The 72089-nt window shown below is 36.5% G+C and overlaps 8 protein-coding genes across 8 annotated transcripts in view; all 8 read right to left on the reverse strand.

The window, feature by feature from the left end:
- The window catches only part of LOC119055757 (olfactory receptor 52K1-like), a 954-nt gene extending 375 nt beyond the window's left edge, over nucleotides 1-579 (reverse strand). The window contains exon 1 of the mRNA XM_037154030.2: nucleotides 1-579. This exon is cut by the window's left edge and continues 375 nt beyond it. Within this exon, the coding sequence (XP_037009925.2) occupies nucleotides 1-579 (579 nt within the window).
- A 9603-nt stretch (nucleotides 580-10182) lies between these two features.
- LOC119055766 (olfactory receptor 52K1) lies at nucleotides 10183-11127 on the reverse strand. The gene has a single exon (XM_037154039.2). It carries the CDS (start codon nucleotides 11125-11127, stop codon nucleotides 10183-10185), a length of 945 nt encoding a protein of 314 aa, XP_037009934.1.
- Nucleotides 11128-27454: 16327 nt separating this feature from the next.
- LOC119055748 (olfactory receptor 52D1-like) lies at nucleotides 27455-28399 on the reverse strand. The gene has a single exon (XM_037154020.2). It carries the CDS (start codon nucleotides 28397-28399, stop codon nucleotides 27455-27457), a length of 945 nt encoding a protein of 314 aa, XP_037009915.2.
- An 8968-nt stretch (nucleotides 28400-37367) lies between these two features.
- Nucleotides 37368-40366, reverse strand: LOC119055747 (olfactory receptor 52Z1P). Its single transcript, XM_037154019.2, has 2 exons — nucleotides 40354-40366; nucleotides 37368-38326 (listed from the first exon to the last, which is right to left on the reverse strand). The coding sequence occupies exons 1-2, from the start codon at nucleotides 40364-40366 to the stop codon at nucleotides 37368-37370; spliced, it is 972 nt and encodes a 323-aa protein (XP_037009914.2).
- A 6760-nt stretch (nucleotides 40367-47126) lies between these two features.
- On the reverse strand, nucleotides 47127-48035 carry LOC119055746 (olfactory receptor 51G2-like). Its single transcript, XM_037154018.2, has one exon. The coding sequence runs from the start codon at nucleotides 48021-48023 to the stop codon at nucleotides 47127-47129; it is 897 nt and encodes a 298-aa protein (XP_037009913.2). The 5' UTR covers nucleotides 48024-48035.
- A 4165-nt stretch (nucleotides 48036-52200) lies between these two features.
- On the reverse strand, nucleotides 52201-53160 carry LOC119055735 (olfactory receptor 51G2-like). Its single transcript, XM_037154006.2, has one exon. The coding sequence runs from the start codon at nucleotides 53158-53160 to the stop codon at nucleotides 52201-52203; it is 960 nt and encodes a 319-aa protein (XP_037009901.2).
- An 8990-nt stretch (nucleotides 53161-62150) lies between these two features.
- Nucleotides 62151-63098, reverse strand: LOC119055745 (olfactory receptor 51G2-like). Its single transcript, XM_037154017.2, has one exon. The coding sequence runs from the start codon at nucleotides 63096-63098 to the stop codon at nucleotides 62151-62153; it is 948 nt and encodes a 315-aa protein (XP_037009912.2).
- A 7023-nt stretch (nucleotides 63099-70121) lies between these two features.
- Nucleotides 70122-71087, reverse strand: LOC119055756 (olfactory receptor 51G2-like). Its single transcript, XM_037154029.2, has one exon. The coding sequence runs from the start codon at nucleotides 70986-70988 to the stop codon at nucleotides 70122-70124; it is 867 nt and encodes a 288-aa protein (XP_037009924.2). The 5' UTR covers nucleotides 70989-71087.
- Nucleotides 71088-72089: the final 1002 nt, after the last annotated feature.

Here is a 72089-nt window from a genome sequence, read left to right on the forward strand (position 1 = left end):
GGCTATCTGTACCACAGCCATGTAGGCACAGTAGGAATAAGCAATGTTGTGGGTTTGGAAGCTTTCCAGTCTTTTTGCTAGGATGGGTGCTGGGGTCAGCACTGTCACTGCTCTTGCCAGGACAGACAGTGCCATCTTCACAAGCATGTTGTGAGCAAGAATGGTGGTATATCTCAGAGGGTGCCAGATAGCCACAAATCTGTCAAAAGCCATGGCCAAGAGAATCCCAGACTCCATGACGTAAAACAATGGGATGAAAAACATCTGTGTGAGGCAAGCATTGAAACTGATTTCTTTGGCATTCATCCAGAAGATACCCAGCATTCGGGGCACAGTGACACTGACCAGGGACAGGTCAACAACTGATAGCATGGCCAGGAGGAGAAACATGGGTTCATGAAGACTCTTCTCCACCCAGATGATGCATAAGATGGTGGCATTGCCAATGACTGCAATGACAAAGACCAAGAAAAAAGGCACAGAGAACAAGCCATGGGATGCTTCTAAGCCAGGAATTCCAGCCAGAACAAATATCAAGGGCTGAGGAATGGAACTGTTGCAAGAGGACATTCCTACCATGAGCTCCTCCAAGGTCTGATTCCTGGGGGGTAAAGAAATAAGGGACATTTTGAAATCACTGTATAATTTGTATTTAAAATACCAGGTATTGTAGTACTGTATGATGATAATCATAATTATATTATGTCAACTAGTGATCAAATAAATGTTTCAGCGGCTTGGGGTAAAGAGGATGCTAGTCCTAGCCTAGTTTCTCTACAATGGGAAGAAACAGTCTCAGGGATAAATTCTCAGTGAAGACATATCAACTCCATCATTTTAGATTGTTCTGAGGCTCTGATCCCATTTAATATTCAACATGTGAAACCTTATAGAATTTTTTCCCAATTAGCAGGACCTGGAAAGAGACTCAACATTACAGGCAGAAGCTGGAAATCATGGATTTCACTACAAATGAGAAAGTTTATTTTCACCATCCTAGGGTCCTCAGCCCTTGAGATTGGCCTTGGTGCTTTATGATTATTCTCTGGAGTATTTGTTAATTTTTACAAAGAACCTAGGAAACGTACTGATTTTATACCTAAAAATATGACAGTATTCTGAAGAAATAACATATTTTTGATGAGAAAACTGGAATCCAAAAATACAATAGATTACAAAATACAAAATACAAGTTCCAGTGTTTTAGAATTAAAGTGTGGTTGGGGAGTGGGTAGAAGTAAGTTAAATTAATGAGGTGGCGCATATATATATATATATATATATATATATGAATTTTTGTATGGGGAACATAGTGGTTAATTGTGATATCTATTTCTATGAAAATAAGACTATTGTATTTGCTGAACATTTTGACCTACTTAACTATTTTGAATAGAAACATATATTTAAAAATTTATAAATTATTTGATAAAAATTATAAAGAGTATAATTAATCAATAAATTAAAAGTAAAAAACAAACAAGTATAAAATAAATATAAAAATAAGGTATAGAAATAAGCTTTTTTATTAATATGATTGAGATTAAATTTTACTATTAAGGTTTAGACTCCAAATTTCATTAGAAATATCTCAATTATATTATATTTAAAAGAATCACACAGGAAAATTTTCTTTTTTCAATTTAATTTTTTTTCACATTTTAAAATTGTTGTTCAGCTACCGTTGTCTCCATTTTTTCCCCACCACTCCCCTCCATCCCAGCCATCCCTACTTCCCACCCTTAATCCTAAACCCCTTTGGTTTTTTCCATGTGTCATTTAAGTTGAAAATAAGCTTTGAAGGGGGGAAATAGAGCAATGGTAATGGCATAATCAATAAAATATATTTAAAAAATAAACTTTTAAAAGTTTATTTTTAAAAAATGTTGCAGAGTTGCTTGTGGATATACCTAATTACATACAAATTGCTACATCTTGCTCCAAAATCTGTAGTTTACAACACTTTAATTTCCTGTAACCAGGAGCAAAGCTTAAGCTGAAATTAGAATGGAAAAATGTAACACAAAGGTGATTTAAAAATAAAAGTACAGTAATATTAATATTGTGTCCTTTTGTTTCATTGTTAATAAACTTGATTATTTGTCTTTTATGATAATTAATTTAAACTAAATATTTAATCACACAATATAGAGTGACATATCTGCTAAAGTAACCCCAATATACATCATAAAATGGAGCTGTTCAGATCTAAGTATTTCATATATCAACTGCATCTGGTAAAAGGCATCCCATAGCTGAACAACTGGCAGGTCTCCTGGAAGTGAAATTAGTATGGTAAAATTAGCAAGATCTTTGAGATAATACATGTCTGAGATACAATTTCAGCCCTGCTACTCTATCTGATTTGACCAAGTATTTTAATGCTTTGAATCTCATTTCTTTTTTATCCTTCTCTTGAAATCACTTTAAAAAATTTATCCTATTACAGTTGTGCCAATTTCCCCCTCTTTGCTCTCCTCTGCCCCTCCCACCTCCTCCCACCTCTCATTTCCACAGTCAGTCCCAACACTGTGGTCCATGTCTGTGGGTCATTCATACATGCTCTTTGTCTAGTCCCCTCCCCTTCTTTTGGCCATTGTCCCCCTCACCCTCTGGTCACTGTCAGTCTCATTTCTTCAACTCGAAAGTGGGATAAGCCTTGCCTTAAATATTGTAATGAGTATTAAATCCATTGTTAAATTCCAACATTTTTTTCTTTAATTATTTTTAAGTACAGTTTTCTGTATGAAACATGTACTATTCCTGACAAAATCTTTTGAGCATTTGGTTGTTTTAAAAATTCAAACTTTTTTCTTTTTCTGTGAAGTACAAAGTTTAAATGAGAGATGCAAAAAATAATGTTCTTTTTGTGTTTTGTTTCTTGCAAGGACTGTAACTAAGATAATTAATAGTCTTGAATTGGCAACCTAAGGAGAAGTATTTGATGGCCCTGGTAATTTTACCCTCAAATATTTTTACATTCTTTATATGCTTGAGTGAAAAATATTTAGTATCACCAGAGATGAATAGCTGGCCAAATAAAAGATGCTAAAAGCTTTAAAAATATATATTTTAGTTTAATAGGAGAAAGAACCTTATCACAAACTCAAACAGAAAAGATACCCTGTGAAACCAAAGACTCATTATCAGGTAAAAATTGAATGATCATGTATCAGGAATATTGCAGAGCTATCAGAAATAATTGCCACCAATAGCTATAACATTAATTATAAGTAAAGAGATGATTGATTTAGATTTAAAATTTATGAAAATAGTTACTACTTTCTAACGAATGTCACTGTGCATTCTAAAAATTGCAGATCCCAACCATGGTCTTAAAAGGGTTGGTGATTGTTATTTAGGAATCTTTTTTTCCTACAGGATTTTGCATCCCAGGATTTTCTACTTTTTTTCTCCCTCTTTTTCTTTCTCTTCCTGAAATAGTACCTGTAGATGGTCGTAAGTCTGGTCACTACAGTGGAACTGGGACTAGCAAAGCAGCTGTTCACTTGAGGTGTGGAAAAATTCTGTTGATGTCCAGATTAAGATGGAGTGTCTGAGCTGAAAGCAGATTTATGCTGGTTCGTCCTGCCTCCCACCCCTCCATCCCCTGGGGTAGAGACTGGGTCTCTAGTGGCCTTTCTGTTAGTCAAAGTGCTTTACTTAGCTCGGATACTCTTGGAAAGAAAGGCTAGAGCCGATCATTGAGGATAGCAAGTGTGGTTGAAGGGACAGAGAGTGGACTTTGGGTAGTGAGCACGCAATGAACTATACTGATGTATTTTAAAGTTATACACCTAAACTTACATAAGGTTATCTTCTTCACTTCACATAATATTCTTTTTTGGTTTTTGTTTATTTTTATTTTATTTTTTTCACTTTTTTGTTGTTGGTCAGGTACAGTTGTCTCCATTTCCCCCCCACTTTTCTCCCCTGCCCCAGCCATCCCCACTTCCCACCCTTGATCCTACCCCTCCTTTGATTCTGTCCATGTGTCCTTTATACATATAAGGATATTAAACAATGTTACCCTTATAAATTTAATTTTAAAATTTAAAGATAAGATGTTTAGGAGCACTGAAAAATTAATTGTTGTTGTGTTGAGAAAGTTGAAGTCTGTGGTTCAGGAACTCTAGGGAGAAGAGTAAAGACTGGGGGATTCACTTAGAATGAGATGAAAAAGCAGTTGGAGTAAAGTAGGGCAGAGGTGTTCACAGCTATAATTACATACAAATTGCTATAGCTTGCTTCAAAATCAGTAATTTAAAACATTTCAATTTACCATGACCTTGAGAGCTCCAGAAGCAAAACTTAAATAGGAATTAAGAGTCTTGATTTCTTAGATGCAATTAGAATGCACGAAAAGCTGGAAAAATGTGTGCACTAAGTAAATTTTAATTGACTAAATTAAGACAATCATTTGGTAAATAAGATATATAAAAGAAACATAGAGATGTGAGATTAAAGTAGAATAGATGAAGAAGCTTTAGGAAAAATATTGCACCATACCAAATTTAAGAGATATTGAGTTTCAGAAAGACTTGGCAGAAGTCAGAAGCTTAACTTGTAAGTGCCAAAGAAGGAGAAAAACTGTTGAGAAATTCTTAAGGAACTTTGCTGGGGAAAGTAGTCAAATATAAACATTCTGAAGGTAGTGATCAGGGCTGTTTGTTCACTGTTATTTCCCCAGGGCCTGGCAAATTGTAGGTCTTCAACTATTTTATATAAATAAATGCACACCATATACACACAGGTTTTTCATCAATCATCCACTGTAGACTGTAGGCCTAAAATAATATTGCAAAGATAAGCAGCAGTTACACAATCTGTGAGCTTGTCAAAGTCTTCAATTAGCCATATTCCACAGCCTAACTACAATATATTCAGAGTACTCAAATCAATTTAATTCTTTCCATTATGCCTGCAATCTGGATCAAGTCATTATCATATTGTCTTAGAAAATTTTTATAACCTCCTACAAGAAATTTGCATTCACTTTTTAAAAGATTTTATTTATTTATCTTTAGAGGGGAAGGGAAGGAGAGAGGGAGAGAAATATCAATGTATGGTTGCCTCTCGTGCATCCCCTGCTGGGAACTCGCCTGCAACCCAGGTGTGTGCCCTGACTGGGAATTGAACCGCTATCCTTTGGTTCACAGGCCCGCGCTCAATCCACTGAGCTACACCAGCCAGGGCACATTCATTCTTTTCATTTCTTGTCTCAACCTATTTTCCTCATTGCAGTCACATGATTCAAAAAAGAAATTTGGAGGTCACTCATTGTCTTAAATTTCCCATGCAGTAAGAATTTTTCTTTTTAAGGGACCAATCCCAGGTCACCTTTTGCATTTCAGTGGTCATGTTTCTTCAGCTTTCCTTCATTTGGATCAATTTTAGTCATTCTTTGTCCTCTCAACTTCAACATTTTGAATAAATGGGGCCAGTTACTTTGTAGAATGTACCTTTATTTGAATTTTTCCGTTACTTCATTAGATTCAGGTTATGCATAGGTGGCAGAAATACTGTAGAAGTGGCATTATGTTCTTTCTTTCTTTTTCTTGTTTACTTTTTTAAAAATTGTTGTTAAAATTCAGTTGTCTCCATATGTTCTTTCTTATTGATCCTCTCTGGTAGCAGGCTATTGTGACTTATTCTTGCATGGTGATGTCAACTTTAATCACCAAAACCTAGACATATCCTCCAATTTTTTCTACTTTAGAATCACTATTTTTCCCCTTTGTAATAAATAACTAACCTTAGTAAGTCACATTTAAGTTTTATTTGCAGTTGTTTTGGCCTTTTTATTTTCAGATGAGGGGAGTGAAACTACTATATGTTAAAAGTTACTTGGATTTTTTCCTTCCCACTTTTCTTTAATATGATTTTTACCCATTTGTTATATAACGCAGTTTATTGGTTTCTCTTTCCAACTGGGGAGTTTTAAAGAATCCTGGATGATTTAACTACTGGCATTCTAGTCATAATGTGTCTGGGTTTAGGTTTTAGGTTTAGGTTTTTTTGGATTCATCTTGTTTGAGATTCCCTGAGCTTCTTGGACCTGAATGCCTGCTTCCTTCACCAGGTTGGGAAAATTTTCAGCCATTATTTCTTTAAATTGGTTTTTTGTCCCTTTCTCTCTCTCTTCTCCTTTCAGGACCTCTAAAATTCAAATTGTTTTGCAAGAATAACAAGAAAGCAGATATTATGACTACTGGACTTGTGACTACTAGGCTGAAAATTAAAAACATTCTTAAAAATAACATCATTGTGTTACGTTTGTTATGTTGTTACGTTATCTACACCAATAGCAACGCTTTCCTTCTAATGACGTCATTGTTCCCCTTCCCTTTCTCATAAATACCCCTTGCCTTTGTCTCCTAATCAGAACACTACTGTGGCTTTTCTGCCTGGGTCAGTGCTTCCAGAATAGCGTTCCTCCTTTGCAGAACAGAGTGAGCTAGCAAAACTGAGTGGAAGGATTGCAGTTGGTGTCAGCTTTCTCTGACATGCGGGGCCCAGCGGAGGCAAACACTGAACAGAGAGGACTTCAGTGGAGGAATTAGAGTAGCGTCACTGCAGGACGCCACGCAAGGAGAACGGGAAGCAGTCACCTAAAAACCGGAGCTCCCTGATGACTGCAAGGGGGGGGGTGTGTGTTTTATGTTGTCCCAGAGGTTGCTGAAGCTGTTCTCACTTTTTAAACACCTTTTTCTTTTTTGCTGCTCTTAGTGGGTGTTTTCTGCTATCTTGTCTGCCAAATCACTGGTTGGGTCCTCTGCTTCATCTAGTCTGCTGTTGATTTTTCCTAATATATTTTTCATTTCAGTAACTGTATTTCTTTATGACTTTTAAATACTTTCTATCTCTTGTTTATGTTTTCTATCTCTTTGTTGAAGTTCTCACTGAGACCAATGAGCATCGTTATAACCAGTGTTTTAACTCTTTATTTGATGGATTGCTTGTCTCTGTTTAATTTTTTCTTTTTCTGGGGTTTTATCTTGGCCTTTTATTTGGAACATACTAATCTGTCTTCTCATTTGTCTCTCTCTATGTATTTGTTTCTATGAAATAGGTGAAATAACAATCTATTCTGGTCTTGAAGGAATGACCTTGTGTAAGAGTTGCCTTCTTTCAGACTCTGTGTGCTAGGTGTCTTTGGCAGGCTAACTGGAGCTGGAGGGTGCATGGGCCACGTAGAGGCTACCTGCACTAGGACCACCTTGGAAGGCCAGTTGGAGTTGCAGCTTAAGTGGAATCAGCCTTAGGTAGTCCCAGGAGCAAGCCCTACCGAGACCTGGAGCTGAAGTTGGAGTGGGTTGGAGCTGTAGATTCCTGGGGGTAAGCCCCTGGAACTACAGCTGAAGCAGGAGTACTCTGTAGAAAGTTCTGGGGACAAACTATACCTCAGCAGGAGATGTGCTAGGGTGGGTGTAAGTAGGGCAACTGGAAGCTAAAGCTGGAAAAAGCTGCATGGAGACTTGTATCTCTCTCTTTCATTTGTTGTACACAAGCTGTTCATTCAGCCCTCAGTTTTTCTTCATAGAGAATTGTTCTATCTGTAAGTGCAAATTCATAATGTTCATAGGAAGAAGTGAGTTCAGGGTCTTCCTGTGCTGCCATGTTGGACTGGAAGCCTACAATGGTCCTTTTAATACACAAACCTAATTATGTCACTCTTGTGCATAAAACTTATGTTGTCTTCTTCATTTTTTAGGATAAAATTAAGAATCTTTAGCATGCACTATACACCCCTGCATGGTACTATCCTAGCCTTGCTCAGCAACTTATTTCAACCTCTGTACTTCAGCCCATGAGATGGATTTCCTTCAGTTCTTTGAATGCATGACACTCCTTCCTATATTAAGACCCACACATGTTCACACATCCTGTTTTCTCTGCCAGTAACATCACCACCCCATTTCATGGCCTATTTTTTTCTTCAACTAGTTAACTTCCAATCAGCACTAAAATAAATGTCATTTTTAAGGAAGCTTTCCTTAATTGTCCTAGACTAAGTCAAAACCCCATGTTATGTGCCCTTATAGAAATCTGTTTTATTACTTGACAACACTTACTATCCAATGTATATGCATTTAAGCATCACTTGGTTATGTCACTTTCATCAGCATATAAACTCCCAGAGACATAGACTTCTCTTTTGCTCACTTCTTCTCAGAATCCAGCACAATCTGGCACATTTTTGCCCCTCCATCATCAAAATTTTATTGTATGAATATAAATAAGTTGCATATCTTCTTTGTTTTGACTAGAATTTAAGGTATGATTTTTGAAGATTTAGTTTTATGTTTGTTACTATTGCTGAACATTTCCATTGAGAGAGAGCTTGTAAGTGCTAACTCTTTAGTTCACATTTCCAAAACTAACATAGAAACAATCCTGATACTTGTCAAGAAATATATTATGTTAAATTTCATAATTCATGGTACTCTGAATAAAAAGAAAACATAGGAAGAAGGTCCAGATTGGGCAGTTCATCTCCAGGATACATCTAACATAATGCCAATAGTCTTAAAGTTTACATTTCCCCACAGATTCTCTTTAGCCTAGGAGAGATCTGTCCCTACTCCTATGTCATTGTCATTTTCTCCATTATCTTATAAAAACATCATCAATCCTATCTTTAAGGTTTTTATTCTTATTTATAACCATCACACACTCAGGAGTTCTAAAATATATGACACATAAATTCAAACATCTTATTGTTCATTCATTCCTTTAGAAGCTTTCATTAAACACATATAGGGCACTGAGAGGTATCAGTGTTAAAAAGTAAATAAAGGATAGTTTTTATACATGAACTGAGTGCCTTTGTGTTTATTTAAATCTGAGCTGCACCACTTAATCAATATGTGATATTGAGGAAGTTATTTAATCTATCGGAGTCCAAATTTCTCATTTGTAAAATAAGGCTAACACTCTGGTGACTGGTGATGATATATGAGTGTGTGAGTGTGTACCTCGTACATACATATGTCTCACAAAGTAAATATACAAAATTATACTTGCTGTGATTATCTATAGTTAAGTAATGTTTATTTATTAAAGGCTTAATGTGTGGCACTATTTTGAGTGTCTTTTTATATGCTTTCACTCATTTAATCCTGAAAATTCTATAGGGAAGGAAATCTTATGATCCCCATTCTATTGATTATGAAAACAAAGCCCAGAAAATGTCTGAATATACATAGATAGTAAGTGGTAGAGATAAGTGATGAATCCAGGCACACTGACTCTACACTGACTCTATGGCTAGTGCACTTAACATGTAACAATAATAATTTAATTGATAAAAGGCTATTAAGAGTTAACTACAATACATCATGACATTTCTTTATCATGATGGTAGGGACAGGTTTTAGTTAGTTTTACTTGAGGAAATAAACTTTCTGATAAGGTGATGGAGCTTAAATAGATACTGTACCTTGAAGAATAACTAAGTTCTTTGTGGGTAAGAAGGTGTCTAGACAGAGAGAAGCAGTCTAAGCAAAACCATGAAGATATAAAGAGACCTATTATTTGAATCAATGTTGGAGTTTTTGCAAATAGAACAGAGAGTGCAAGGGATTTACGAGAACAGGAGAAACAGTAGAAGGGCAATTCATAAAACTCTAATACGGTAATATGTGGACTTGATTATTGCAATATTGAACTGTTCCATATTACTTGTTAAACAACTTTTTATGTGTCAATTCTTGTGAAAATAACACACAAGTATTTGTTGTAGTCAGAGGACATGAAATTGTTACATTGACTTTTCTATATAATATTGAGTAATTATTAATTTTTCAATTGTAGATACATCCTTTGGAATATTTTGAGGCTTTTGTGAGTTTCTTCATTTTTTGAATCATTCACTATTGGAAAACATACTACTACCTCCAGTTATACCACAGAAGATCAGTACCAGCAAGGAGCAGAAGGGGATCTCTTTCAAATTCATGAAGTTCTAAGTAAGCTTCCTACAATTCAGGTGCACACAAAATACAATATACTTGTTAGTTCCATTGGAGTTGGGGAATTTCTATTATGTGTGGTCACTCTTCCTTATTTAAATCTGATAAAATGATTGATTTCAGCAAGAGAAAATATCATCTCTGTTATGAGAGAGAAATTTGCACTCTTCCCATTCTGATGCTATTTCTGCAAACAATTTGAACATAATCAGGAAAACTTTACCTTCAGAAAACTAAGTACATAGTCTCTAATTTTCTTTGTCCTGACACCATATACAATGGGGTTAAGAAAAGGTGGGACCAGAAGGTACATATTAGCAATGAAGATATGAATCTGGGGGGCCACATTGTGGCCAAAGCGATGAGTGAGGAAGGTAAAGACAGCTGTGGAGTAGAAAACAAGGATTACACAGACATGAGAGCCACACGTGCCTAAAGCTTTAAGACTTGCTTCCCGTGATGGAAGGTGAAAAACTGCACGGAGAATTAGAACATAAGAGACAACAATGAAGAAGCCATCACAGGAACCAATGACAGAGGCCACACTAAGGCTGTAACGCTTGGTTGCTCCTGTGTCCACACAGGCAAGCTTCACCACAGCCATGAACTCACAGTAGGTGTGGGCAATTATTCGGGTCCTGCAGTAGGGCAGCTGTTTGAGCAGGATGGGATGTGGAGAAAAGAAGACTACTCCCCGGAGTACAACAGAAGCTCCCATTTTGGCAATGTGAGCATGGGTGAGAATGGTGGTATGGTGCAGTGGATGACAAATGGCCACATAACGGTCAATGGCCATGGCCAAAAAGAAGCCCGATTCCATGGCAGTAAAGCTGTGGATGAAGAACATTTGGGCCAAGCAGGCATCAAAGGCGATGTCATGGGCTCCAAGCCAGAAGAGACAGAGCATGCGGGGCAGAGTAGATGTGGAGAGGACCAGGTCAGTGACTGACAGCATGCACAGGAAGAGGAACATAGGCTCATGGAGGCTTCGCTCTGCCTTCACCACGGCCAGGATGGTCACATTCCCCACCACGGCCACTATGTACAAGGAGCAGAAGGGAATCCCGATCCAGACATGCAGGTGCTCTAGTCCTGGGATGCCCAACAGCAAGAAGGTGTTAGCAGATGTTTGAGATTTATTGGCTGGACCCATTGTGTTGCTGCTCTCTGTCTTTTGTAAATGGAATCCTCCTTTTGGGGGCAGAAGTTTTTTGCCAAGATCATCACACCAAATCTGATAACAAATGAAAAACACATCTGGAAGATCCCAAAACGTCATGTTAGAAAACATGAAGGGCTGTGATTTATAGTGAACAAAATTTAGAAACACTAGGTAAAAACTGTGTGACCAGACACAAAGTACTTACTATAAATCAAGTCATGAACCACAAATTTGTTAAGAAACAAAACAAAATAGAACAAAGAATCCCAACACCTCTGACATATATGCACAATGAAAGTCAATATCACACTTTGACTCTACAATTTGATTTAACCATAAGGCTCAATTAGCCTTTGACAGAAATATTTGATGTCAGTGGAATGGACCTTAAAATTCATTTAGCCCAACTTCATTTTTTTAATTAATTAATGTTTAATGTTTTAGACAGAGGGAAATGGAGGGAGAGAGAGAGAGGGAAGTGTCAATGTGCTAGAGAAACAGGATCAGTTGCCTCTTGCACACTCTTTTCTGGGGACCTGGCCCGCAACCCAGGCATGTGCCCTGACTGGGAATTGAACCAGTGACCTCTTGTTTTGTGGGACGACACCCAGTGCACTGAACCATGCCGGTTTTGGCCCAACTTCTTTCTCAATGTCATCCTTAAGTACAATTTCCTAACTGATGCCTGAGAACTCTCAAGTGTCGTCACTCATTTCTTGGACAGTCCATTCCATGTCCCAGCACTATCACAGAATGCAACCCCTGGAGCTGAGATAGTACTACCCTTTCCTATGGCAGGACTGTGTACAGCCGCCCCTGCCTTCTACACAGAAGCCTTCAAAAAATTGGAGGTTCTTCTCATGCTATCACTACATCTTCTCTTTTTATATGAAACCTTTCCAATTTATATACCTACTGGTTTGATGTTTAGTGTTTAAAAAAATCCTAATTACCTCCCTCTTCATTATATTCTCCAGTGTACCTAGCTGTCAACTTTTATTTCTTGTATCTGGATGTACTAGTCAGTACAGAGATCCCTCCATGTACTTGGTTATCTGTTATGATTTATACACTATTAGTGTGATTTCAGCTTATAACATTTTTTATATGAAGTAATAAAGAAAAGTAATACTTAGAGATCTTAACATGGAAAGGACATTGTCTGGAATCTTCATAGATGTTACTTTGTAGCTAAAAAATTCAAGGTAAATATTATCTTTTTAATTTTTTAAAGATTTTATTTATTTATTTGTAGAGGGAGGAAGAGTGGGAGGAAAACATCAATGTGTGGTTGCATCTCGCTCACCCCCTACTAGGGACCTGGCCTGCAACTCACCCTAAACTGGAAACCAAACCAGCCACACTTTGGTTCAGAGCCTGGCACTCAATCCACTGAACCACACCAGCCAGGGCCATCTTTTCAATTTTACCAATTAGGAAATAAAAGCCCAGAGTGTTACAAGTAATACAATGTTATCTCAAAGAGTGACTGAGACACAAGAATTTTAACATAACTCTGCACAACTACAAATTTCACACTATTACCTTTATAACAGAAATCAATGTTTTCTATCATAGATGTTAAATTCAGAATCACATTTAACCTACTAAAAGTTTTCAAAATTGTTAGAGTCATATTTTCAACATGATTTTAAACAAATGCTTAAATATTAGCCTTTTTATTTTTAAATGTTTTTATTTATTGATTTAGAGAGAGAGAGACATTGATTTGTTGTTCCACTTGTTTATGCATTGGTTGATACCTGTATGTGCTCTGACTGGGAATCTAACCCCCAACCTTGGCGTATAAGGATGATGCTCTAACCAACTGATCTACCTGGCCAAGGCCAGCCTTTTCATTTACACTTGATAATATATAATACTTTTAGATAATATTTTAAAATAATTATTACCATGTGTTTTTTGCATTATTGAGAATTTATCATTGTTAATACCTTGACTATATTCAGTACTTTCTGCTGATTCTAATGGTATTTACTCTATATCTACATTGATGCAATTTAAATGCAACTTTGAAACAAGTATAGAGTTATTTTTATCACTCTACAAAACTTGTTTTTAATACCTCTAACATACTTGTATACTGTTTATTAATTAGAAGTGGATTTGTCGAACTTAATAATAATAAGATTACAAGTACTGAACCCAGTTTACTGCCTTGTAATAATTTGTGAGGTCTGATCAAGTGTCTCTTTAAACTAGAATATTACTTACTTATTCAGTATTTGGGGTGGAATCTAAAGTACTTTAAACTGACTACGCATTTGATTAGAATTACTCCCAGTGTTATTTGAAAATATTCTTAGTTTGACCAGAGCTTTATAAAATTATCACTTACACATTACTTTAAATTACTGCAATATTTGACTGAGAGGAAATAAAGTTCAATAAATCTTGAAAATTACCAGCTATCACAAATAATGCTATCACTTCTCTTTCTTCCCCTTCCATCTGATCATATTTATTCCCATCATAAGCTCTTATGTCCTTGTATTAAATGCATTTGTTTCCAAATAAATTAAAAGTAGGTAAATAAACACATTTCTATAATAAGGTTTAAGTTGTCTTATAAATACTGATTATATCTTTTTCCCCAGTTTTCTTAACTGTGAAGTGGGGAAAACAAAAGGTTGTTGGAAGGTTAACTTAGTTAATACATGTTAACAAATTGGTACACTATCCTTCAAAGAACAATTTAAGAAATTAAGCATCAGAATGTGTCCATTAATTTCATATGTAATATGACTTCAGTAAACCATTCAGTATGACATGATCAGATTCGCACTTTAAATAACAAAATAAACCATCCTGTCTAGCCTTTTCATTAAGCACTTTTTCTAAAACTTCCATGTGGTAATGCCAAACTTCCTACTATTCCCCAAACACAGTGTTTCTTTGTGAAATGCCTTTTGCACATACTTTTCTGATTGAAATTTTCCTCCTCTCCCTCCCTTTTATTTATTTGCCTTTTCAAACTACAGTTTTTTTGTAGTATCTAGATCAAAAATACCTCTTCTATGACTCTTTGCTAAGTTAATCCAGACAAAAATTTGCAGGTTATTTTTCTATGCATATTTATGTGTTTTCTTACATTTATTTGTGATAGACCCTGTCAAATTTTGCATTATTAGATTCATAAATACATTATTATGACTCCTGTCTTTTTTATAAGGTTAAATTTTTCTCATTCTAGAAACTATAGCATAGCTAGGTATTACTATAACCTAAGCCCATAGACTGACATTGGAAGATGCTTAATAGGAGTACTGTCCCTGACATCTCTGTCCATAGTGAAACGAAAGAGTTTTTTTCTCCTTGGTAGATGCGTTACTGCTTTGCTCTGCTATAATTGAAGACAAGACTTCAGGCATAGAGAAACAGAGCAACTAATCAAAAGTAGGTTTCAAGTCAATTACTGCTTTATCTGAGGGCGTGAAGATCTAGATTACCTAGATCACCACTTCCAGAGAAACATAAAGCTATTTACATCTCTCTGTTGGCTCCCAAAACCTTTTAAAATTAAGATATTCTTTCAGAGAAGACCTAGATATCTGCATTCACATGTGCCTAAAGAGGTAAACTGTCTCATTTTTGTACATCTGACATTTTCTTATATGTTGCCATATATACATTATGACAAAATACAAGGTCAGGCACAAATAACACACCTTTTTAAATACAAAATCTTTTCTTACAAAAGCATAAGCATGTAATTCTGTAACAACAATATCATAGTCAAGCACACTATATGACATTTTAGGTAAAATGTTCAAATTAAAACTAAATGATCACACCCATGTTATTACCCTCCCAAACACACTCAAGCAGGCCTTACTTCTGCAGGACCTTGTATATCCAGAGATCCAAGCACACAAGGACTTTTAATGTTTCCAATGTTATATAAAAGCTCCTACAGACACACTACATCAATGCTCAAATAGGTGCATTCACATATGAACAAATATATTTAAATAAGCTTATATTTTAAAGTACAAGCAAAACACTCAGTTTTACTTATTACAATGCACCCTGATTATTTTCAGAATTATTAGTCTTCAGGACAAAAATCCAGGTCTGGGTGTGGAAGTGGTAGAGAGAGATGCCAACAATCTGTTAAAAAATTCATTCAGGAGAACTTTTTATGTGATGTGCAATTTTAGGCTTGAAATCTTTCTATACTTTCTACTCTCTCTTATATGTATAGATTAACTAGTTTGAAGATAGACTGAATCAAATAGATTACAATAGTGAATGTGACTAAGAGAATGTAATGGTCAGGATATTTTGAAAATGCAAACAGAGAATAATGGTTGGCCATGGCTTGGCCTTCTCCAATTGACTGCTTTAGTAAACAGCCATTTTTTTTACCTTATTTCTAAATTTTCTTCCTCCCATAAGTGTTGCTTAATCAGGTTTAATGCTGAGTGGAAGGAAATGTGTTCTTTGCTCACAGCTTTCTCTGACTCCAAAGCCTTTCTTGGGCAAACAGCATTAGTATTATTTTAACTCTAATTTACAGTATCTGTGGCATTATGCTCCCTATATTTTAGCTAATCAACAGGTAGCGGTATTCAAATCAGCTATGGAGAAAGGGTCCATTTCACCTCCTTAGTATATTGTCTGTTTGCAATACTTATTCTTAATGTTACCAAGGGTTTTCAAAGAGGTGCACATAACCTTTTTGAATATGTTACAATTCTATAAACGCAGATGTTTGAATGTAACCCTTTCCTCTTTTTTTCTGTCTTGCATCTGTATCAACTCACCCAAATTAAAAGCTGAGAGTCATTTGGTGAGCCTGTTTCTATAAAGAGTAGATGCTAAGAAGTGTGCTTGGTGAACAAGAGCTAGGGTATACCAACTTCTAATCACAATGGGTTACAAGGTGCAGGAATCAGGGGAACCAGTGGTCCTCTGGGATATGGGATCTTTTCCCAAGCTACAAAACTTAAATTATATTCAGGCCCAGTAATTATTATTAGTTTTCCCTTAGGATAATACATAAAGACATTATTATTTCCCAGAGGTCTGCTCCGTGCTTTGATATGGAATTATGTTTATGTACTGGGCAGTCATCACTTTCTATGCTCTAGGCTTAGTGCTTAAAATCTCCTGCTCACTGATATTCAAAGCTGTCTTTGGGAAAATAAATACCATAAACATATGAGAAGGTAAAGAGACTAATAGAGCAAATAATTTCTGTACAATTTTGTATCTAATGAAGGGTGACATCAGTATCTGAATCTGGATAGCACTGGTTCCAAATTTCAATACATAAACATGACATCACCAAGATTTAAAAATCAAGTATGCCCAAACTAAAGTCTATATTCTTTCTTAGACATAGAGGTTAGTTTCATGGATTATAGATGCAATATCCAAAATGACCAGTAAGTATCTTTATAACCTGGCCTTTGCTACCTCTTTGGCATCCCTCTCTGCTCCACAGCTCATCCTTGAGTTTCCTTGAGTCTCAACCAGTTTAGACTTTTTCTTCTTCTTTTTTTAACAATCAGATTCTGTTTCATGATCATGTTTCAACTTCTAATGCTCTCTGCATCTCTGTCACACATGATATCTAATTTTCTACTCATTTTAAGGTTACAGAGGGAATGTCACTGCCTCAAAGACTTATTTTTACTTTAAATTATGCTTATGTGTTACATTTCTACTACACTTTGTATTTCTCCACTCTCTCATATTGCTATTTATTAAATGACTATGATGCCAGTTGTAATCTATATATACTGGGGGTATAAAACACATTGATTATGATATAAATGGTGCTCTCTAGACTTATGGAATGAATCCCCATTTCAACACTTCCTAAACTATACACACAATAAATATCATAGTATAAAACTGCTAAAATTGTAGCTTGGGTCATTAATGTTCTACTGACAGAGGTAAGACCACAACTACTTCTACTGAATAAACTATATACTTTTTCAATAGTACGGTTTCAAAATGGAAAAGATAAGGCACTTTTTCAGGCTAATAACAATGTCTTATGTTATGATTTTGGTGTAGGTTCCATGGGCTGTACATTTGTTCAGACTTACCTAACTGCCCATTTAAGATCAGTCAATTGCATTCTATTTCATATGCCTCAAAATACATTTACACATAATACAAATCTAAAATTTGTTTAAAATGTGACAATTCATTGGTGTCTTAATGAGAGAAGTAACATATTTGTGTTATCTGAGAAGAAAAATTAAAAAAATGAGAAAGGGCACACTTGATAATTGACTGGGACAATAGATGTAAATGAAGAATGTCTCAGGCAAATGTACATAGATAGGGCAAACATGTCAGCATTTTTCAGATTGTTTTTATTATTTTCATCACACAATGTTTGCTTGAGTGAAGTTACTCATAGCCTACTCTAGACCTACTGCCACCACCACTGAACGTGTTTAAGGTACTTAAATATTTACCACAGCTGAGAACTTCTCCCTTAGGACATGCATGACTTAGTATCCACATGAATCTCAAACTTACCATGCTCAAATTAAATTCATTAATGTAATCAAATTGCTACCAATTCTGAATTCCTTGTCAAAGGAAATAATGCCAAATGTGTCTAGTTTTCCAAAAGAGAAAAAAAGTACACTTTACTGATAGTAAAATTATGAACTGAGTAATTGGTGAATGCAGAAATGTTAGTCTGTATGTAGCTCCGGATGTAAGTTCCTAAGATAAACAAGTATGGAATAGGGAAAAAGTCTCTGAGCACAAATATCAAAGACCTCTTTTTACCCCCAGATAGCTTCTGAGAAAAGGAATATCCCATAGTTCTTAGATAATATTTATTTTAAAAGATGAGAAATACATAACTGGAAAAGTAGTGATGTATAAGTAATATTTCACGGTAGATAGGAAATGTAAAACTACTCAAAATGTCAAAAAGAACTTATCTATAAATTACTTACTAATCAATTTATTAACATGTCCATTCTTGGGAAACAATATATATTAAAGTAAGAGAAATATAATTTAAAACAATAAAGTGATTGTGTACTTATGTGAGAAAAGTTTTAATAGAGAGCACTTACACTGAGAAGATATAGACAAGTTGTAAAATAAATATTAAAATAAATACCATTTTAGCAATCATTATGTGCTAATGTATCATAAGTAACATTTTTACCAATCTCATGTTTGGAATGCAAGGGCTTCAGCAGTTATTCTTAAGTGTTTTTTTATTTGTTAAAAATATTTACTGTAAATATATTTGACATTGCCTGTGGAAAGCTTTTGAAGCAAGACACACCATATTTAACTAAAAGAAAAAAAGTAGCAAAGAAACTTCTAGGACAAAGTAACAAATACAAAGGGAAATCTTGGGAGACAAGGAAAGAATGTTAAGCCTAATGAAAAATCCAGCTTGATCTGGTGGCTCTCTAGATCTCTATTCATTGAATTAGGCTATTTGCTGTCTCATGGAGAAAGACACTCAGTCTTTGCTGGTATAATTTCCAAACTCACAATTAAGCAGTACCTTCAAAGGCTGTTCTATCATTTCATTAGGCCTAAAACTTCTGGGTCACATCATATGTACAAAGATAGTGGATGCTGTAACCATGTGCCCACAGTAACATCCTCATTTGGTGGATCAATTACCTTTTAAAGACTCAGTTTTCCTGGCTGAAGTCCTGGAAGCAGAGAAGATAATCTCATATAGAATAGTGACTGAATATGGGTCAATTCCAATCATGATGAATTGATGATTCTTTCAGGGTGAAAGAGGTCCAGTGTCATTACACTTGCCACAAAGTGACTGGTTGGTCGCCATGTTTCTGAAAGGTTGGACATTTAGCATCAGTAACAAGAAGAGTGGCAACCATGGTGTGAGCCCATGCAGTTGGGCCCACGCAAAACCTCCAACTCTACTGCTGTGTCTACTGCTTACAATTAGCATTTGTTCTAGCACTGGAGGAGACCGATGACAGGTAATGGCTTCTAGTCAAGCCGTTCTAATTGGTTGTTTCATGTTACTACCATACTTAATGTTCTTTGGTGGATATTAATTGTAAATATAAACATCTTTACCCTTGATCCTCTGTTTGGGTCAGCTACATGGCTCTTCTCCAGATCTCTTTTTCCCATCCAGCCTCCTGACAAGTTAAGTCTTTCACAACTTCCTAGCAGTCTATGTTATATTCTTACTTTAGGTAATTTCTTTTTTTATTTTTTAGTATAAGCTGAATGATCAGGCACACCATTTAAAGCTATAATAATTGAGTGCAGTTGCCTTTACAAGAAGTGCCAGATATCAGGTGGATATTCCATTTCTTCACCACCATCTATCAGAGACTTGAGTGGTACTGCAGTGTAGAGGCAGTCCTTTTAAAGGTTGCACTGACACATGCACAAGTGCAGCTTGACTTGTTACCTTTTCCTTTAGCTGGTCATAAGAAACCATCCAGTGGAAACAGGTGTGATTTGAAAGGGAAGTAAAGGTACAAGAGTGATAGGGGACCTGAGACACTGGCTTGTTGAGATTACTTGTGTATCTGGCTCTGCTTGTACCTGATGCAAGGTATACTATTTCCATCTTACACGGCTATTCTATTTCCATCTTACAAAGGACTTGTGATGGGCCACATGACAGAATTTGGTGGTCTGACAATTTATGGAGTAATAGGCAGTCTGGATGCACAGTCACATTTTGTTCCATGGTCAGGTGCTCTGTAACTTTGGTACATGCTATGGTAAGTAAAAATTTTTTTAAAGTTAGTTTTTAGATTGTTTCATATTATACTAATTGCTACTTCACCAAGGATGCTATTCTTCTCTTCCAGGTCAACTAGAAGTGAAACGAGCCAGAAAATAATATCTGTGTCCAATATAAAGTACATGGGGAGGGAGTTTCTCTGCCTTGATGCAAAGAACAAAATATCTTCTTAAGACTGCCAATGTGTCATTCTTTTGGGAGATCAGTGGAGGAGACAAAGGAAAACATTCAGGAGAAGCTGGTAAAGGAAATACATGGTGGAACCTTTATTTCCCTACTACTTAAAAAAAAAAGATACTAGAAAAACAGAACTAGGATCACAGCAAGAAATATGAGTGAAGCCAGACCCCCTGACAAACAGTTCCAGCCCATTCTCCACACTGTTCTATTAAATAGCATATTTAATCACAAACCTTTGGTCACTCTGTCAAGAATCTTAAAAGTGCATAGTTTCTGCAGATCTCAATGAAACTTGGTAAATACTATTATTTAAAACTCCACAATAAACATGCTGAATGGTATTTGCTTAATTTAATTAAAATAAGTTTAACATAAATTATCTTTGAGAACTTTTTAACAGCTCTTCATACCCCTTGAGCTAATTGGAGATGTGCTATGGTATCATAAAACCAGGGTCACCAGTTATTTCCGAGTTGAACCTATAGCACACATGACTCACTGTAACCGCCTCATAAAGTGCTTCCCAGACAAGGTAAAACTAAAGGAGTTCATCAACACAGAGCCCTTATTGTATGAAATGTTAAAAGCACTTATTTAGGAAAAAGATTGAAACTATGAACCTTAAAATGACAACAAACTTACAACTATCAACAATTGAATCTAAAAACCAAAACCAAAAACAAACTAAAAATACAACTGGAATAGAAATAGAATTATAGATATGGAGATCATTTGGAGGGTTATCAGCTTTGAGAGGGAAGGGAGAATATGGGGGAGAAGGTGTAAGGATTAAGAAGCATAATTGTCCCTGGCTGGTGTGGCTCAGTGGATTGAGTGCCAGCCTGTGAACCAAAGGGTCACAGGTTCCATTCCCAGTCAGGGCACATGCTTGTGTTGTGGGCAAGGTCTCCAGTAGGGTGTGCTTGAGAGGCAACCACAGATTGATGTTTCTCTTTCTTCTCCCTTTCCTTTCTCTAAAAATAAATAAATAAAATCTTTTTTTAAAGGAAGCATAATTGGGTAGGTACAAAATAGACAGGGGATGTTAAAAATAGTATAGGCAATGGAGAAGCTAAAGAACTTAACTCCATAATCCATGGACATGAACTAAGAGGGGAGAACGCTGGAGGGAAAGGGGGCACTGGATGGAGGAGGGCAAAGGGAAAAAAATTGGGGCCACTGTAATCAATAAACTGTAAGCCTAATCAATAAAATATACTTTAGAAAATTAAAAAAGAACTTATTCCCTGACAAAAAAGTAAAAAATAAAATCCAGCAAATAGAATAAAATATTCCCAGGCTAGATATAATAAGTAGGAAGAATAATATTGTTTCTTGCAGGATGAGGAATACTTCCTGCCGCAAATAATGCCTCACATTTGGGATTTTTCTAAGCTGTGAAAAACAGGGAAAAGGCCATGAACAGAGTTGGAGATGATGATTCTCAGGCATGCAGCCCTGAAGCTCCACTTCCTCTCCTCAGGCTGGCTCCAGTGAGACCCACGGAGACCTGAGGGTGCATTGGCCCCATGAGAAGCGACTTTGGGGTGGGAACATTGAACTCACATTTCATAATTCCCTTGCCTCTCATCTCCTATCACCTGTTGGAAGATGTTTAGTCCCTTGTATGTGCTTGGAACATACTAAAAGCATAACTATGTGCCCTTATTTACCCCTAACATGAACAGTTACTGTGCTGAACATTTAACAGAAATCTTGCCCAGCAGAGAGCAGCCCACAGTCTGTGAAAAACACAAAGTGCCAGAGCTGAGGTCAAAAGCTCAGTAAATAGCTACTTCAAGAAAAGATCTAGTATACATTCCAAGGAGATTCAAAACTCATTCACCCCATTTCCTCCTTTTACCTCATTATAGAGAGTGATGAAGTGCAGAAGCTGCCTGCAGGAGAAAAGGGTCTCACAAAGGTGACTTCAAAGGACAGTTTCTGGAGGGAGGGGACAGAGATGGTTGAAGGAGAGGTGAAAAGTAAGGCCGGTGGGTAGTCTGAGAGCAGTGAGATCAAGGAAAGTGAAGGCAGGGACAGGGCCGGGCTCCAGGAGGAGTGTGGGCCGCAGTCAGAGAGGGGAAGCTCAAAAGTGAAATTAGTAATTGGAAGGGGGTGTGACAGTCCAAGGCTGGATCCACAGAGGGTAAATATGCAGTAAGAGGTGGGACAGGGCTACACAGGTCTGGTGGGAACAGGAAGGTGGGCCAAAAAGGGACTGGCACTCAGATTGCACGATTTTTCAGTGGCAACCTCACTTGCCTGCAGGAGCCCTGCTGCAAGCCCACAGACACCAAAATTCACTGCTGCCTTTTTCTGGGCTTTCTTGTGTCTCTAATGCCCAAGATTTTCCAGAAGCACTACAACTGCTAGGCCTTGCGCCCCCCAGCCTTCTGCGCCTCCTCATTGGTGGAGACAACCACTTCCTCTAGCCAATCAATTATCCTAACACCTGACTCCTCCTCTTAGTCCCAGTCCTGGCCATATGCAATTAGTCGGAAGTGGAAGAGCTCTAGTCTCCTTGCCTCAGCACATTTTGTTGGCCAAGTAGGGAAGAAGCCTGTGACTTGGGTACTGTGTATTGAGCACATGGGGCAGATGCTAATCGGGAACTTGGTTGGCCACAGCCATGAGCAAGGCCCCTCATTTTGTTCATTTTAGTGGTGTGTAACTCTATTTTGCATATTACATGGCTTTGCTAAACCACTAGTGATGTACAATGTGATTCTGTTACTACGTTTAACCATTAGTTCCACATGGTATCTTTCCACTGCTAATATTCTCTCTAATACATCAGGGACTGCCAGGTTATATGGCCCAAACTGTTGGGCTGTGTACTTAGCCAAGACTAGCTTCATAACTCTTTCTTGCTTTGGACCTAACTCAAAGCCTGAAGTCTTACCAGTCACTTGATAAATGGTTTGGAGGTGTAATTCCAAGTGTGAGATATGTTGTCTCTAGTCCATGAAAAGGTATACCACAAACAGTGCTTTATTTTTGTGGTGTGGCGTGTTTAATGCAAACATTCATCTTTTATTTTGTAATGTGTTTCAGACCAATAACTTCTTAAATTTACTGATGATACAAACCACTCAGTAGTCATAAGTTTTAAGGGTAAACATAGGTTTATAGCTGTTTGTATGGAGAATAATACAATAATTAGGGAACAACACAAAAATAAACTGTTTTGCATACTCACAACTGTAAACCTACTTTTGTCCACCCCTGAATATTAACCATGTCCATTTCTCTCTCTTCATCAGACCCTGCGGCCAATCTTCTGACATTAAAATTCATAACAAAAAGTCTTACCACTTTGTTTCTGATGATTAGTACTGTCACTTTATTGTTGTTGTTTTTGCATCTTGTACTTTCAGTTGTATAGTAGCTACACTTAGCTTACGCTGTGAAGGCCAGTCGCCACTGGACTTCTCAGTAATGCTGGCACCTCTCTCATCAATGCATTTGTTTTAGATTCACTTAATCAAACGTCCTATAGTGCCTTCCATAGAATATAGTTGACTAGTGGTTTATGGACATTTTACAATCTGTTCACAACATCATGCCTAGATCTCTGAACATTTTGATATATTTCTACAACATATAAGATGGCATTTCTAGCATTTTTCTTTCATTCAGTATGGATCATCATTTTTTCATGCTTTTAAGAGCCAAACTAACTACAGATTAACACCATTTTCCAAGTTTCTTGCTAAGAAGTTAAATCTTATGTCATAGAGGATTGCTCCCATAGCAACAAAACTTCGACATCAGATTTTTAATTAATTTCCACATCGTTGTTGTCATTTTATTTTCTTTTGCTTTTTAATCTGAGTTTTCAAATTGAACTTGGTGTAGAGGACTTACAAGTTTTGAGAATTTCTTATCACCCAGAGTTTTATCACTTTTAAGTATTCTGTGCTCTTTAAATATGGTAGGTAAGAATTGAATACACTCTTTTAAGGAAGTCCTCTTTAAGGTAATGCCTTCCAGCTTTAGTTTTTTTTAACTTTATTTAGTTATTTTTCAAGTACAGTTTTCTGTCTATTTCTCCCATCCCAACCCAACCCGCCCTGTGCTCCCCACCTCCCTCCCATTTCCACCCCCCTTAGTTCTCATCCCTGAGTCCTTCATATTTGTTCCTCCAAATCCCTCCCCTTTTTCCCCCTTAAATTCCCTTCCCTCTCCCCTCTGCTCACTGTATGCTTGTTCTCTATTTCAGTGTCTTTGTTTTTATTCTGCTTGCTTGTTTGTTTTGTTGTTTAGCGTCCTGTTAAAGGTGAGATCATATGGTATTTGTCTTTCAACACCTAGCCTATTTCACTCAGCATAATGCTTTTTGGTTCCAGCTTTAGTTTATTTTCTATTTTTTAACAGGTTATAAAGCAGTTTCTTATCATGGAAACAATGATTAATTGACATCTTTTTTGTTTGTTTGTTTGGAGAGTTATACTTTATTTTTCCCTTTGCTCTCTCTTTTTAAAAATTGTTGTTCAAGTACAGTTGTCTCCATCTCCCCCTAGCACTGTCCCCTGCTCCAAGCTCCCCACCTCCCATCCTCAATCCTATGGACCCTTTGTCTTTGTCTATGGGTCCTTTATACATGTTCCTTGATGCCCCTTCGTCTCTTTCCCTCATGCCTCCCCTCCCCTTTCACCTCAGGTCACTGTCAGTTTGTTCTTCATTTCAATTTCTCTGGTTATATTTTGCCAGCTTTAAGTGAGTCATTGATAATGGTCTCATTTCATTGTCTTTCTCCATTGCATCAATGGTCTCCAGCATGGTCATACAATTCTGTGGTTCTAAAAATTATGAATAATATTTATGGTTTGCATAGGCTTCTCCAAATGCATGTTAGATCTCTCTCTTTTGTCTATTTTGTCCCAACACATTGTCTTTCTAACTGTCTTTAAACAACCCGATCTTCTCTCTACTCCCTGTTTTTTATTAGTATTTCCTTTGTATGGATTTTTCTTTCCCAGCTTTTCAAAAATATTTTTATTGTATTTGAGACCTCTGCTCATGGATAATGTGATCACATTATCTAAAGTAGCCCCATCCTCTGTTCTCTCAGAGCTCCTCATCAATTTTTTATATCACTTTTCAGAATGTGAAATTATTTGCTCAGTATAAAGGTTAAATAATTTATTTCATACAACTTCTCAATTGTCCACTCCCCATTAGATACACATTATATAAAATTAAGGTCCTGCCTATGTGCATCAATCTTATTTGTTACTATATTCTTAGAATCTATTGCCACGCTTTGTCCATAAAAAATTCTTATATGCATTCTCTAAATCAATCTTCTTTAATTAAGCTTTTGGCTGAACTGTTGTGTGATTGGTAGTCTATGTTTCTTACTACTCCAGTATATGCATTGACATTTATCTAGAAACAGTTGAAGATAGTTCTTCAATATTAACTAAAATTCACACAAAGGACTTTACCTACAAGTGTTGGACCATGAACCAAAGGCATCAGTTTTATCTTAAATAGACCTTGTTGACATTGTAAAAATAACTATGAGGATGATTCTGAGAATATGCAAATCTGGCTTTTTTAACTGGATTTTCTTACCTTCCTTTGTTCTTTTTTTTATGTTCACTGGAAAATTTTCATTATTTGTCATTAGAATTAGTGAAAGTAGACACCTATGTGGTCAAATTCTTTTTAGTTTACCCCTCTGAATTTCAATTAAACACTGGTGCTAAACATTTTATTTTAATTCCAAGTTTCAACTTTTCAAGCTCTCAATAAATTAACTCCAATGGAATTAAATCATATGTAGGGCATTTTAAAAACAGTGTCAAAATTATTTTATGAGCCCTGGCTGGTGTAGCTCAGTGGATTGAGCATGGGCTGTGAACCAAAGGGTTGCCAGTTTGATTCTCAGTCAAGACACATGTCTGGGTTGCAGGCCAGGTCCCCAGTGGGGGCCACGTGAGAGGCAACCACACATTGATGATTCTCTCTCTCTTTCTTCTTCCATTCTCCTCTCTCTAAAAATAAATAAATAAAATCTTTTAAAAATTATCTGAAATTGCTATGAATATTTTCTCCAACCACTGAGAACGCTGAGGTAGAAAAGCTATACAACTTGACAAAGATCAACAGAGCTTGTAAGTGGTTGTTCTGGGTTTCAAAACTGAGCAGTATGTTTTGAGAGCCTAAGCACTATCTTTATTGCCTCTCTTATAATTTTAGACGTATATTTCATCTTATCCAAGACAATGTGAAATAAAGGATAATAAAATGAGTTTAAACAATGAGAAATATGAGCACATGATTAATACTTCCTTTAAAAGGGCGAAGGTGAGAAATCATGTGGCAGTCAGCTAAATATAGGCTCATGTAGTTCCTGACACTACATGAGAACCAACTTGTCAAAAATAAAAAATAAAAAATTTCAAGGGAAAAAAATGACATGACAATGAATGGCTACAAATTGAGACAGGTACGTTAGCTGCAGGACAGATTGGTAAAATATTATAACATGGATTAACCCCAAAACTATTTGAGTCACCAACAAGAGAAGTATAGTAAAAAAAAATGTTATAATTGTATTATATACCCATAATGACTAATTCTATAGGACATTTCATACAAATATGAGTTATTACACTTCAAAAAAGGAAAAAATGGCTAATATCACAGTCAACAGTGGCTATAACAATGAATTATGAGGAAATGCCAGAGCAGAATGTATCTGTTTTATAATATAAGTGTGAAATCATCAAAGAATGGGAGAGAGAGCAATAGATACTTTCAAAGAATCAACTTGAATGACATTGAGGAAGTAGATAAAGGAAAAATGATAGGGCAATTTTGGATATCATTAAGTCTTCTGGAAAGGTGTTTGTGGGAAAAATATTTTAAAATATTAGAATGCTAGCTAGATAGAGTAAAATAATATGTCACAAGAATTGCTAGATGACATCTGGAAGGCAAATAATGACAGTTTATTCATCTGTGTTTAGAAGACATTTTGTTAGAACCATCTCAATTTCCAAGGATACAGATTAAAATTCTTTTAATCTTATTGTTCAAGAGATACAGACAGCCCCATTAATTATGTCCTACAAAAGTATTGTAGCTTAGTGAAAGAGATAATGGGTCAATAAAAACAGCTCTGATAAAGCTAATAAGACTAAACAAGATAGTCTGTAGGAGCAAACATAACAAATAAGATCACATAAAGTGGAGATATTGCACTATCAGGCAAATATATTTTTGAGTAGAAAAAAATTTAGTCAATGCTTATTAATACTTAAAATATTACAAATATAATATTTAGGGGTTCAGCTTTCTGCAAAGAAGGTTAATGTCCTTTTTTTCTATAAATCTTAAGTATGTGTTAAGGAAAAAGCTGTTTTAGAATTTGTGAAAAGTTAAAACTTGGAGGAATCTATCTCTGATCCTCTTGGTTCTTATGCCATAAATCATTGGATTAACCATGGGTGGAACAAGGAGGTAGATGTTAGCCACAAAGATATGAATGTGAGGAGCCACATGGTGTCCAAACCTGTGAGTAAAGAAGGAGAAAAATGCTGGGATATAGGCCACTAAGATCACACACACATGGGATCCACAGGTGCCCAAGGTCTTGAGCCGAGCAGCCTTGGATGGAAGACGGAAGACAGTGTAAAGGATGGCAATGTAGGAACATAGGATTAGTATGAAATCTAAGCCTCCAGTAAGGAAGGCAGCAGTTAGACTGTATATTCTGTAGATCCTTGTCTCTGCACAAGCAAGCTTGATCAGAGCCATAAATTCACAGTACGTGTGAGGGATGATATTAGTTCTGCAGTAGGGAAGCCACCGAAGCATGAAGGGTTGAGGACTGAAAAGCAAAGCCCCACGGAAGACAACAGTCAGCCCCAAATTCTTGATGACCGTATGTGTCAGGATAATAGAATGTCTCAGAGGAATGCAGATGGCTACATAACGGTCAAAGGCCATGGCCAAGATAAACCCTGAGGCCATGCTGGAAAGTGAATGAATGAGAAATACTTGTACAAGGCAAAGTTCAAAATAGATCTTCCTATCATGGAACCAAAAAATGCTGAGGATTTTGGGCATAGCAGTAGTGGAGATTATCAAGTCAGCCACAGAGAGCATACAGAAGAAGAAGTACATGGGCTTGTATAGGTTGGAATCTGTCCTAATAATAAATAGAATAGATAAATTTCCCAGGACAGCACTTAGGTAAACAAGGAAGAAGGGAATTGATAGCCAAGTGTGGATGGCTTCCATGCCAGGAATACCAAGGAGAAGAAAGGTACTGGGATGTAAATTGGTATTATTTGTTAATGACATGATAAAAACTTCTGGCTGCATTCAGTTGTGGGATGATAAAAATTCTTTCATATCCCTTTGTCCATTTAGTTAATTATACCTTTATTTATTAACTTACATGAAATGGTTGGTAATATTCTATACCTTAAGGAAAAAAAGATAAATAGGGCCCCATACCTCACTTTAGAAATGAACATTTCTAGTAAGAGAGAAACTGGTGCAAACCAATGATTAAATTTCCATGTGATTAATATAGTAAAGTTATACGAATAAGTAGTTTTATGACCCATTAGACAGGATTATTTATTCCACTTGTATGAGTCAGAGGATTCATAGGTAAGATGCATTCTGAACCTTAAAAATAGAGAGAAAATTGCAAGTTAAATAAGGGTAGAAGAAAACTCTAACCTTAACTTTATCAGCATGATTTAAAATTCCTTTGTCCAGAACTATTTATGAAATACATTGAAATGGCAATGACATTGTAGAAAGAAGAGAATGGAAGATTGTTTTCTAAGTTTCACTTGACTGCCCACTACAACACACCAACTGGCATGTACTGATAAATAATTTTAATTGCACATATTCTAGACTCTTTTTCTAAGAAATAAGAGCTGTAAGAGCGACAGCAAAAGGTTCTAAACCTGGACACGCTTTGCATCTGTCTCCTTAGACTAAGCAGAAATTATGTCACCCTCATCTTGCTGTTAACTATTTTTAAACCAGGTAATAATCATCCTCTTTTAGTTAATATCCCATTCCTTCTCCAAACATATTTTCTTCTCTCCAGCCTTCCATCCAACAAATTTAGACTCCAAGTTTGGGGGTTGCCAAATTTACCAATATATAACTAAGCTGTGCCATGCTCACTGGTCCCACTGTTAACCCTGAGAACAGTTTACAACCAGAGGTATAAAAACAATGATAGTGGAACATTGTACCCTTGGAGATGTATAAAACAAAACAAGAAATAAATAGATGAAAATGTAGAAAGACTTCAAAAATAAAAACAACAGCAGATTCTATCACTATTATTATTTTTTTCACTTACAGTTAACATTCAATGTTATAGTTGTTTCATGTGTACAGCACAGTGGTTAGACATTTATATAATTTACAAAGCGATCCCTCATAAGTCTACTTCCTACTGGCATTTTATATAGCTATTACAATATTATTAATTCTATTACCTATGCTTATTTTAATGTGACCAAAGTGGTGATTGCACAGAAAAGCCCGTCTCTGTTAGGGAATATACAGAAGGCACATATCTTCTCAGAAGGTGTTTCTCAATGCCCACTCAGGTCAGAGAATTTAAAAGAATTAATAGTCATAAAGCCTAGATGATGGCACTGGAGAAAAAACATATCACCCAATTTTGGAGTTCACGACCACCGAGCACAGGAAAAAACTTCTCATTTGAAAATAAATGAAAGACAAAAAATCTAAAATTATCTGGTAATGAAATAGGAACTTGATTTGGCATATATATAGATAGATAGAGTGGCACAAGAGTAGCTTTACAGTTGTGAGGACGTGAGAAACTGAGTTTACTTTTGTATTATTATTGATTAATTATTGAATTATTTGGTATATGAGCAACTGTCAACCTACTTTAGCTGCACCCTGTATAGTTCAAGATTTATTTTGAATATCTTTACTTCAGCTAATAAAATAGAAGTTTAGAAACTAGATATTAATATGTAAAGGGTAAATGAAGCGCACCCATGATTGTGCAATTAAATTTGCTTTTAGAACAACTCTTCAATTTAAATCAAGTTCAAAGCAATATTATAGAATATGAGAACATATGGCATGTATATGGCATAATTCCAATCCTGAACTTTGTGGTAACTTTATTGGATGCATTGCTTTTATTATATGGGTGATAAAAATAAAATAAAGGAACTTTGAATTAAGGATTCTAAAATAACAGCAACAATAATTCCTTAAAAAATAGGAGAAAGAAAATGATGAAGAAAACAGAAAAAAGTAGTATTGAGTAGAACAGTAAAAAGACTGTTTCATTTAAAAAAGGACCAAGCCTGATGAAATTTTACTAGTTTTAAGAAAAACAATGAAGAAAAATTATGGAATTTTAGAAATGCAAAACAGCAAACAGTATATTTACTGTAAAGTTTCACATACATTTCATATTATGGGATTACTTGGCCTCTACAGGAAGCCCATTAACTCCTCTGCCAGGAGGATATTCTGTTTTCTAAAGACTTTCCACATTAATAAAACCCTAGACTCACCATTTTGGGGTCTTCACTTTCTTCTCAAGAATTAGTAACTAAGGCCTGAATTAGAAATTCTGATGTCCTTAGATTTTTGCCATAGGTTGTAATAAAATGCAGGACTCAAACAGCCTGAATCCTATTTGGGACACCCTCATTTAGTCTATTTCTTCAGAAGCCACATGGACAGGATACTTGATTGGAATTTCTTCCTCTTTGTCCCATTGCCATTACAGGCACAGATTTTTCTTCAGTCGATCACAAAGCTCCAGCTTTTCTCTTCAGCAACAATAATAGATACTTCAGAAATAATGTGAGCAGATAGCATCACTGAGCATGTAGAATTGAAAAAGAGAGTGAACTCACACAATTCCTCTCCTCCCAGGTGCTTCTTTGTGTCTCACAGCCTAGAATTCCTTCCTCTCAGCTCCTTGATAAATAGGTTAAGTAACCTGGCCTATGTTCACGTCCGTTGTACATGTAATAACCACTAATGTGCGCACACTTTGCCCTAGGGCATGACTAAATGGGGTAGGGGGCAAGGGGCTGTTACTTTTTGTATCTCCTCTTTTCACTGGCATTAGTTATCATAGAAAACCTCAACTCTATGACATGATTTTCCTAGAAACATGATCAGATGGGAAGACTGTGAAGCTACTGGGGAAAACAAAAATCCTAAAGCAAATTAAAATCTGGTGGTTCAAGAAATATCACAATTGATTCATACCCTGAATTGAAAGAAATAAGTAAAGTAATGTAATAAAAATGACTTTATGATTATTTCATAACACTAATAATCTTCCCCCCATCATTTCCTCACCCTCTAGTATCCTAGAGCTCTCATTTTGAACTTCCAATGTCTTTTTGTATTCTGACCCCTTTGGCCTTAGTGAGGTACCCAGGGTCTCCTGCTCTGTAACATTGGTGTGAAGGGAGATGCTGCAGTGATGGCATTATTTTTTACCTTACCTGTCTTGCATCACCAGAAGCTCCTGGCCTGTTTCTTATTGTAGTTCAGTGCTTTTTCAGATAACCTCCACTATATAAATAGTTCTAGAACAACAGCCTCTCAGGAACCAAGAAAAAAAGTGGCTCAGGTGTGTATGGAGCCCTGTGAAGTTTTTTCCTGGGGGAGCCCAATATCTGCCAGAGCAGAGACTCTTGAGCAGAAGGTAGTACCAAGTCTTCAGAATTATTCTCCAACATTTTTATTAAAGATCAAAAAAGTAGGGGAAAAACATAATTTCTTCTCAGGAATCTGTGTCACTATACAATAAAGAATTCCTTTCACTGGGGACATACTTAGTTTGTAGATACGCTACTTACATGAAATGCTTTCAAATTTATAACCACATTGACTTCACATAATGATTTTTTTAAAGGTTTTATTTATGTATTTATTTATTTTTAGAGAGAGGGGGAGGGAAGGAGAAAGGGAGAGAAATGTCACTGTGTGGTTACCTCCTACATGGTTCCCACCAGGGGCCTGGCCCACAAGTCAGGCATGTGACCCTAGTGGGAATTGAACAGGCGACCCTTCAATTTGCAGGCCTGCGCTCAATCCACAAGTATACATAATTCCTGATTTCCTATGAGAAAATATAATGCGACAGAGACCTTTTCTTTAATGCTATAGTTTTCATAATTATAATTTAATGGTTTTTAAATATATCACTTATTTTATGTCCTATAATTCTCTTAATCATTCTTCAGTTTTTGGATATGTGTGTTATTTTCAGTGCTCCAGAGATTAGGAAAAATACGAAGATTAACTCTTTATGAAAATGTGATAGGAACATAATAGAATTAGAGAAAAAATCTCACAAAACTATTCACATTTATTGCTCCGAATATCATCCTACAAAAAGTCTTTATGATCTCATATTATACCACCATGCAAATGAAATTTTTTTCACAAGCCTCCATTTACTCATTAAATCAACTTTTTTCTATTCATTAGGTAATAGGTAATATTCTTAGAAATGTCACAAAGTGTACAAGTTCTGTGACTGGGATATTTGTTGTAGTTGGAGAAATCAATAATAAGCACATTTAAAAAATAATATTTTAGTGATGGGGACCTTGGCCTTGGGAGTCTGTGTGTTGTGGCTGTGATGAACAAATTCACACAGACTACAGAAGTCCTGTGAGAAAGAGGGATGGCATGGCCACTCTCTGAGTGAGAGAGGGCCCCGACCCCTGCCTGGACAGACTTTTATTGCTTTTCCGGGTACTTTACATAGAGGATGGGCCTCATTATTATGCACAGGTTTTGTGTATGTGACTACCTTGTACAGATAACAGGGGAAAGAATGTTGCTAATTACTTCGAAGAGAAGGATGTTGCAGATCAAGGGGGAAAATGGTCAAACTGGTTATACTGCATACTTGGAAGGTTTAGCGCAGACTTTAGGAAGTTAAAGATAAGCAGTAAACAGTTTCTGCCTCAATTTAGGGTGAGGGAGTTTTAGCAAAAGCAAGCCTGATGGCAGCCTGGATACAGTGCAGGCCTGATTCCCCATGGGAAAACCTATTCGTAAGAGTGGGTCCTATGTGCTGACCTCTCTTCCTGTCAGCTTTCCGAATTAGGGGCTGGGCTACATTCCCCATGCCACGTGGAATGGTTCCCTATATTTTAGGATATACAAAAGTTCTTTGTTGGAAACTAAGAGGTTGATGTGATAGAGACTGACAAAAGGTAAGAAGAACTTAGAAAAAAGGTCAGGAAGACCTCTGTGAGGAGATAATATGTGAATTGAGACCTGAAAGAAAAAAAAACTAAACCAGCCATTTGAAGAAATGAGAAAGAGTCTTACAAGGAAAAAAATGATGACAGAACATGATGAAAGGGGCATCTTCTATTCTGGGAGAATATTCTTCCTAAATATTGAAGAGAAGAAAAGCAGAAAATATGTGGAGCAAAGTAAGCAAAGAAAGAGTGGCCCTTGAGAGGGTCAAAGAAAGGCACAGCCCAGGTCATTTAAGACCTTACAAATCAATGAAAAAAGCTATAGCTTTATAGCTTCCAAAATTTGTATTGTTCTTAATAATAAGTAATATGTTTTCACATATCTTATTCTAGCTACTGTAAAAACTGTGCCTCACACAGCTTGTTACCTGTCAGAATAAGCACTAAGCACTGTGCTTGGTGTAAGAGGCACTTATCTATTAATTTTTAATTTTTTGGTATTTTTTCATTACCATTTATCCCTCCTACACCCTCTTCCACCTACAACCCTGCCCTGCAATCACCACACTGTTGTCCATGTCCATGAGTTCTTTCTCTATTTCTCCACTTTTGAAGGTATTAATGGTAAAGAAATCAGTGAACAATAATGAAATGAATCATTAAGTAAAGAATGACTAGTTGAGTATATATATATATTTAATCTTGGGAGAAAATATTTTACTTGTCATGAGCCCATATTTCATATAACAAAAGAGACTTTACTGGCTTAAAAGTTCAAACTTTAGGCATATGAAGTACATCTAGGATTTCCAAAAGCCAATTTCTTATCTCTGGGTGTAATTCAAGTATGTCTGTTCTCACATCTATTTATCCTATGTTTTTATTCTACTTCTAATTACCCATCTCTTTTAGCACATTCACATTGATGAAAAAAGCATCAGCTAAAAATAAATAAAATTTTGTGCATCTCTTCATGTGTCTCCGGATGTTCTGTATGTCTTCCTAGGAGAAGTGTCTGTTCAAGTCCTTTTCCGATTTTTAATTGGGTTAGTTGTCTTCTTAGAGTGGAGTCGTGTAAGTTCTTTGTATATTTTGGGATTAAACCTTTGTCTGAGGTATCATTGGCAAGTATGTTTTCCCATACAGTTGGTTGTGGAATTCTATGCAGCAGAGAGAAAGAAGGAGCTACTGTGCTTTGTAACAACATGGATGGAACTGGAAAGCATTATGCTGAGTGAAATAGGCCAGGTGTTGAAAGACAAATACCATATGATCTCACCTTTAACAGGAAGCTAAACAACAAAACAAACAAGCAAGCAGAAAAAAAAGACACTGGAATAGAGAACAAGGGGACAGTGACCAGAGGGGAGAGGGAAGGGAATTTAAGGGGAAAAAGGGGGAGGGATTTGGAGGAACAAATAGGAAGGACACAGGGATGAGAACTAAGGGGGGTGGAAATGGGAGGGAGGTGGGGAGCACAGGGCGGGGAGGGATGGGATGGGAGAAATAGACAAAAAACTGTATTTGAAAAATAACTAAATAAAATTTAAAAAATAATAAAAAATTAAAACCAACAAAATTTACAATAAAAATAATAAAACTTTGTGAATATTAAAGTAGATAACATTTATTCAATAAATAAGTAATATAAAATTGATAGGAAAAATAACTTTTGGAGGACAATATGACCATTACCATCAGCTGTATATTGTACAAGTAACATTTAACTACTTATAAACATCTTTAAGTAGGACCTTCAAATACAAAGTATATATTTTAATGAATGGATGTTGAATACACCATTGCTAGTGCTTTTATTACAAAAAAATGAGAGTTTTATCAATTTTCTTGCTAACAAAAATATATTGAAGCTATTGCACCCTAGATTTTACATTTCACATACCAGTACAAGTATTTAAATGGCTACCTATGTAAATAACCCAACTTTTGAGTTTATAATTTTTACTATATTAGCTCCTAATATTTATTATTAGAATTATGTTAAATATATAAAATATATTTTACCAGAACAATTTAAAAATAATATTCTCAATATTAAGATCATTCTTTCCAGCAAACTATAGTTGATGAGGAGTTAGTGATTAAATCTAGGAATGAATGAACAAATGAATGAATGAATAAATGATTGGCAAGGTCATATTATGAACTGAGAACAGAGGCATCATTTTATTTTTGGATCTTTATTGAAGGCTAGAGTCTAGTCTTCTGGCAAGCAGGTAGTGCTCCTAAAACAAGAAGCCCTCTTGTTCCTGCCTAGAATTAAAATATGATTGACACATCTGTCTCATTTGAATATGGGTTTATAAATTAAGAGATGTTTTTACTCATGTTGCCTTGTTTGATAAAGTTGTGCTTGGTTTCTTTCTTTGTTTCTTTTTTTTACCTTCTGAATGCATTCTCTGCCTTCCTGGGGAATTTGTAAGATATATGGAAACTTAAATAATAACTCATTTTCGTATTTCAATCCCCTATCATTAAGCAAAATATAATGCAATTGTTTTAATAATTTCAGCTACTGTCTTTTGGATTATGTATTGATCATCTTTATGCTGCAGAAGACCTTTTGTGGCAAAACATGATGGCAATAAAAAAAAGGTAACAGAGATGGTCACTATCCCCTTCACCATCTAAGTGTTTGTTATTTTCTTTTATACAAAGCATTGCTGCAGAATACTTCCATATCCCATTTTTCATTCTGTCATTCAATCTAATAACTGAAACAAGAAAATTCTTTAAAAAGTACCACACAGATGACAGCCTTATTACACAAAGAATCTAGAAACAGCAATATGCATTTATAACAACAATATAAGTATTTTCAAGGCATTCAATCCAATTAATTCAGCCACTAGATTATGTATATATTTATATCATATTTACATCTGATGGCAGGAAAGTAATTTAGTTCTATTATTAATCAAAAGGAGTAAAGGGATTACATTGCAGGAATTATGCAGATAGGTTTATAGGTGATAAAGTATATGCCAGGTGCTATGAAATGCAATTAGCAATAATGTTTGGTGTAGGAAGAGCTAAATCAGTAAAACTGAATGTGCTTATGTAAAAGAGCCAAATGAATCCAGTGAACATAATCTGGAACATTTGCCACGACTTCTTCTCTTGAGAGTTTCTCAAAATTTCATCCTCATTTAATCAGTATATTAAGGGACACAGCAGATTGATCTAGGTTTAGCAACCTGACCCAATATGAGCTAAATATGTATTTCTTGTCCCAAAATCATTGCAGCTGGGGCAGAGTCATACCACCAGATCCATTCCGGAAGTCCATGCCTTCCTGCTGTTGAGGCCCCACAGCAGTTTGGCTTTAGTCCTTTCTGAGTTATAGACACTCACATTATCCCTGGATGTCATAACATAATGTAGAACCTGATTTTTTGTTTGCTTAATGTAACCAAAGTAAATTTGTATTGTGTGCAACAAAAAGAATCTTTATTACACTAAGATATTAAAGGAGATATTTTCTGGAACTTAGAAAATAATTACTAAGAAGAAATAAAAATATGTACTTTAACTATATGTTATATATAATATATAAGAACAAGTCAGGAAGTTTATTATGAAAAATCATGAGCATTTATTATCTATTAGTTAAAGCTTTTATCTAGTCAAAAGTATTTATTAATTTTTTGTATATTCTGGATACTCTGGTTGTAATGATGAGTTTGGGATCAGATCCAATCCCTGAACTTTTCAAATTGACATTTGTCCTGCATCAAATTGACAGAGGAGGGATTATGTATTATTAAAATAGATACTTAAATCCCCTATGATGTTACAGTGACACTTCACTGTTATAGTATTTCCATATGCTGAGATATTTCTTCATGGAACTTAGGCAATTCCTTTAGTTTCCTGTTTACTAGTGCAAGGAAGGTAGCATGTGGAAATACAAATGTTTGAAGCTCTATTCAGAGGTTGGGTATTCTGGAGAATGGTCTGTCCAAATGAATTCAGGTGACATTTAAGCCTGGTCCTCAACCCTGGACTCTCCTGTTCCTTGTTGCTTTGTAACCGCTGGATCATTTTGAATAATTACAGAGTCCTAGTAGTTTCATCCTTATCTGTTTTGTCTTTATCCCATAAACAATGGGGTTCATGGTAGGTGGCACCAGTAAGTAGAGGTTTGCCAAGAGAATGAGGGTGTGCCTGGGCACATGGTTTCCAAAGCGATGGGTAAAAAAGGAAAAGAAAGCCAAAGTGTAGAATATCAAGATGACACATATATGAGCCCCACATGTTCCAAAGGCCTTTGTTCGGGCCTCCCTAGATGGTAGTCTAAAGACTGTCCTCAAGATTACCCAGTAGGACAGGGATATGAGGACAAAATCCAGCCCTGTAGTGAGGAGAGCTGCAGTGAGCCCATAAATACTGTTAAGGGCAAAGCTATTGCAGGCCAGCTTGGCAATGCCCATGTTATCACAGTAGGTATGGTGGATGATGTTGCTCCGGCAAAAGTGCAGACGGAGAATGAGGAGGACACCAGGGGTGACTACAGCCACACTTCGAACCGTCAGAGCCAGGGCCACCTTGCTAATGAGGGAGCCTGTAAATAAGGTTGCATAATGGAGTGGTGCGCAGATAGCCACATAACGATCAAAAGCCATGGCCAGTAGAACAGCAGACTCAGAGAGGAACAGAGCATGAACAAAAAACATCTGTGTGAGACACTCATGAAACGTTGATGGGGAAGGGCCCTGCCAGAAGATAACTAGCATTTTGGGCACTGTGACAGTACAAAGAAGAACATCATTGAGTGCCAGCATGGCCAGGAAGAAATACATGGGTTCATGGAGGCTCCTGTCCCAGGCCACCACTGCCATAACTAGACCATTGCCTGTCACAGCCAAAAGGTACATGAAGCTGAAAGGAATGGAGATCCAGATTTGGAAGTCTTCTAATCCTGGGACTCCCGTTAGTAGAAAGGCAATGAGGGGAGTGGAGGTATTGTTGGATGTTGTTACAGAGAGGTAGCCAAAGTCTGTTACATGGAAAACAGAGAGAAAAGAATATAAGTAACAGCAGAAAATGAGTATTTCCTCATCCTACTCAAGACCTAACCATTAATTCTGGCATGATGAAATAGAAGGAGAATAAAATGATTTGAGAAAAATTACTAAATATCAAAATGAGTATGGGCAAACCATTTTTCTTTTTGGAGACATCTTGTTCTCCTTGAAAAAAAAGTTAGAAAAATTAAGAGTTAAATCTTTTATTTTTGTAAAGCTGGTAGCTGTGTCCACATAATTTATGTATATGAGTTTCAAACTTTTAACAGTAATATGTATATACAAGCAGTTGTTGCCTTTCTAACTTGATAATAAACTCGCAAATTCCAAATGTAACTTTTTCTCTTTTCATAAAGCTGGATAGAGTTAATATTGCATTCTTTGATGGACATATTAAAGAATTGGGAGGAAACAGGCTGGTTGGGGGACTGATATATAACTGGAGCCAGTACGAAGGCTCCAGTCCATGTTTCCCTTCCTAAGGGTGTAAAATATGTTTGTGTGCCCTAATTTGTGTACAGTAAAGAAAGAGTTTTATTCACCTGTCTCTCATTTGAACTCTTGAAGATAATGGTTGAATTAATGTATAATTTAAACTGTTGTGCAAAGGTTATATTATTCATACCTTAATAAGCATTGACTCTCAAAGATCATGAAATGGAATCAAACAAGACAAAAATTCAGAGTATGGAACAAATTCATTCAGAACAAGAAAGTCAGTGAAAAACAAGGCTCATAAGTATTCAACAGTTATCACTGAAGAGCCTTCCACAGAATACAGTGACTATAATTTTTATATTAATCAACAAAAGTATAAAATCAACTTTTAGCAACATTTTATTTTTATTTAATCTTTATTGTATTTTTTATTACCATTTAGTCTTCTTACACTCCTCTCCCTACATTTAAAAAAATAACAGTAGTTCTCTACTTTTACTGTGTTAAAAATTATAAAATAAAAGGAGCTTTTCTTTAAAAAATGCCTGAAATATAAAATTAATTTTTACCAGGGTTATAAAACACTAATTTAATTAGTCAAGTTTATAATCAAATGCTGTACTTTTGGCAAAGACATAATGTATATTTATGAAGACTTTTTGACTACAAATCTTAGGAAGTTTCAAAGTTATATTATATAGTAAATGTGTTCATCTAAATGGGGGTTCCAAAATCTAGAATCTGCATAGCTCTAATTCTCATGTAGAATTACTACACCATCAAGTAGATGGAAAACTACACTGCATTCAAGATCTCTAACTATCATCCCTTAAATTAATTGAAATCCTTTTCAAATATCCCAGACCTTAGTGAGAAAGTAGGACTGATTATCATATTATCAACACAAATTTTATTCTATTCCCTCTCACGCTCTCCTATCTCCCTCTCTCTTTCCCCCCTCTTTCTCTCTCTCTCTCTTTCTCTATCTTTGACAATTCATATAAAGGAAAACAAAACCAAAAAATTCTCATCCAAAGACAAACATGCAGAAGACATGACATGTACTTCAAAGAAACTCCAAGAGAAAAATTCCTTGAATGGTTATTTTGTTAACAAAATGGAGGTGTAACCAGCCTTGTAAGATTGAGCTTTTGCTTCATTTTCAATGCCGGTCTTCTCTGTGTAACCACCACACAGAAACTATCAGCATATTTAAATAGGATATATATCACACATCAGCACAAGAATGGACAATATAGCAGTAATGATTTAAATAATAATTACAAATATTTACCAAGGTTTGCAAGGCTAAACAATTTCCTAAAACCTGTTCTAACCACTTGACATGGATTATCCTTGTCAAGTGGTAACATATATGTGATGGTCACCACTACTATATGAAGTAGCCATTGTTAGTGTCCCAGTTTTACACAGAAGGGAACTCAGTCAGAGGGACTTTCCCTAGGTCACATCACTAGTAAAGTCCATAAAGCTTGTTCTAAAATCCAGAGCCCCTAATTGCAGAACCCATAGTTTTAACTACTGAACTATTCTAATTTACCTTTTAGATGCATGGTTTTTCTAAATCCTCGGAAACATAAATAAGCAGATATTGAGTTTCCTCCTAGTGATATTTTTAGGTCTTAAGTCTTAGGTCTTATGAGCTAGATAATCATGTCTAGCTTATAAGAATTCAGAAAAGATATGTAGATGCATATATATTTACACACACATATATATACATATATATAGTCATCTGTATTGTACATCAATATTTATAAAAACAACTCAAGGAATACCTCTGGGCCAAGAAGTCTTTTGGGTATTTTACATGCTGAATAATTGCTTTAGCATCTGAGACCTGCAGTCAGTATTTGGATTAACTGACTAGACCTAACTGTTAAAATTACAATTCATGTATATGGACACACTACCTTGATTAGGAGAAGAGTATATAAGCTATGGTTATAAATCCTGCTTTTTGGTGGAGATTATACATGATAAGATTAAGGAAAATACAAACACATTATTAATTAAAAGAAATTTGCAGATATATATTTACTTGAGGAGAAAACAAAAATTGACTCACTAAATGAATAGCCAGAGAAGTGAGGCAAGTTTATTGCCAAGGTTAGATAATATCATGAAAGTAAGAAGATTCCTTTAGCGGAAAGAGATAATTATGATGTTATCCAGTATTTGGAAATGTATATTAATGCTAGCTGTCTTCATATATAATTTTATTATAACAATTAATTATATTTTTATTCTTGAACTCTGAAATTTCATGCCCTCTTAGTTCAGAGTGATCTAGCAAATCACCTATTTTAATTTACCAATCTGCATTTATCATGAAATTCTGCTGTTGACACCCATGACCTTCATCACCAGTGTTGAGAAATTTTTCAGAGGATCTGCCTGCACTCAAGGTGAAGTAGGATGGCAATAGATTGTTTAGAAACACAAGTGAGATAGTGTCTACTGAGTCAAAGCTACCATAAGTGGTTTCCCAGAATACATAGAAATAATGTGGCTATTTTCTTCTATCACTTTATGAGGCCTAAACAAATTTTACTTTTGTACTATTATTCATAGTATTTTTTTTCTAAACTAGGATTTTAATCTATATGACCAATGAGAAATTTTATGCAATTAGTGTCTTGGTTCTGTGGATAGTATCTTATTAACTATACAGATATTTTTATTACACTACTAATTCTAGAACATATGAACAAGAGTTTTGCTTTTTAAAAATATGTTAACCTAATTTTTTTTACTATATCTGTGTTTTATGGTTGAGAGGAGGGTGGTTTGACTTCATAAGAAAGAAAAAAAGAGAGAAAGAAAGAAAAAAGAAAAGGAAAGGAAACAAAAGAAAAAAAGAAGGCCAGACTTAGCTGGTGTGGCTCAGTTGGTTGCAGTGTTGTCCCATAAATCAGCCAAAAGGTCATGGGGTTCCATTTCTGGTCAGGAAATCACATCTCTCTCTCACCCTCTCTCTCTCCCCCTCTCTCTCCCACCCACTCCTGCCCTTTCTCTAAAATCAATAAGAATGTCCTCAGGTGAGGATTTTAAAAAAACCATAAAGTTGTGTACAGTAATGCTGAGTAAGATTGATATTGCCCTGATTATATTACATCAATTTAGGAACACTACATTATGAAGGGGCACACATGTCAAATAAAAGTAATTACCTTCTAGAGGTGGGCCCCTTGTAGTGCAACCTTCCCAGGCTAGGTGAGCATTGTAGGAACCCATCTATATCAGTGTACCAACTGGCGTTGTTAGAGGCTGAATTCAGCTTCAGTTTTTTTTAAGACTCTTTCAATGTCATTGCCCATTTCATGATGGGTAAGTTAAGAGTGTACCTGCCCACCACTGTGCTGTTAGCAGTTTTTGACCAAAAATGTCATGACCAGTGTGCCTCACTCTCCTTATTCACCAAATCTAGCCCTGAGAGACTGTTTTGGGTTTTTTGTTTGTTTTGTTTTTCCTGGATGAAAAAAGTCCTCAAAGGGAAACATTTTGCCAATGTGAAGAGGTGAAACAAAGGACAGCAGAAGCACTAAAAGGCATCAAATTGACAAGTTCGAAACTGTTTTGAGCAATGGTAAAAACGTCTTGGTAAGTATATTGCATCATATGGAGAGTACTTTGAAAGTGACTGAAGTTTAAGCATGTAAGAATAAATGCACAATTTTTTAAAAATAAATTCCAGGTTGTTTGAGTCTACCTTAATCCTTCAAAAATTTAAATACTATGTAGATGGACTGAAAATGCAAATACATGAACTGATATAGTTAATAATATGGTGACAGTGTTGGTGATGATTATGATAATCATAGTGACAATACTGATTATGTTAAGTAGGCCAACAAAATTCTTGACGAGAATTTAATTTTTGTTTCCTTCTTTCTGTATCTTTATATTATAACATAAGGCAGGAACATATGTGTTACTACAGATGGAAAATGCTGACTATTGCACTCAAGAAAGGAAGGAGGAAAACTTAGAGAATGAATAGTAATTGTTGCAATGACTGACTGGATACAATCAGGAAATGCCCAAAGAACAAAGTTCCCTAAAAATGTACAGCAACTTTATATATTATTAAATAAATAAGTAATTGGAGTGGGCATTAGTCCCTGCATTAAGAAAATAATTGATATTAGCTGCAATACTTAGAAGCATTAAAAGTGAAGTGGTCAAGGGAGATACTGTCTTGGAAGAAATTTCAAATATAAAATGGGTCACTATAAAAAATTTAGTCAAATAAACCTGCATTGTTAAAATGCCTTACATATCATTTGATTAGAAAAGTAAAATAATCATCCTCACATTACTTCCTGACTTACAGTCTTCACTAATTGATATACTTTGCAAAATTGTATCAATTGCCTAATAGTTACAAAATTTAAAAGTTTCCCCCTGAGTACAAGACAGCACTGTTAGTATATCTATGAATTAGAGAAGATACAGACTAGCTAATATTTTTATTGGACTAATTACTACTTTTAAAAATGACTTTTCTGTTTGAGGGTCTTGGACTATTCAGGCTAACATGAAAGTTGTGTGTTCTGGAAATCTAGATAACTATCTCTGCAGAGGGAAGCATGCCATCCATACTTCACTGTTTTGGGGTACATCTGAACATGGACCCCTCTGATGTTGTCCAATCCAGTTCAGCATATCAGTACAGGTAGGAGCTCATTGGGAGAAAGATGACAATTCTCAGGGGAGACTTTTACTTTTTGTTCTGTGACTATTAGGAAATGGTTATTTGGCAGGAATATTTATCTTTGGGATGTATGTAAATATAGCGATGCAACAATAATAAACACCAACAAAAGAAAATACAAATAAAATTTAATCAAGTACCTGTTATACAAATAGAAACAGAGATGGAGAAGGAAGGAGGAGAGAGAGAGATGGACAGAAAGAGAAAATATTGGGAAGAGAGGGAGGGAGAATAAAAAGGAAGGAAGGAAGGAAAGAAGAAAGGAAGGAAGGAAGGAAGGAAGGAAGGAAGGAAGGAAGGAAGGAAGGAAGGAAGGAAGGAAGGAAGGAAGGAAGGAAGGAAGGAAGGAAGGAAGGAAGGAAGGAAGGAAGGGGTTCACTTGACAAGAACCATGAGAAGGGATTTATGTGCTTGGATGAACTACTTATGGTCAGCCAAGGCCCAGATTTTATTAATAATAAGAGCCTAGTGGCTATTGTTGACAGGAACTTCTCACGCACTCACACCTGGTCTAGGCCAGGGAACCCTGTAAAAATGAATATCAAGGAATTGATAGAAGCCGAGGAAGAAGGCATGGATATTTGAAGGTAATTTTCAAAGTATGATAAATATTTATTCACAGTTTTGTTTAAACTATTGTCATTGAGAATGATCAAATATAACACAGCCACTCAGGATACAGCAAAGGTAAAAGCAAGTGTAGAATTCCTGGGCCCCTCAAGTCTTTGGGAGAAGCCACAGCACAAGATAATTTCACAGGGAACTCCTGAGTATTATGTCTCAGAGGTTACAGAAGCAAGGCAATGTCCGGCAATTTTAGGAAAATCAGATCATTAACTTCATTGACTTTTAGTCTCTCTGAGCAACTGTCACCACACAAAGCAAGTGATAGTGACACCTCAGGCTGCTGCTGCTCTGCTGCTCTTGAGTCAGCCTCAGGAATGCTGTCTTCCTTACCAGTCCTTGTTGTACAGGGAGACAGGAGGTTCAGATTTATGAAGAGTGAAGAGCATTGTGAAGCAGGTGATCTCAGGCTCCTGGGAGACCACTATTCCCTCATGGTCAATGATGCAAGTGAAAGATTCTGCCAAGAATATTTTTTTCGGCAGTGATGATAGAAAGCTTGCTTATTGGATGAGAAAAATAGGATTCTAAGAGTCACAATGTATCTTCAACCCCATATACCTATGATAGCTACAACTATAACATGTATATTTACATTATCAAGTTAAATTACATAAACAAAGTTTATCCCAGTGACAAGGCAATTTGAGGTGTTGCTTATTCATTTATTCAGTCATTCATTGATTCATAAGCTCTGTACACAGTATCTGCATAGCAGCAATGGACAGTTTACAGTGGCTCTGTTCTTTTGGAGCCTACAATCAAATATGGATACTATGGAGTGTAATAAAAATAAATATACAAATTCATATAGGTATCCTAACAGTGGAAATAATGCAACAACAATAAAAATTTTGAAAGGCTGGTAATAGTATAGTTCAATGATAAAATTAGAATTATATATATATATATATATATATATAATATATATATATATTTCAAGAAATAGCATAAATAAGACTTCAATGAAAAGTGTTAGGGAGATAGCTGGGGGACTCAAAATATTGCAATTTAGGATAGGTATTTTTTTCTACCACCACTAGAACTACATTGAAAATATTTGAACAAATTCAACCTTCAACACATCTATCTCTAGGCAACTCACTTTATTGTATTTGATTTTTTTACAGTCAGTTTTGACCTATGTGCAGTAATGTTCAGGAGGTTGGGGCATATCTCTTTTGGATGCCCATTTTGTTTAAGCTCTTGGTGTCCAGAATTGAGCACAGTAACTGTCAAAGAGTTGTTGAAGAAATAAATGAATGTTTCTCTAGAATTCATACAGCAGAGATACAAATGTCCCTTCTTATAGCTTTAAAGTAATTTTCAAGATATTTTACTTAGACTGAACTATTAACAAGTAAATGGGTTGCTACTTCAAAGTACTAAATATATCTATTATATTAAACATTTAGCATGAATATCTGTGGCGATATGTTATAAAATACATGACTTTAAGTTTATACTTCCCCTAAATACTGGGAGAATATTAGCAATTTTACTATGTCCTACTTTTCATTGTTTAATGATATCCCAGAGTCTATCAGAGTATGGGACTACTTTACTATTTCTCCCATCTTTATTTTTACTTTTTAATAATTATTGTGTTTTTTTAAATTAAACCTAATTTATTTTGCAAAACTCAACAAATGTTCAGATATGGTTTGTCTTCAATCCACATTTTTTTTAGCAAACATGCAATTAATCTGGCATGAGAAACATCTTTCTCTTTAGCTCTCCTTGAAAATTGTTTTTCATAACATAAAAAAGAGTACAAATATTGTTCAAAAACTATTTACATTTTTACCTTCCAATATTACTAACATTAATATATATTGAGAAAAAGAATAACTGCAATGATTTATCTTTGCCATTCATGTGTAATTCAGCAGTATAATTAAAAACTTATAATGTTTTGAAGATAAATACTTTGAAATAAATTTAATAAAGCTTATTTTTGTTGTGCAAAGGAGCCACTATATCAATGCATTTAACTGGAACTGTTGAGTTCCTGCTTGTAGAACATTAATTCCAGCCTATTATTAGCTTTTTCTTTTGTGCTACTTCCTTTTACTGAGTGAAAGCATAGAAAAGAAAAAGCAATTTTTTTTCTCCCCACAACTAGCATCATGGAAAACAAGACAACATCACAAGTCACAACATCTGAATTTAGTTTGATTATATATTGTCTCTTATACTTAAAATTATTTCGTATTATAGTACTTACTAAGTATTTAAAATTAACATTTTAAAATTTTAATTTATTTTTTAAATATATTTTATTGATTATGCTATTACAGTTGTTCCATTTTTCCCCCTTCACTCCCCTCCATTCTGCACACCCTCTCCCACCTACATTGGGATCAGAGAGGGGCAATTGTGTTTCTTCCACTCTCTCTGGGATTTCGGTCCCCTCTGCTACTTCCCGCAAGCAAACCCGGCCCTCCTGTTGTCAGCTCCTGGGTGTGTGGGCCTGTGCACCCTCCAGGACCCTGTGGGTCTTCCAATAAACTCTCTGTGAGCCTGGGAGCTACTCCCAGCACATCGACCCCAAAAGTTTTTTCAATTGATGCTTTCAGGCTTTAACTTCCGGTGCTGGGGCCCCAGCCTGTGTGGTCTGTTTCACTGCTAGTTTCTTCACCTGTATTACCTGTGCATGAATGTTTGACCGAGGTCAGCCGGCCACCTTGTGCCCCCACTGTGTCTGCCTGCGCCACCCCACACCCGGAATCTGCCAACTGCCGCCTGCACTCCTGGGTCAGTCAGGCCACTTTTGCCCGCCTGACTCCGCTCCACCAGCTGCTGACTTTGCTCTTCTTACCGGTCTGACTGTATGATTTGTTGTCAGATTTCCATACAGTTCAATTTTCTGTGTTTTGGCTGCATTTTTGTTACTAAAACTTTGTTGTCTTTAAACTTAGTTGTACGAGGAGGCACAGTGCTTCCACCTATGCTTCCATCCTGGCCGGAAGTCAGATCTGTTTGGTTTTGATAGTGTAGACAATGGGGTTGAGCAATGGAGCTGTGAGACAACGCAGATAAGAGAGTAGCACACAGCTGCAAGGAAAAGTCTGTTTTCCAAATCTGTGGATCATGGAGAGGCCAATGGGGGGTATATAGGAGAGCAGCATGGCACAGAGGTGGGAGACACAGGTGTTGAGGGCTTTGAGGCGCTCTGCCTTGGAGGCAATGGACAGCACTGTGTAGAGGATCAGCCCGTAGGAGAGGACAATGAGCACTGCATCCACACCCAGGGTGGAGAGCACCACAAAGAGACCATAGGCGCTGTTGATGTGGGTGTCAGCACAGGCCAGCTTCATGACATCGGGGTGCAGGCAGTAGGAGTGGGAAAGCAGGCGATTGCGGCAGTAAGGCAGCTTCTTCAGCATGATGGGAGCTGGGATGTGGAGACCCACACTGCGCAGCATGATGGCCAGGCCCAAGGTGGCAATCCGGGGACTTGTGAGGATGGTGCCATAGCGCAGAGGGTTGCTGATGGCCACGACACGGTCAAAGGCCATGGTCAGCAACACAGAGGACTCCATGATGGAGAAGGTGTGGATGAAGAAGAGCTGGGCCAGGCACATGTCCACTGCCACCTCCCTGAGACCCAGCATGTAGATGGTGAGCATGGTGGGCAGTGTGGAGGCAGACAAGCCCAGGTCAGTCAGTGCCAGCATGGACAGAAAGTAGTACATGGGCTGGTGCAGGGAGGGCTCTGACCTCACCACCCAGAGGATCAGACTGTTCCCTGCCAGAGATGCCACATACATGGCACACAGAGGGATGGAGAGCCAGGTGTACACAGCCTCAAGGCCTGGGAGGCCTGTTAGGAAGAAGGAGGTGCCAATGTTGTTGGAGTCTGACATGATGACCTGGATGGACAGAACTCCAAGCAGATGTGCATTCACAGGGCCTATGATCAAAAGAGTTGCTGAGTCAGAGCCTGTTCTGTGAACCATGACATTGTAAAGACTTCCCAGAATGCTTCTCTTATAACCATGGGCTTGTAATTTGCTCAACTCTTCCTGATAGTTCATACATAAAGAGCCCTAAAAATAAAATGATTCATTTGAATTATTAGAACAAATCTTGAGTACATAATCATGGCTCAGGAACCATGCAACAAAATTTACCCCAGATACATAATTACAGGCTCTTGAACCAAAGCAGTTGTTGTTTCATAAAAGTTATTGAACCAGATCATGTAGCCCAAAGTAAAATCTTGCAAATGCTGTCTCCACTATGTGGTCCTGAACACTGATATCCCAAGGCGTCCACTTAAATAAATATTAGCCAAAGCCATAGACAAGGCATTGAGGTACAGGAGGGGAATAATTGCAGAAACCTTATTTTTGTGCCAAATCAATGAATTTCCCAATGAAATAAGGTTTGAAACATAGCCCTAGAACGGGACTGAGACAGTCTAAAGACAACTCTTCATTGTTCATACCTGAAAATGAAATCCAGTCCTTTCAGCTAATTATCAGAACTGGAGGTCTAATCTAACTCATCTCTGAAGTTTCAATCATGTCCTCCTTTCATAACTTCCCCATGTCAGGCATTTTTTAAATTTTAACAATATAGTAAGGGGAATTCTAAAGAGAATTCTATTATAAAATATTATCAGTAATTTATTCTGACACTTCTGTGTGTGTATGCATACTCCCTACACATATTTTAATAAATGTTTTTATAGAAATCCATCATAAAAAGTAAACATTACATATATTTTACTTATGCTTTTTAATTTAAAATTTATTAGTGGAAGTATATATGTATGTTGATACATAGTCTAAAAGTATGAAGGTAAATGCAATGCAATTATGATAGAATGACCTCTGACATTCCCAGTATTTTATTGGTAAGGGCCTGGTGACAATAAAAAGGTAAGACTTTGTCAAGAAATCAGATTTTTATTATATAAACCTCACTGTACATCACAGTTTGGGAGAAGGGCTGTCCTCCATTCCTCCAAGTTTTCTCTCCTCAGACCTTGGAGACCTCTCTCTCAATTGCCAAGCTATATATTTTCTCCTATGGCCTCCTTCTTTCCCAGAGCCCAGTCAAAGATAACTGGGTATTTTAATGTATTTTCCAGCATTTCCTCAATGAAAACCAAGCCAGGAGCTTTCTGGAAGTCCGCAATGATAAAACATTTGAATAGCAATAGCCAATAAAAGTAAATGAAATTTGAAAAATCATAAAATCCAGCATTCAGGTTTCTCTGTGTGTGTGTTTGTTTGTGTATTTGTTTTCTGCAGACATTGTCTTGTGTTGAAAGTTGTTATAATGAAAATTAATTTCTCTGGAGATATTTGCTCTAGTATTCAACTCCTTTCCAAAAAGTACCCCCATTTTGGATCCTGCCACTTTTCTGAACATAGTCATGTGTAGGTCTCATCCTTCATATTGGCACTTTCAGCTTTTGGTACTTTAAAGTTACTTTTTAATCCATAATCTCAGATCCATAATTCTCAGACAGGGGAAAATAAGATTTTATTATGCCTGCTTTTGAGATTAATAAATAGATATATAGCCTTAGAAAAAATAGTGATTTTTTTCCTAAGGAAAAATACATTGAAAAACCTAAAATTAAGATGGAAATAGAGAACAAGGAAAAATAGCTTCTCATATCTATAGCTACAGCAAACACAACCTAATTACTAGTCACAGTAACAGAATCTTCACATTAAAGACACATGTACCTATTTGCTGCCCTGGCTGGTGTGGCTCAGTGGATTGCATGCCAGCTTGCAAACCAAAGGGTCATTGGTTCAGTTCCCAGCCAGGGCACATGCCCCTGTTTCAGGCCAGGTCCCCAGTATCGGGTATATAAGAGGCAACCACACATTAACATTTCTCTCCCTCTCTTTTTACCTTCCTTTCCCTATCTGTAAAAATAAATAAATAAAATCTTTTTTAAAAAGGCGCATGTACCTACTTTTTATTGCCCAGTTAAACATGACTTAATTTGAACAAAAGTCACAAAATGCATAAAAAGGGAAATAAAAGCATGCTCCAAAAAGACAAAGCAACTCATCATAAAAAGAATCTGAAGAATATGTAATATCAAATGGAAACTTTAAATATCAATGAATAATGTAATAAGCACCCTAATGGAAATAGTAAATGTGAAAATAACTGGTGGAAATGTAAGTAGAAAGGCATAAACTCTAAGGAAGAATCAAGAGAACATGCTAGAAATAAAAAAAAACATTGTAACAAAAATGAAGAGTTCCTTTGGTGAGCTAATTGGTAGACTAAAAATATAATACAAATGAATCAACTCTAATCTCAATCAATAGAAATTTTCCAACTGAAATGAAGAGGAAAAAATAAAAATGTGAAAGAGAAGATCCAAGAACTATGAAACAACATGAAAGGGTGTAATATACATGTAATTTGAATACTAGAAGAAAAAAGGGGAACAAAGCAGAAAAAATATATGAAGTAATAATGACTGAGAACTTCCATAATTAATGACTGAAACCAAACTATAGATCCAGAAATCCTATCCAACATCAAGAAGGAATAATATGAAATAGATGCATCTAGTTAAATCTCATTAAACTGAAGAAGCCAAAGACTAGAAAAATAAATCTTGAAATAGTCCATTGTTGTGGAGGGAATAGTTAGCAGTAGAGGAACAAGGGTAAGAACATAATATAATTCTCTTCAAACTCAAGGCAAACAAGAAAAGAGTAGAATAAATATTTTAAATATTTAAAGGAAGAAAATCCCTAACCTAGAATTTCATATCCAGCGAAAATATTCTTCAGACTTTGAGGGATATGTGCAGATGCAGATTTTATCAAACCAAGAAAGAAAAAATAATAATAAAGCAAAAAAATTTGCACAAGCATACAAGCCAACTGATTTGCCCAAAGTAAATGTTAAAGACTCTTTCAGACAATAGACACATTATATGTCAGAACCTTGGTTCTCCACTAAGAAGGTACTGTGTCAAAGAAGGAATAAATAAACATAAAATGCCATCTTCTTTCTTTAAATTTTAATTGAGCTACAAAAACCCCTTTTACTTAAAGCAATAAAAGAAACAATATTCTGGGTGGCTTATAGCATATGAATAAGTGGAAGGAGTCACATCACTAGGGAAATGAGGGGAGAATTGCGGGTACTTTGTGCCAGATACCTATATTACATGTGTGTGGTCGAGAGATATTTGAAAGTGGATTTAGAGTAGTTCAAAATGTATAATGTAAACTCAAGGGTAGCCAGTAATAAGCAAAATATATAGTTGATAACCTGAAGGAGATAAAATAAAATCATACAAAATTCTCAATTAAAATCAGAGATGGCAGAAAAATAGGGTGAAATACTCTAGAAGTCAAATTATGAAGTCCTCACAAGCTTGATTCTCACATATCCAGAATTACATGAACATTTAACCTGGCCAGAAGTGTTTCTCAAAAATGTAACCTATTCATTCTTTCTTTCTTTCTTTCAGCAAATACAAACCAAATACCTAATATATGGAAAGTGCTACATTTAGAAAAGGGAATGCAGTAGTTAACAAGAGGTAAAGAATGTATTTCCTCATGGGGATTACACTTAGTGGGAATTTTTCAAAAATACTTTTAATACCACTAAATTCCAAACATGCCACCATCCCATTTTCTAGTAATTCTTTCTCCTACACTCTCAGGCAAAGCATTATGGGCATCTTTGTACCTTTGTAAAGTTTCTAGTTATTCTTTAGATTTCTTTTACATTTAGATAGTAGTTCCCTTCTTGAGCTTAAATAATATGAGACTTTTCTCTAACCCAGAGTCTGTGTCTCAGTTATATTTCTTTCCCCAGGGTTTGCAACAGTGTATTTAACATGTGAGGTATTGAACAAAATTTTGTTCAATGAAAAATTAGTAGAGAATATGGTTATTTCTTCTCATGAATGAGAACTTCATGTGGAAGATGGTACTACCTCTGACATTCGTTACCTAACTATGGGACTCACTTTATGCTCAGTGGCCCATAAAGCAACTAAGACTAAAGTTTCTTCTGCCTTCTCTCTCTAAAAAAGACTTAATGACCCCGAGAATCTCCGATGCCAGCGCCACCCAACCGGAAGAGGCGCAGCATCCTTAGGCGGATCTGCTTGGTCTTAATGGTGTAAACCACGGGATTAAGCACCGGAGGAGTGAGAAAGTGAAGATAGGAGAGCAGTACACGGCTGCATGGGGAAGCCCACCTCCCAAATCTATGAATCATGGATAGGCCAATCATAGGTGTGTAGAAGAGCAGAACAGCACAGAGGTGGGAGACACAGGTGTTGAGGGCTTTGAGGCGCTCTGCCTTGGAGGCAATGGACAGCACTGTGTAGAGGATCAGCCCGTAGGAGAGGACAATGAGCACTGCATCCACACCCAGGGTGGAGAGCACCACAAAGAGACCATAGGCGCTGTTGATGTGGGTGTCAGCACAGGCCAGCTTCATGACATCGGGGTGCAGGCAGTAGGAGTGGGAAAGCAGGCGATTGCGGCAGTAAGGCAGCTTCTTCAGCATGATGGGAGCTGGGATGTGGAGACCCACACTGCGCAGCGTGATGGCCAGGCCCAAGGTGGCAATCCGGGGACTTGTGAGGATGGTGCCATAGCGCAGAGGGTTGCTGATGGCCACGACACGGTCAAAGGCCATGGTCAGCAGCACAGAGGACTCCATGATGGAGAAGGTGTGGATGAAGAAGAGCTGGGCCAGGCACATGTCCACTGCCACCTCCCTGAGACCCAGCATGTAGATGGTGAGCATGGTGGGCAGTGTGGAGGCAGACAAGCCCAGGTCAGTCAGTGCCAGCATGGACAGAAAGTAGTACATGGGCTGGTGCAGGGAGGGCTCTGACCTCACCACCCAGAGGATCAGACTGTTCCCTGCCAGAGATGCCACATACATGGCACACAGAGGGATGGAGAGCCAGGTGTACACAGCCTCAAGGCCTGGGAGGCCTGTTAGGAAGAAGGAGGTGCCAGTGTTGTTGGAGTCTGACATGATGACCTGGATGGACAGAACTTCAAGCAGATGTGCATTCACAGGGCCTATGATGAAAAGAGTTGCTGAGTCAGAGCCTGTTCTGTGAACCATGACATTGTAAAGACTCTCCAGAATGCTTCTCTTATAACCATGGCCTTGGAATCTACCCAAGTATTTTCCCTAGTTCATACATAGAAAGTTCGTTTATTTTTTTATTGTTTTTCAACTACAATTGTCTCCATTTTCTCTCCACCATTCCCCTACTATCTCACCCATTCCTGACTTCTCACCCTGGATCCTACCCCCTTTGGCTTTGTCCAAGGGTCCTTTATACATGTTCCTTGACTACCCTTCCCTTATTTCCCCCCATTATCCTTTTTCCCCTTCTCCTCTGGTGACTATCAGTTTGTTCTTTATTTCCAAGTCTCTGGTTCTTTTATGCTGACTTGTTTGTTTTGTTGATTAGTTTCCACTTATAGGTGAGATCACATGGTATTTGAAGAGTTTCTGTGTCAGAGCCTGTTCTGTGAACCAGGACACTGCGAAGGTTCCCCAGAATGCTTCTCTGATAACCAGGGCCTCATAATCTATCCAAGTATTTTCCCCAGTTCATTTATAGGGGGTTCTTTAAAAAGGTGTATTGGAATTAGTTGAAGAAATCTTGCATACATGTCAACCTGTCTCAGCAGCCACACAACATAATTTACCCCCAAATCAGAGTTTGAAATACAGCTCTTGAAAGGGACTTAGAATCTTCCAAGTCTACATTATACATTTTGGAAAATGAACTCTAGCTTTCAATGTAGTTAGTGTGTCTGATTTGGAACCAGAATCAAAGTTCCTCACTTCCTGAAGTTTCTTTTTCACATTGTATTTCAATAGGTGCTTCTCCAGTATGTGATTAAGAGAATTTTGCACAGAGATATCTTTCATAATGAAACAACACAAAATAATTTCTCATTTCAGGTCAACCTCTTACATGAACACAAAAAATTCTTATCACACACACAATTTAAAATACAAAGCTATGGCAAAAATTTTAGATATTTATATAGATACAATTCATTCTCCAATATAACTGTTCATGTGAAACAATACATAGAATGATTCTTAGTTTACAGAATATTGAATAGTTACCTTAAAACATCCATTACTATTTAGCATTACTCTAATGAGACTAAATAAACTAGGAGAAAAAGGCATGTATTTGCCAAGAAATTGGGATTTTTATTCACTTGTAAAGTGTATTGTATTTCTGTAGAAATACAATAATGTAGTTATAAATCTTCTGTCTTTCCTGTGGTCTGTCCCTTGAACTTTGGCCACTGTTTCACAGCCTGTGAAATAACTACCTCCTTGTATTTAATCCTTTTGAGTATCATTTTTTTCTTTTAGAACACAAGAAAGAGAACTCAATTTGAAAGCTTTAAACTTTGTATTTCATTTAAAGCACTTCACAAACCATTTTCACATACCATTTAAAAGCACCTCAATTCTCAGAGATGGAAGGTCTGTTTTGCCAGACTAAAAAATTATTTGTTAAGAACTCAAGTATACAACTTTGCCAAAGTTTCATGGATCATAAAAGGAGGTCCCAAGACTGGAAATAATTTTTTTGGACTCAATAATTATTATTCTGGACATTATTGTTTGCAACTTAAGGCAAATGTCAGCTATTTACCAACAGACTCAAGACACTCACAAGCTTTAGCCTTAAATTAAAGTAAATTATAAACTTCCATAAATTCTTATTTCTGAAATTTTTTATGATTGCCACTTTTAATTTTCTTTTATACTCTATCACTTACATAATTAAATCACTTCCTGTCCTAGGCCCTGTTCTATATTCCAGAATTATAACTATTAAAAATTTAAGGTCCCCACATAAAGGAGACATGAGTCAATATTATTTGAAATATGTTAAAAATGCAATGTAGAAAGAAAAGGAGGTGTTATTTTAGGTAACACCTTAGAGTTTAGGTAATAGCTCTCTGAGAAGAGGGTAATTGGAGAAAAAGCAAACAGGAAGAAGGAGCAAGGCAGTTGGATATTTGTGGGTGCATAGGTGAGTGATTGAGTGATTGGTAGAAAATGTAAAGAGATGCATTAGGAATAACCTTAGGTTACCAGCATACAAGAAAACTAGGAGATAGGTATCTTTAATAGCTGGAACCATAATAGAACTAGAAGGGTTAAAAGAACAGAGACAACCTTCTAGAGCCAACACAATCACTTAAGAAAACTGCTTTGTACTTGACTGGGAGTTGGGAGAATTTTCTTCTGTGTTGACTATATATCTAGTGGCTCTGAAAGTGGACTTTGGACATCAGCAATGGCATGAGCAGCACAGAAGAACTTGCAGTAAATAAAAGCCATCATCCCTCCCTGTCCCCCACTCCAATATATTGAATTAGGATTTCTTGGATTGAAGCCCAGCATTTGGTAGTTTAACAAACCCTCTAGGTGATTCTAATGCAAACAAAAGTCTGAGAATCACTGCAGCACATAGGTAGGTATAGTATTGCTTTATAAACTGGAGTGAGCAATGCTGTTTAAGGCTGGCTAAAGCAAGGAAGTGAAAGAGAAGCAATGCTAATAAATTAAGAAGAAAGAAACACCCTTGGACAAAAAAGAAAACTTGCTCCTCAGTGCCAAACCCTGAGATGGGGCCCCAATGATTTTGAGTCACAAACACAAGATTTTTTCCATTGGGATTTTCCAAATGATCTTACCACGCAAAAGACCAATAAGCATATGGTGATTATAATAAATAAGGAGGCTATGTTTTTTCCTTTTAATTTGGTGTGCAAAATAAAAATATTATAAGGTAATCTGGATGTTAGCTAAATTCTGCTACTGTAGGCAGTTGAACAAACTGTATTATCCCTTCTAAACATAGATTTATGAATTTCTACTCAGCTACTGACAGATGGCACAAATGTGAAACAAGGTGAGGAAATGTTCAAATCCACTGACTGGGAAGGGCCATGCATTCAAATTAAGTGTCTAAATGTTCTCTGTGGAGTCTCCATTCTATGTTCACCCTATGCTGTCACTGTCTTTTTATTTAATTAGAGAAAAAATGAACATTTCTTTAACAACTCAAAGGTCTTTCATTTTGCTTATCAATTTCAAATGCAGATACAAGCCCAATGAATGTCCATAGTGTAAACAGACTCAGAATTCCTTTATTTCACTTACTTGAGGAAATATTTGAGGAAATAGACCTGTAAAAAAGGCATCCTAGAGATGTTCATATATATATATACAAAAAATATTGTTTTTTACTACTTCACCAAGTTGATTACCTGAAGAAGTTTTGTGAGTTTGTGTGTTTGTGTGTGTGTGTGATGGTTTTTATTGTTTTAGTTTTAAATAAATACTTGTTGAGCGAATGAATTTATTGTTAAGAAGCAGAAGAATATAGTTGAGAATGTAAGGCAGGTTCTCTCTGCGGTCCTGGCTTCAGTACAAAAACACTAAAAAAAGATATTTAGACAAAATTTGAGCTTAAGCAAAAGCCATTTTTCCTAAGTGTCAAGAATACACTATGAGCTTCTTCCTTACAGGAACTATTTCTTTTGGCTTGTCCACAGAATTTCGATCAGATACAAACCCATGGCATTATAAAGCAAACCGAGTGGGATGCCTTGCTGGATTTCCTCACACCAGTGTCTAGTTCCTTTGGCAACCACGTTAGGATCCAAAAACAGCATTAAAAGCCAATATTCTATCATGATAGTAATATGAAAATGGGTTTTATGTTTACAAAGGATTTGCCTTTCAAACTGTATATATAAACCATGCTGATTTGTTTTCCCATTCATAAAAAATAAATATGGGTAAATTTTACTAATTTTTATAGCACACCAATTTTATAGGTTTAATTGACGATAAAATAAAATAGAGAATGAAAGAGTTGGAGAGTTCCATGTATCCTGTAAAGTACTCAGAGTGGTAAGGGGAAAAATGGAGAAAACTGTACTTGAATAATAATGAATAAATAAGAATGTAAATAATAATTTTTAGTATTTGTTCTTTAATTTTTTTCTTAAATTTACTCACCGTGATCAAAATGCAAGGAGTTTTCTCAGAGATGATTCTTTCAAGATTTAGAAAAATTTGCAACTAATCTTGATTACCTTGGGCTTATTAATTTACATCACCATTTCATCACCTTGTATCTTGCAAGAAGAAATTGACTGTCTTTTCAAACTGTCTTTATAAATGAGCAACTCCCCATACCATACTGTTCCTCAAAATTTTCCTCATCTTAGCTTGTCTCCCTTTGATGGGCATATACATCTGCTTAGAGCTTCAAGTGCACCTCTATTGGGCTGTATTTAAGGCAAGGAGAACTTTTGCTAGTGAGTTACCAGCTCACGTCCTAATTGCCCTTTTAATTGGTTTTATTTATTATGACAGTACATTTGGGGAATTCTTTAGAAAATTCATCCAATAGCTCTGAAGATAAAGAGCCTTTTTTTCTTCCTCTAAATCTTTGATATACTCTACTCTTTCAGGGTCTTACCTCAGAATGTATTATTAACACTGTTCTTAAATGAGTACTAACAAGGAGCAAATGGCTTTATGCCTTTCCTTTCCAAACCCCATATTGTTGACTTAACCACAAGGAGACAAGAGCTTAAAACATGTCTCACCCTCCTGCAGGTTACAGTGGAAAGGAGTTGACAACATAGAGCAGTGTGACAACACACCAGCCAATTCCAGGACATTGTCCCTTGATGAACACAATAGGCACCATGGGCTTTGGGGCTGCAACTGCCTTTAACCATGTCACTGCCAAACAAGTTTTGCAACTTGTTTTCATGGGCTATGAAAAGACTTCACTGTTTTTGGAAATCTTTTAGCCCTATCCAAGTCTGTCCCAGTTACGGAATACCACTGCATTGTAATGAAAAGTAATTGGCTATTTGAGACTGCAAACTTCAACACCAGGAACACCTAAGTTGTAGGTGGTCTCCACTGATAACTAATAAGTTGCACAAGGTCTTTGAGCCTCATTTTTCATGTCTGTGAAATGTAATAGCACCATCAGTGGGAGGTGATAGATGTATGATGAACAACAAATGGCCCTATGGTTAAACCATGTGGGTTTGCATTTCAGCTTTGTCATTTAATAGTTCCAGTATTTGGCATGCTATTTAACCTCTTATTGATATGGTTTTCATCTGTGAAGTGGGCACTGTGAGAGAAACTAATGAACATCATTTTTGTGAGAATTAATTAGGGTACTTCATTAAAAATCTTATGACAGCTTATCAATACTCAAATAAGAATTATTCATAGTATTATTTTATAATAATTTATTTAGTGTTATATATGCAAATATATCATTTCTAAAAAGTTACACATGAAACATTTATGTGTATTGAGGTTTTCACCAGGCACTAAGTTGAAAATTCACAGGACTGAACTCCAGAAAGCTCAGAAGGAAACATCTGTGAGAGAAGAGGTGAGCTGTAAGTTGAGAGGAGATTCTGGAATTCATATACTCCTGGCACACATTGGACTTCCAACCAGAGAGAGTGGAAGGTTTCCTTTGAGTACTGTGGACACTAATTTCAAACCCAGGAAGGTCACACCACAGGAGTAGGAGGATGTGGTGTAAGTCCTAAAATTAAGATTCACTATCATGTGCTACTTTGTCATCCGAAACCTGGAGGCACCAAAAAGCCTAACCATGAATTTCTCTGCTCTCACCAGATGTGCCCCACACCCAGCAAAATAGTTTCCCAAACAATCAGACCAGCAGCACTAGAACTAATGTGTTTCACTTCCCTGCCAGCCCATGAAATTATTGAAACAAGCTAATCAAATAATAAGGGGTAACCTCACCTCCTTGTTACTACAGAGCCTGCCTCCAGCAGTTCCTGCTTGTTCATTCACTCAGTTCCCAAGTTCAACCCCATTGTGTGTCCCTTGCCTGAAATACAGTGTCCTCCTTCCCCAGCCTGTGAGTACCTATGACTAATAAACTGCTGTCAAATTCATCTTTCCCGTGTCAAGTACCGTGCCTTTGTCCATTCCCATAACCCTAGGTTAGGAATCTCTCCCTCACCAGCAGAGTGAATAGGAGGCAATTCTAGGATAATACTGCAACCCAAGAGGAAGGGCTGATATGTATCCCCCAGTAAAGCCTAAGATCAGGATGCAAAAACATCAGCATGATCCTGCAGTACATGTACTGTCTGCTGTGTCAAATCAAACTCCCTTTTTATAAGATAATATGGCCCAAATTCTCAATAATATAATATCTACAGTGTCCATAGGTACATAAAAATGGACAAATGAAAAAACAGAAAAGTAGAAGACTTCCAACAGGTGATAGAATGAGCTCCAGAATGGATAAAGATTCTTAAAATAGAAGAAAAAAGTCTAAAAACAGTTATGAAAAATACCTTTAGACACTTAAAGACAATGTGAACATAAACAGCCCAGTATAGGTAGTGAAATATACAAGGTCTGGTACATAATGCCCCTTTTTTATTATAAAATCATAACTTTGCAATTCTATAACATAACGATATCACATTCAAGCACATATGATATTTTAGGTGAAACATTCAATTGCTGTCCATCTTGTGAAAGACATTCAAGTACCCTACCAACCACACTTAGTGGCATTATTTCTGCCAGAGCCTGTATATTGTAAAGTAAGAAATAATATTTAAAAGTGTCATAAGAAAAAAATCATTTCAATTTATAATTCTAATCTACTAACATTTTTTCATAATTAAAAAATATATGAAGACAATTTGGGTGATCAAAATTGCACTAGAAAAGAATGTTAATGTTTTTCAGGCTAAAAGAAAGTGATGGCAGATATAAATTTGTACTTATGCTAAGGAATATAGAGTACTACATGCAGAAAACATGAAAGAAAATATAATTTTTGGATTTTAATACTTTATTTACATGGCTCTTTACAATGTCATACGAGTTGTGGTATAGCTATAAAGTGAAACATTATTCATCAATAAAAAAGGAATAATATATGAACCACATGATATATGAACACATGAATAATATATGAACACATGAATTGGTGTCAATATAATCATGCTGAGAGAAGAAGCCAGACCAAAATTAAAAAGAAAAGCATATACTTTTCAAATATATTTATGTAAGGTCCTAAAAAGTTGGCAAACTAACCTGAAGTAACAAAGTGATGTCAGTGTTTGAGAGAAGTTAGGTGGAGGAAGGTACCTGGGAAAGTATAAAAGAGCAACAAAAAACTTGGGGCAAAGAATCTGCACATTATTGTGAGTATGGTGATGATCTGATAAATATATGCATATGTCAAATTTATCAAGTTGTACACTCTAAATTTGTTCAATTTTTTATATCTCAGTTAGATCTCAGTAAAACTGCTAAAATGTTAGTAAATTACACATGCACGAGATATTGTAGGATCATGAGAAGGGTTACCTAAGCTGATAGGGAACATGGTAGGAGGGTAACAAAGGGCAACTTCAGTGCCTTGATAATAGAACTGTATGTGTGAGGTGTGGAGGGTACAGTACAAGGATATCAAAGGAGGAAGCACACTGAGCATTGCAGAGTTACAGGATGAAGAATGGTCAGACCTCAGAAACCACAAAGTGTTTATGCGGCACTTCAATTATGTTTGAGTTTCTTGAATGTAGGGTCTCTAAAAAAGATTGGGTGAGATCAAGTGATGAAGGAGGTCATGAAGAAGATGTGACCACTGATTTGCTCGTAAGCTGGACAAGGGCAAACACTGGCTACTCACCCCTTACTCTGTCCTTGGAGAGTATGCTCTATCCAGCATTCCCACCATGGGATCCAGATTTTAGGGATACGCCCTTGAGAGAGCAATGTGTTGAGACCATCTGGATGGAATATGTGATTGACCCCTGTTTTGGATTCTGTATAAACTTTTAAATTGTGGTGGACAAGTGCTGAGATCTACTCATCTTATAGCCACCCAAGACATTCCTCATGCATTAAGTTCCTCTGCTTTTTAAACCTGTCATCTGGAAGGTCTGCCTCTTTCTTTGGTTTCCCATTGTCCTCTGTGAAGAGGGACCATTTATGAACCAACATCAACAGGGCTTTATTGCCCTTGCTTAAATATTTCATCTTTCCAGTCTCCACTTAAAACTCATCACTTCAAAGAAGTATCTCTTAAAATTCTACTGATTCAATGGATTCACCTTCCTTTGGGTCCTTCCTCTAAGCTGTGTTGTCAGCCATTAAAGCACCTGTGAATTACTGGTGCATTATATGTTTAAGGGCTATTTCCCCTACGCAGTTAAGCTATCCACACTAAAGTAACAATATTCTATTTTCTTCTCTGTACACTTTAAATAAGGGGTGGCCCAGCAAAGATAAATAAATATAATCCAAATGAATGACTTTGTAGGAGGAAAATCAAATATTGGTAATATTTTTTGGAGAAGAAAATTGAGCTTATATGGGATCTCCTATTCAAGAACTACAGTATCTCAGTGTGTTTTTGAGGATGCAGAGCATCTCATTTATCTATTAGAAAGTAAGGAGAAGGACTTTAACTTCATTCAAAGAGGTAGATATGGTTAATATACAAACCAGAAGAAAAACATATCTTGATTCCACCTATTTGCCAAGTACAACCAAGTGAGGCCCTTTTGAGCTTAATTTGTGGTATTCTAGGTTTTTAGTTGAAAGAGAGTTTAAAGCTCATTAAATTCTACTCTTCTAATCTGTTTACTTTTACATGGAAATGATACTTTCTTCAGAGGCTGTTAGTTTCCTCTGTAACAACCCAAGGTTTTTCAGGTTGACACTTACATTTGCAGAATAAGAAACTTGTTTTTCTCCTTTGGACAGGGACTATTCTGATAGCATGGGAAGCCCCCAAATGTATTCAGTCAGTGTTTTTTGAATATTTAATGGTCAGTTGAAAGGAACAATACGCTTCCTCTCAGGAACGTCTTTAATCAGCAGGCTGACTATCACAATGAGTATTTTGTCCCTGGGACTCAGAACATTTTGGGGTGGAGCATCTTTAGAATGCGTACCCGAATCTCTCTGGTTTTAACACTGTAGACAATTGGGTTGAGCATTGGAGGTACAAGAAAGTGCAGATAGGAGAGAAGCATATATACCTGAGCTGGTAGTTTCTTTTTCCCAAAGCGATGGATTATGGACAGGCTGACTAATGGGGTGTAAAATAGTAGTACAGCACAGATGTGGGAAATGCAGGTGTTGAAGGCTTTGAGCCTGTCAGTATTGGAAGCAATACTCAATACTGTCTTCAAGATCAGTACATAAGAAATGAGAATGAGTACGGCATCTGTCCCCAAAGTGGAAAGCATGACAAAGAGCCCAAAGCCACTGTTCACAAGAGTGCTGGAACGGGCCAGCCTTAGAACATCAGGGTGAACACAATAAGAATGAGACAGAGCATTCACAGGCTGAAATTGTAGTCTTCCAAGGAGTACAGGCAGGGGCAGATGAAGGGCGGCACTACGGATCACAATGGCCAGCCCGATGGAGCCAATACGCTTGGTTGTGAGAATGGTGGCATAGCGTAAGGGCTCTCGGATAGCCACACAGCGGTCAAAAGCCATGGCCAAAAGCACAGCTGACTCAATGACTGAGAAAGTGTGAATGAAGAAGAGTTGCATAAAGCAGGTTGCAGCTCCCACCTTCCTCTGGCCCGCAAGAAAGACTGCTGCCATTGAAGGCAGTGTAGAAACTGAGAGGCCCAAGTCAGCCATTGAAAGCATGGAAAGGAAGAGGTACATGGGTGTGTGAAGGCTGGGCACAGATTTAACAATGTACATTATGATAATGTTGCCTAGCAAAGACAGACCATAGATAAGGCAGATAGGAATAGCTGTCCAGCAATGAGCAGTCTCCAGTCCTGGGAGGTCCATCAGTATGAAGCAGAAGCTGCTGGTATTATTGTGGCTTGGAATTGCCATAACTCTGAGGAGGACTGCCTGGAAGAATTATTGAGAAAGCAAAAGGTTATCTGTTAGCACATTTCATTATCATCTCCTCCTATTGGGGCTCATAGCTCTTGCTTCCAGAATAATATTGCTCTTCTTCCTCTTCTGGTCTCATGGTACTTAATTCCTTCCTTTAGACATTGGCAGAAGAAAAGAGTGTGGCCTATTGTTTCCTGGTCTGCCTTAGTTTTCAGAATTGGGTCATTCAGATAGAAAAAATTCTTCCTCATCTGAATATGTTTCCAGGTTTGAAAAATGCAAACTAAAACTGTGTTGAGAACACTTAGTTCAAGTGCATAAACTAGATTAGTTTTAATACCAGAATATAAAGTTCTAGATAGCTTAGATAAAGATAATTGTATTAAAGGCTACTTGGAAGTTAGAAAATAAAGTATAAGAATGTTAATGCTGACTCTGAACTGCTGATATTACCTGATATATATTGTAATATGTATATGCATATTTGTCTATATCTATATCTATCTATAATTTAGCTGTTTGTTTGGAGAGAGATTCAGAAGATTAAAATAATCTCATGACAAGAAGGTATCAGGAGTTTGGCTTGATGTGAATGTTACTGGATTTGAATCCCTTCTCAATCTTTGTGTACAGGATGCTCTCTCAAAATATTTGAACAGCTGGTACATACATGTGAGAGGAAGAAGCTGAAGACTAGATAATATTTGTAGTTGTAAACACAATATATTTTTATGGTTTCACCCATTTCCTGAGCTCCTTCTATGTACTCAGTCAATGTAAGATAATGAAATAATATAAAGCTTCTGCCTTTGAAACTCCAGTAACCCACTGGTCAATATAGATACCTCTATAAACTAGTTCATAAAGACATTGACCATGAGTCAGATAAAAGGTCTCAAAGGTGTGAATTCACACTCTCCTTTCTATGACTTACCTTTTAAAGAATGATCCTGGGTATCTTCAAGAACAATTATTAAATAAAGAGATAAAATGTGAACTCTGAGCACACAGACTTCAAAGAAAACTTTGGTTGCATATCTAAAGTCCAATTGAATGATAATTTTCTCCCTCAGCATCTTAGGAAAATTTTCTCGGCAACAAAGATCTCAAAGTTCGTGGGCAGTCATTCCTATGGCAGTTGTGACCAGCAGAACAGTCTGCATTATATCGTAATTCTCTCCTACAAACTAATTACAATGATGCCCTGTAAAGTCATGAAGAACACCTACAATCCCCACTCCACATGTCAACCCTTAGTCTAAGAAAAACCCAGAGAAGAAATTCTACAAAGAGTGAACAATGGTGTCAAAATTAAAACAAACATGGTAATTGAACAGCAAACAAATATTGGCAGAAATTACAGCACAAGTCATGGAGGAATAATAATAATAGTAATGGCAAAAAATCCCATTTATAGTAAAAACAAAAAGCAGAGGGAGGCTTATTGGATTTGAGAAGAGATTTATAATAGGAAGAGGAGAACTCAGTTTTTGTGTGGCTATGCCTATGGAGATGTGAGAGTGAGTAGTAGGAGTCATCTATGATGTTCTAATAAAAACTCTCTCTGAATCTTGATTACAGAGGGAGCAGTAGGCAATAAATAGAATTTATATCCACCTACCTGCCTGAAAAGTTTTATTGATAGGCTGTTAATCACAGTGTGTTTTCAAAAGAAAAAAAAGCATTACCCCCCAAAATGTAATGCACTGAAATTCTTGTAAGTATAGAAAACTTATCATTGTTAATAATATAAAATGTATGAGAATCAGAATTAATATTCCTTGGGGAATATTTAATAAACTGATACAAATGAAACAGCATCTCTACTCCTGAAGCATGACAACAATAGGAAAGAAGATAGTTTTATATTCTGAAGGTATGCCTAAGGTGATATGTGACAAGCAGGTGATAAGTTCAAAAATGAGAAATATCTGGATGGCTACTTGGAAGTCTTCATTTTGACCCCACCTTCTAAGAATGTCAGAAAAGAGAAGCTACTTCTCTCAGACTTTTAAGCTTAGACACAGGCACAGATTCAGCCAATGTGCCTGAATCTGTCCAGGGAAAAGTCTTAAGCTGTATAAGGACCCAGGTACATCACAAGTGTGAGCTGCCTTCTTCCCAAGGAGAATAAATCCTCACAAAATATGAGGGTGGGTGGGAAGAATTAGGGACACTAGGAATATGGGGAATTACCTGAGACAGGAAAAAAGAGGAGATAAAGCAGTAGTGAGCACTGCATTTCATGTGTAGTGCCAACTAATGTTTTCAGCATAATTCAATGACTATTAAGGGTCAAGCACACTGCTGGACTTTCCAGAGAGGTAATGGCATTATTTAAAACAAAATTCTGATAATGTGTTTATCCAAAGTACAGTGTTTTACCCGAGCTACCTGTGGTGATAAATCATGAGAAGAGAAAGGAATATTCCTCGGAGGCCCCATCATGGTTCTCAGTGTTTAAGAACTGAGTGGAGAGAATCAAGCAGAGGTTAGACGTATGTATTTCCCTGCTTATTTCTTCTCATACTGTCCACGACAAATGTGAGCTGATGTATAAATTACCCCTTCCATATGAAACTTTGACATGTTTCCTGACACAAAATGAGCAACAAAAATCCTATCTGCTTTATTTGAATTTTGCCAGAAAAATAATTATAGACAAATTTTTCATATTTTCAAGGTCATCTTGTCCAGATTTTGCTAAAATGACTCTGCAACATCTCTGAAAAGAATGTAAAACTCTGTGTCTCAGAAGTCTTTTTTAAAACCTGTATAATTTTCTGAGAAACATTATCTGATACATGTCATACATAAATATAGACTGACTTTAAGAACAAGAACTGAGTGATTTAAAAGAGGGTCTGGGCTACTACCCTTTGCAACAACATGGATGGAACTGGAAAGCATTATGCTGAGTGAAATAGGCCAGGTGTTGAAAGGCAAATACCATATGATCTCACCTTTAACAGGAAGCTAAACAACAAAACAAACAAGCAAGCAGAATAAAAACAGACACTGAAATAGAGAACAAGGGGACAGTGACCAGAGGGGAGAGGGGAGGGAATTTAAGGGGAGAAAGGGGAGGGATTTGGAGGAACAAGTATGAAGGACACAGGGATGAGGACTAGGGGAGTAGGAAATGGGAGGGGGAGCATGGGCGGGGGGGTGGGGCTGGGATGGGAGAAATAGTCAAAAAACAGTACTTGAAAAATAACTAAATAAAATTTAAAAATAAATAAATAAATAAATAAATAAATAAATAAATAAATAAATAAAGGTTAATACTTAGTAGACAAAAAAAAAAAAAGAGGGTCCGGGGATCATTTCCCAAAACTATAGAACATACCATCTAAGAAGATCAGAAGTGCTGTGTACATATAAAAAGGACCCTTCCTGCTTCAGAAATCCTTGCACAGAATCTGAAACCATATATCTAGGATAACTCATGACTTCTCTCAATCCCTTTCCTGGTACACACGCAAAATGATTTGAGCTAATGTGGGTTGATATGTTTTTCCCACTCACCAGACCCCAGGACAGAGACACAAGTTCTGTGGATTGTGAGACAGCTGGGGCCTCTTGAGGCTCCCTTACTTGAGTATAGCACCAAGTGAGCAGGTTTATAGAACACTGGCTGTGCCTCTCCCTGGCGGCTCATATCAAATCCCTGTGGTATAGGCTTTCAGAAAAGCATCAAATGGGTATGTGCCACATATAGCTCTATTGCCAATCCTTGTGGATCTTTCCCAGTCCCGCAGACGACATATGATATAAGCTTAGAACATGCAGCCAGTTCTGCCTCAGGCTTCCTTTCTTCTCTTCCCAGCTTATCACATTTTAGGTTCTTTAGAGATAGAAGCCATAACATAGACCATCACTATTGTAGTCTCAGGATCATCTTGCATCATATTTGTATTTTTAGGGTATATAATATTTTACATCTTCCTACCCCCTTCCTCTAAATCCACCCTTTTTTCTTCAATTATAAGTATATTTAGGAGTGGGTAAGGGTGAAATATCTAGAGCACTATTTCCATGAGCGGTAATATTAATAGATTTCCTCCAGGATAAATTCATTTTGCACTACTTGGTCTTTGGTACAATAACATATGGCTTCCTTTTAACTGCTGTTGTCTTTCTCCCTCCTTCCTCCCTCTGTCATCAAAGTGAATTCTTCATATTCACTCATAGAATAATTGTAAGTGGTGGAGAAGATTTAAAAGGATTCACCAGGAGCATATAAAATGGGCCTGGATTTTGTTTTGAAGCTGAGGAAAGTTATACACAACTTTTGGTTGCAATAGGTATGGAGCAGGATAGGAATAGCCTGGGATTGTGAGATGGGAGCCAAGTTGAGAATGAGGTAAAGAAGCTATCTCAGGCGTACCCAACCAGTCTGTTGTTCAATGATTCAACTAAAACACTCAAACAGCTCAAAGTAAAATTATACTCATAGATGAGATTTGGTATAGCAAAGGACACTGTGAAAGAACAGTAGAAAAAATATACATAGGTAAGGGCAAGAGAGGTGACATATAGGAATCAAACATTTCTTCTCTGAATGGGTCTCTTCAGCTGCAGTCCTCAGAGACATATGAGAGATATCTGTACAGGGAAGACTACTTGGGTTTCGGAGTCCAGAGTTCTTAACTGGAGCTGGTCACATATTTCTGTATCTTCAAAATATCAACATAGTGTATTCACTTCTTTCTGAGTTCCTGCCTTCCTCTTCAGAGAGCCTTGTGACTGCATGAGGCCCACTCAGGAAATTCAGGACAATCATCCCATGTTAAGATTTCCTTCACTTAATCACACCTACAAAATTTCTATTTGAATGTGAGGTAATATAGTCACAAGATAGGATGTGGAGCTATTTGGTGGGCCTGTAATTAAGCCTCCCACAACAAGAAATAAAGATATAAGAAGAATGAAGAAAATAATTGTTTGAAAGAGCAAAATATAGATCAAAAAATTTTATGTAGCTATACAGGGATTAAAATCAAGAGATAAGATGAAAGTCTTATATAAATGGGGAAGGAAGATGGAATAAAATTATTCCAGAAGCTCTCATACAAAGATTAAGACTAGCAGTGTTATGGAGATGGGAAGAATATGCAGAGTTCTAGGTATATTTTCAGTCCTATTAATGGTAATATACATTGTATAATGAGAGGCAAGACTAACTGGAGAACTGATCTCTGAAGCACTTATGAAACTGGACATCAGAGATGTGTTTACAACAGTGACAATGAATATAGTCAGGCTACATGTAAGAATATGGGTAAATCTAAAACATATACCCTGTAACTCAAAATGTTTTTAAAAATATTTTATTTATTTATTTTAGGAAAGAGGGGAAGGGAGGGAGAAAGAGGGGGAGAGAAACACCAATGTGAGAGAGAACCATTGATCAGTTTCCTCTCACATGTGCCCCAACCAGGGACCGAGGAGCAACCCAGTCATGTGTCCTGACCCAGAAATCAGTCCAGCGTCCCTTTGCTCTTTGGAACAATGCCCACCCAACTAAGTCACAGTGGTCAGAGCAAAATAGAATTGATTTTTGAAAGAAATCACTAAAAGCAATTCTATGCAATCTATATATGCTTATTACATATGCTAATGCATATGCTTATTACATACATACATTAAAGATAATAAAACAGGGAAGAGAGAGATAAATGACAAACTCAAATTTGTGTGGTTTATTTTGGGGATTAAGGTTGAAGTTTATGATTCAGCAAGATATGAAGTATACATAACTTGTACTTAATAAACTAAAATTGCGGCAAAATATAATTAAATAGAATTAAGTGAAAATATACATGCATTTGTTGTATTATTTTCTTCATCTTTTGAATACTTGAAACATTTTTAATAATAATAATATAATGTATAAACAAAAGAGAATGAGTGGAAAGCGAATTGAACATTTCAGATGATATTAAAATAAATTAATTCAAAAGTGAAAATAGGTTCATCTTCTTCGAATAAAGGAAGATACAATTCCTTTTTTGATTGGAGGGAGAATTTTATGGCATATCTACAAATAGATTCTTTTATGTATGTAAAAGAGAAGACAGCATATGGTGTGAAGTTCAAATGACTGGGAGATAGTCATAAATATGTGAAATTGCAGCTTTGGATTGTGGAAAAAGTCACCCAAAATAGAAAATATAAAGTTATTTCAACTGATTTCAAAATTAAGTTTAGAGTTGAAAAGTACAAAAAACAAGCAAGAATGAACATTGATGGAGATCTCCCTGGAGTATTATACTCCACAGTGAGTATAAGACACAATGAAATATCAATGTTGTCATAGAGGTAGACAAAGTGAAAGTTTAAGGGACCAGGACTAGAGATCTCAAGGCCAAAATTCAGAGACTCTGAAGTCAGAGTGTGAGAATTCTTGAATGGCAGAACATTACGCTAGAGATTTAGAGTCTGGTGATAGAAATGTTGGTGCAAATTTAGGTGGAGAGTGCAGACATTGTAATTTTCATGGCTTAATAGTTGTTTTAACATTAGATATTTATTTCTTTGTTTTTTCCTCTTGTCTCTACTTTGACAACAATATCATCAAGAAAACAACTATGAAGGCAAAAACTTAGTTTAACTCAGTTATCTCCAGGTCCTCAAAAAATCAAAAAGAAAGAACCTATTTACTAAATAACTATACCTCTATCAAGTATGATAGGTATACAGGTGATAATAAGTAGTACTTTATTCATCTGTGCAAGATGAACTATAAGACTACAAATTTCTCTGACCAAAGTATACGAACCATTGTACAAAGAAATAATGAGGATAGTTCATTATTTCAAAGTTTTAATTTACTAAATAATTATTATTATCCAATATGTTCTCATTTAAATCATAGAATGGAAATAGTTATCCAACTTGTATCTCATATTATTCAGAAGATTCAGTGGTCAAACAGAGTCTCTGTGGTCATATGGAATATTAGCAAGCTCTTTGTTTCATGAAGCATTCTTTCTCTGTTAGGATAGTGCTCATTCATGTTACAAATGTAACTTGGGATGTTACTGATCCTTTTTTGGTGAAGAGTTTCAGAATTTTATCTCGTATTTGTGTGGCTTTTACCACATACACAATGGGGTTCATCACAGGAGGAATGAGAAAATGTGTGTTGGCCAGGGTCACATAAATATGTGAGGGAAGTTTTGGGCCAAATCGATGTAATACAGACAGGCATATCATGGGTGTGAAGAAGAGGATCACAGCACAGAGGTGGGAAATACAGGTGTTGAGAGCCTTGAGTCTTCCACGGTGGGATGCAATGCTTAGCACAGTTTTCAGTATCAGAATATATGAAAAAAAGATAAGGAGAAAATCAAGCCCCATAGTAGATAGCAGCACAAATAGTCCAAAGATGCTGTTGATCTTGGTGTTGGAGCAGGAGAGCTTTAAGATATCAGGATGCAGGCAGTAGGAATGAGAGAGTACATTGGAATGACAGAAGCACAGCCTCCTCAAGAGGATAGGTAGGGGTACCTGTACAGTTAAGGTTCGCACTACAATGGCCAGACCTATCTTGGCAATTACACCACTGGTAAGGATGGAGGAATAGTGCAATGGACGAGATATGGCCACAAAACGGTCAAAGGCCATTGCCAGTATGACAGCTGACTCAAAATCCTGGAAGGTGTGGATAAAAAACATTTGCGTGAAACAAGCTGAGAAGGTGATCTCATGAGCATCCAGCCAGAAGATCCTCAGCATTGTGGGGAAGGTGAAGAGGGACAGACCTAGATCAGAGGCAGCTAGCATAGCCAAGAAGAGGTACATAGGCACGTGGAGGGTCTGTTCTCGCCAGATAACTGCAATGATGGTCATGTTGCCCACCAAAATGATGAAGAACATGGCAGTGAATGGTGTGGAGATCCAGATGTGCACAGCCTCTAGACCAGGAATGCCTGTCACCAGGAAGGTGGAGAATGTGGAGTTTGTACTGTTGACATAATGCACAATGCCAGGGTAGCATGCCTCTCCTAAAACAAATTCATTGTTCAAAAACAAATATGAGAACATGGTTCTATATTTTTTATACTTTATAAAGTATATAAAATAGTATATTTTTATACTATATTTTTATACTATTTATTCCAAGGTATATACCTTGGAATAAATAATTACCAACCTTATGAAAGCTTTAATTTTATACTGGTCCTGACTATTTGTGTAATACTTATATGTAAAATATAAGTCTAACTAGGAAATACTTGCCCTGTTGATCAAATTCATCAGATATGTTAGCTAATTGAAAGCAAAAAAAGTCTTCTGTCTGCTTCTATGTGTTTGACTATTTTCTATTCCTCATATAAGTTATATCATGTAGTACTTGTCCTTCTGCATCTGGCTTATTTTACCTAGTCTTATCACCCCCAAGTCCACCCATGTAGGTGCAAATGGCCAGATTCAGTTCATTTTAAATGAATAATATTCCACTATATGCATATGCCATATTTTCTTTCTTTTTAAAAAAGATTTAATTTATTTATTTTTAGACAGAGGGGAAAGGAGGAAGAAAGAGAGGGAGAGAAACATCAATGTGTGGCTCCCCCTCATGCACCCCACTGGGGACCTGTACTGCAACCCAGGCATGTGCCCTGACTGGGAATCAAACCAGTGATCCTTTGGTTCACGGGCTGGTGCTCAATCCACTGAACCACACCAGCTGGGGTATATGCCATATTTTCTTTACCCATTCATCTATCAATGAGCATTTAGTTTGTAGTTTACCTAAGTCATACAATTGATGTAGTGGTATTTGAACTTAAATACTGAAATCCTCAATAAAATAATGTAAATTCACACCTTGCCTTGTTGTTACAGTAATATATTGCTCTATGAAATTCCTGTGCCTTGGTCAATAGTAAAACATGTTAGGCTAGTTATTAAAGCATGCTTTGATCTGCTTTTTATGCAAAGAGATGAATATAGAAATTGAAAATAATAATTTAG

This window comes from Artibeus jamaicensis, unplaced genomic scaffold, assembly GCF_021234435.1.
Source record: "Artibeus jamaicensis isolate MK-2021 breed Jamaican fruit bat unplaced genomic scaffold, CSHL_Jam_final contig_69, whole genome shotgun sequence".
NCBI lineage: Eukaryota > Metazoa > Chordata > Mammalia > Chiroptera > Phyllostomidae > Artibeus > Artibeus jamaicensis.

Coding starts and splice junctions, on each gene's coding strand:
- LOC119055766 (XM_037154039.2), bottom strand. CDS start 11,127: ATGGGTCCAGCCAATAAATCTCAAACATCTGCTAACACCTTCTTGCTG.
- LOC119055748 (XM_037154020.2), bottom strand. CDS start 28,399: ATGTCATTAACAAATAATACCAATTTACATCCCAGTACCTTTCTTCTC.
- LOC119055746 (XM_037154018.2), bottom strand. CDS start 48,023: ATGTCAGACTCCAACAACATTGGCACCTCCTTCTTCCTAACAGGCCTC.
- LOC119055735 (XM_037154006.2), bottom strand. CDS start 53,160: ATGTCAGACTCCAACAACACTGGCACCTCCTTCTTCCTAACAGGCCTC.
- LOC119055745 (XM_037154017.2), bottom strand. CDS start 63,098: ATGGCAATTCCAAGCCACAATAATACCAGCAGCTTCTGCTTCATACTG.
- LOC119055756 (XM_037154029.2), bottom strand. CDS start 70,988: ATGTTCTTCATCATTTTGGTGGGCAACATGACCATCATTGCAGTTATC.